Below are 72,089 nucleotides of genomic sequence, written 5' to 3' on the forward strand. Positions count from 1 at the left end.
GCCTCTCCAATCATACGATGTAGCACATCAACAACCAGGACAAATAAGAAGGGAGAAAGTGGGTCGCATTGTCTCAAACCCCTTTCCATTTTGAATGGCTTAGATGGTGAGCCATTTACCAGAGTCGACATTGATGCAGTTGTCACACACTCCATAATTCACGCTCTCCATCTATGCCCAAACCCCATCTTTTGTAATACAGTGTCCACAAAACTCCATTTGACTCTATCATATGCTTTCTGAAAATATAATTTTATTATTGCTGCCTTTTTTTTCCTCAGTTTAAGCCACTTTACTGTTTCACACGCAATAAGTGCCCCATCATGTATTTTCCTTCCCTTGACAAATGCGCTCTGAGTCTCTCCTACTAACCCCGGCATCACTGCCCTCATCCTTCGAACTAGCACCTTCGAGATAACCTTGTAAACGCACCCCACCATACTAATAGGTCTTAGATCTTTGATCTCCTTCGCACCAACAAACTTGGGCGCTAGCGCCACCCAAGTGATGTTGGTATCTGCCAGTAATCTGCATGTCTGAAAGAATTCCATCACTGCTGTCGTGAACTCAGACCCAATCTTACCCCAACACCTCTTAATGAAATTCATGTTGTACCCATCACAACCTGACACTTTAGATGACTCGCAGTCCCACACAGCCTCTCTGATCTCGGCTGCCGACGACATCTCTTCTAAATTCATGGCATATTCCTCATCTATCTTGCCAACCAAACCATATCTGAATCCCATCATAGGAGAAGCTTCTTGATGATATAAATCCTTGTAGAAGTCTTTGATAGCTATATTGGTTCGTGCTTGATTCCTGACCTATCTACCGTTTATTACCAGTACATCAATATATTATTCTTCCTTCTTGCTGAAGCTATATTGTGAAAGTACCTTATATTCTTGTCTATCTCCTTCGCATGTCGAGTCCGAGACATCTGTTTCCAATGTACTTCCTTCCTTACATACCAACTCTCACAACAAGTGACCAACGCCTTCTTTCTAGCCTCCATCGTTTCATCATACACTCTATTGCTCACCAGATCGTCAATTTTCTTGATTTCTTCCTCAAACCTTGTAATTTTGTTATCGATCTCACTACAATTGGCCTTATGCCATCTTCCTAACGGAATTGTCAGTGCCTTCAGTTTATCTGTGAACTGTATGTCCCCCAACCCTTTCCATTCCTCCTTAACCATACCAAGAAATCCATCATGTGCAAACCACGAATCAAGGCTCCGGAACGGCCGTGGCCCTCCCCTCAGTTTTTTATCCTCCACTATTATTGGGCAATGATCTGACAAACCCCTAGGCCCACGTCTTAGCCGAGTCTTTGGAAACTCTTCTAGCCACTCCACATTCACCAGTGCTCTATCTATACGACTGCAAGATCGTCCTCGAAACCATGTAAACTTGCGATCAGTGAGGGACAGATCCACTAAGTGCATATCTTGTATCCAAACTTTGAAATCTTCCGCAGACCGTGGTAAGCTAGTTGCATCTTTCCTTTCCTCCACATGTACTATTTCATTAAAGCCTCCCAGAAAACAACAAAGAACCTGACATAGCCCGGCTATATAACTCAGCTCCTCCCAAACATGAGTCTTCTCATCTCTATTATGTGCGCCAAAGACCAACATAAAAGCGCAATTGAAACCACTCTTTAACATTACTCCTTCAACACATAGCCACCTCTCCACCTTATAAGAATTATTCATTTGAAAGACACATTCATCCTAAATTAGCAAAAGTCCACCAGCCGTATCTTCAGAGCCTACATATTCCCAACCTGAACTCTCTTGCCCCCAAATTCTTGTAATATCAAATTTTGTCACAACCTGTCGTTTAGTCTCAATCAAACCTAACAGATTTAAGCTATATTTTTTTCTTAAGATCCTTTACCATTATCAACTTTCCTTCCCCCCGTAACCCCCTAACATTCCAAGCACTAATAATCATTAAAAAAAATTTTTACACACCTGTTTTTTGTGTTTGGATCTGCACCGTCTCATTTTCTCCTTCTGCTTAGCCACCTTCCTTTTCCGAGCTATTTCCTCATTTTGTGCCTGGAGAATCGCCATAATGTCATCCTCTTCATTGTATAGCATAGCCCCTAACTCTTTGGCCAGCTCCCAGGTCCTTCCGTTTTCCAGTAATTGTTCCTTCAATATTGAGCTGTGACTGCCGCTGTCTTCTGCTTCAACTTCAGTATCTTCGTGGCCAATAACATCCTCTAAATTGTCATCATGACCTTGGTTGACAGCCACCCTCCTATCATCTTGAACAACACACTGATCCTTGTAACCATCATTCAAACTCACGCCTCTCTCCCCAATGAGCCCATCTGCTTCTCTGCTTTCGCTGGCTTCCACCCGCTGCTGTTTCACAGTGCCATAACCCTCATCAGCGTCACTATTCGCGGGTATCTCTGCTCTGCCATTCAGCACTCCTACACCGTTGTCCATAGTCACCCCGTTACCATGCGCGAGATAGCCGACAATGGAGGTCTCCGACTGTCCGAGCCTCACTGTGGCTATCCTCATCATGCGCGTCGTTGTCGCCCTCGACGAAGGCTTCTCCCTCAATGCGTGTCGTTATCGCCTGGCTCTCTCCCTCTACATTTCCAGACCTACACCTAGTGCAGAGGCTGGGCCCCCGACCCGGTTTTTTAACCACGGGCCCGATAGATACATAATTGGTTGCTGATGCAATTGGGCCCAACGGTGCTAGCTTCCCCTCCTCTATCTTCTTGTTACAACTGGCCCCATGCTTGGATAGGCCACTCCTTTTTGTTTTTTGCTATTGGACCACCTACCCAGCCCATTAAGTTCACAAGTCAAAGTTTTTTCAGAATTTGCCTCATAGCTAATAACGTACATTCCCCCCAAATCATGGAATCCTTAATTTTCGCTTGTAACTGATTGATTTAGGACGATTTCTCCGCGCTTGGGATAATTAATGCCATTAATCCATTCATTCAAAATTAATTCTAAAATTACTAATCTGCCCTTGTCTTTTTCTTCCTCGTGTGCTACCATCATCACCATCTCTTCGTCCTGGCTTCCTCCATACAAAACTTCCGTCCCCCGCGTCTCCCTTTTGACATCTCCACTGTTCCTCATTCATTGCATATTACACGCCACATGACCAACCTCCTTCACCAGAACATCAAAGCCTCCTGTACCAATTGTGAAATGGATCCACTCTTGAATCACATCTATTATACAAGTATCAATCTGAACACGTCCTACAGTGAAGGAATTATACAATTCTGTCTCTTTATCACATCCCACCACTTCACCCCCATTGACTTCCTATCGTTTTGAACGTGTTGACTGACCATGCGTGCAATGGAACTCCAAAGCATTCCAGCCACACTGTACGAGTTTCACTACGGTCCGACTCCTCCCACCTCCATACACGGTTGAAAAATTGTAGGAGACTATTCATGTTAAACGTATATGTTTCCTCAGCATGTGGGACACTATCAAATGTTAAAAGCGTTTTGTATGCTCCCATTTTCCGAACCTGTACAACGTTTGGGATGTTCTTCGCAACCATTTCCTTCAAAGAAGCAAAATTAATAGCCTTCGTCGTGCCTCCTACCAGACTTCGCTGCAGCCATTCCAAATTTTCGGACGCCACTATTACTTCTACCTTTTTCGTCGATCCATTTTCGTGCAGGTCCTTTTTAACCTCCTTCATTCTTAGTTCATTTCCAGATGTCACAGGATCAAGGTGCACTGCTTTCGTGCGTGGTTCCCGATTATTAAGGTTTTGTGTGGCAACATCACCATGTCGGTTGGTTATGTTCGTTTTACCCGACAGTCTTCTGTACTTAGCTTCTCCGACATAGACAACCTTTCCTCTCAACCGCAATCGATTCATTTCTGCTATAGCTTTCAACGCCCCTCCTTTTATTGTGTACCGAATAAAGGCAAACATGTATATGATCCTATGGGATAGATATATATCATTTATGCGTCCCGTCCAATTGAACAAAAAGAATAATTCTCTCTTCGATGTGTCTTCAGGAAGATTACTCACAAAAATGGAGAATGATTCATGCTCCATCCGCCAATACTCTTCTCGATTCCAAACCCTAGAATCCTTGTTATGTTTCCTAAACTTATTCCTCCATGTGTTTCCCATTCAGGCTTTCGCTTTCGCGCGCTCTCTCTCATCACTAAAAATTAACTAACAAATTAAATTAAATTATACTAATACACGTAAATTAAATTAATTAAATTTGATTTAACAGGAGAGATAAATTTTTTCAAATAAATTAAAATAAATAAGGGAAAATGATTGTAAAGGACCGATAGGAAGATTTAATTATTAAAAAGGACCTTTAATAATAAAATTATTAAAAAGGACCAAATCTTCTTATAATATTTAAGAAGAAGAACCAAATTTTTCTATAAAGAGACAAATATATCTTTAATTATTTTTTATTTAATTTTTATAATTTTCCCTTAAATAATAAAAATTACTAAAATAATAATAAAAAATAAAATTTTAATAACAGTTTTACTAAATATTATTTTCTAAAATTGGTCATCTAAAATTTTAAATTAATAATTATTCTTCAGATACTTACACAATAATACTTATTTCGTGTTATGTATTATAGTAAATTGAGTTTATGAACCGATTCAATTTATCATGTATTTTCTATAATAATAAATTAAATTGGATTGATTAGATTTATTAAAGAATTTAGTGCAGATATAATTTTTTACTTGTTTTAATAAATTGAAATGGCCTAATTCGATTTATTTAGATATTTTATCTTATTAATAATTAAATTTATCTAATTTAATTTATATAGATATATTTAAAACAGATGTGTAATCAAATAATTTTATGTAGGACATCTGTATAAATTTAATCTCTATTTATTAACGTAAATTACCTTTGAATTTATATCATGTTTTATTATTATAATTTAATGGCTAAATTAACATGAATGCTTTTTTTTCCAAAAATAGAAAACTCGAATCCACGCGACCTCTTAATTGAATATGGGGAGACCTCTTAAAAAAAATTAACATGAATGTTATACCCCAAAGAAAATATAAAATGCATGGTCTCTAAAAATTATAATCTTTATGTTGATAAATTTTATTTTTCTTAAAATTTTAATAATTTTTATTTATTTTTTTAATTTTGTGATCTTTACCCAACAAGAAAAATAAAGCTAAAAAATTAGAAAAATAAAAAAATACATAAATAAATAATAAAAATTACTAAAATTTTAGAAAAAAATTGTTAATATAAAAATTATAAAAAATAAAAAAAATAATTAAAGATATATTTGTCTCTTTATAGAAAGATTTAGTTCTTCTTCTTAAATATTATAAAAAGATTTGGTCTTTTTTAATAATTTTAATATTAAAGGTCCTTTTTAATAATTAAATCTTGGTCCTTTACAATAATTTTCCCAATAAATAAATTCGATTTACTTAATTTTATATCACCATGTATAAAACGAATGAAAAATTAAAAATAATTCGATTTACATTTGTTTGAAGATTGATGTTAAGACGAGTGCAGAGAGCAAAAACCAGAAGAACAACTTTACAAATAAAGTAGGACCCACTCTTTCTTCCCTTTACTCTTGCTATCTTATCAATTCCCACAATCAAATTTTTCATATCAAACTTTATCTCTCTGGCGCACACATAACTATTTAATCTTAATATTTTTAAGTGTAAGCAAAAATTCAGATGTAATTAATTTACGTAAAGTTAATAGTTAAAAGTCGTTAAATAATTTAATTGATTTGACTAAATTTTTATTTAACAATTTTTAATTATTAATTTTATGTGAAGTTAACTGTACTTAAATTTTTATCATATTTTTATATAATTTTTAAAATACATTAAATATGTAACTATATTCTTTTGATTTGGAATTTAAAATTCAAACCCTATTTTTAGAACTCAACTATCTAACTAACCTACTTCAAAATTTGAAATCACATGAAGGAATAAATTTTTAAAAAATATTATAAAGTTGAATCTCGTTCTTAAAGAATTTGAGAAGTATATTTTAATTTAGTGATCCTCATTGTATCTTACAAGACATGTACGGATTTAGAAATATTATCATGAGACTTATAATATATATACATAATATTAAAAAATTATACAAATAATTATATAATGTAAGATGCATTACAAAAATATATCGATAGAGAATATATTTTAAAGTACAAAAAATATGTATTTACTTTTTATTAACGAAGTGGTCAATTCTTCGTATCATAAAATTCAACGATAATAAAATTTGTATCAAAATTTTCAGCAATTTTTTTTAATATAATTAAAAGACAATTAGCAAGAAATTCATCTTTCATTTTGTTTCTGAGTTATTCTTCACAATATTTATAGCTGAAAAAGATCTCTCAATTGTAACAATTGAAACAGAGAGAATTAATACCAAATGAATCAAGAAGGATGATCACAAAAAGAAAAATCCATTTTATGGGATTTGAACAATTTTATTTAATTAAAAAATATTAATAATAATACCTTTTCAGATTTTTTTAATATTGTTACTTAGTTTTAAGATATTAGAAATAATTAATATTTAGGTTGGAATGAACTTTTATTTATACTAGACTAAATATTAAATAAATTTTTAAAAAATTAAACCATATTTAATAATTTATTACTATTAATTTTTTAAAAAAATAGGGGTGTAAGAACCGCAAATTAATTAACCGATTAATTAACGTTAAATAATAATAATTTAATTGTCCGAATTAGGTTCAGAATTTTAAAATATTAATTAGAAAATATGAATATGATATTTGGACTCAGTAGATTTTTCTGAGTTGGAAAATGTAATTTTCTTCGAAAAATTACATAAAAACGCGTACCGGTAAATTAACCGGCAGTACCGGCTTAAATTTGTCCAATAGTGTGTGAGAATAATAAAAACATAAAACTTTAGGAAATATTTAGAATTTAAAATCGGACATTAATTTTAAGGGTTTGACCTAAAATTGGGCCAAATAAGTCGAAAAACGCTAACAAGTTGAAGTAAGCCCAAATTGAGCCCAAACCCAACACTATAAAGTCCACTAAGTGGCCATTTCAGCCACTTTAACACAGCACAACCACGAGCAACCTGAAAAGAGAGAGAGAGAGGGATAGGTTCCACAATTTACTATTCATCTTCAACTTCATTATTCAACCATAACTTGAATTACGATGCTCCGATTTATGTACCGTCAGAGGCTACGCGAAACTCTCGCCAAGCTCGTTAGTTCTATCCCACTTATGTAGGTAAGATCTCAAAATTCTCTGCCCAATTTCTTGCCCTTGTTAAATTCGAATTTTGGATTTTGGTTTGAGTAAAATCTTGTGATTTTGGATATTTAGGTACACTCTAACACTTGATTCCTATTGGGTTTGACTTAATCAATATTGGGTAAGATGAGTTTACTCTTAACCTTTGTGAAATTGTGATTTTGATGAACCGTAAGTTGATTAGTTATGAATTATGTGCATATAGCTTAAATTGGTATTGTATGGAGAATGTTGGTGACTTAAATTGCTTGGAAGTGGACTTGGTGACTTGAGAACTTGTGAAAGCTTGGTTGAGGTCAATTTAGTGAATTAATGCATATGAAAATCGGTCAAGATATGATTTTGGTTTTCTCTATGTAATATATAATATTTCTGGACACTTATACTAGTGATCCATGAGATAAGTTTGGATTGAATTGGTTGATGAACTTGTTGATTGATGATGTATGATAAGTTAATGACTTTGAATAATTTTGATGACTAATGATGGTGATGTTGATAAATACTGTTGAATATTGTTATTGAGATATGAATGAGATTGATATTGATGATGTGTAGTGATAGAATAATGATTGATGAGTATGTAAGTTGAAAATTGGTTTAGTATGATATGTTTGATTATGGAGGTTAGACATCATGGGATGTGGATGAAAATTTTGTAAGTTTGGTAAAAGGAGATACGAAAAGGATAAGTTTTTATGTGAATAAGGGTGTGATGTAGTTTTGAATTGGTTTTGGATATGAATTTTGGAAAGTTGAGAATCTTGTTTTTTTTTTTGGTAAAAATAAGTTTTTGGTGAATTTTGACGGATCATAACTTGAGCCTCAAAATTTGAAATTGAATGAAAGTTGTTTTAAATTAAAGGTTGTTTTAAGAGCTTTAAATTGATAATAAGTTTGCAGAGAATGGATTTTTGTAGAAAAAATTATGACTACTCAAAGTTTGATGCCAAAAACTGAATTCTGCAACATTGAAATTTTTCTAAGTTTTGTACTGGCTGCATACGCAAACTTTAACGCACAACGCGAGCAATCCATTTGGATTGGTATACTTGCGTATGCAAGCAGGGGTCGCGTACGCGACCGTCCATTTTTACTCGTGTGCGTATGCACGGTCGAGGTGTGCATACGCACAACCCCTGTTTTCCTAAAAACATCATTTTTATGCATTTTTAAAGGTTCTCATGCTTCCAAGCATTCTTTAAATTGTTGTTTAAAATCGTGTTTGACAGAGGAGACATGGAGAGAGACAATGTGTCCAGGGACACTGAATTAATGTATTTTGTGTCCATCTTGACAGGAAGGACCAGAGACACTAACAAGGGACACAACTTATTTTTCATTTTTTCTTTTATTATTTTTGTTAATTTTTTATAATTATATTTTTATTATTATATTTTTCATCTCAAATTTTTTGAATGAAAAAAAATGAGAATAAATTAGATTTTCATAATTTGTTCTAATTTATCACCAAATAGGATACAAGAACATAAAATTTTGTGTCTCTGTCCTCTATGTCTTGTTCTCAGTGTCTTGTCTTGTCCTGTTCTCAAAAACAAACGCAACCAAATAGATGGACTTTTATATAAATTTAGAAGACGAAAACTTAGATTTCTGGTGTATTGAGGATGGATTAGTTAAGAGAGATGACGGATGCACTATAATGACGATTGATATAATGAGTTGTGGAAATTATGAATTGATAGTGGTTAAGATGAGTCTGCGACTCGGAATGGAATGATGGATTATTGATATACTGAATGAAATGATTTTGAAAACCACTTATATAAATGAATTGTGGAAGTGGTGAACTACTGAGAAATGAACTAAATGATTTTTGAAAGCCACTAATCTAACACTTTTAAAGTTGAGATTGTTGAGACGTTATGCGACTGGCAAGGACGGTGGGTAATCTCGCTTGTCGAGGTCGCGGCGGCGGCATAAGGACAGTCGTTAATCCCGCTTACGTTGAGATGTGAGGTCGGTGGCAAGAGTATCCCGCTTGCATCCCTTCGGAATCACTATAGTGTGTAGGCACTGACATCCTAGACTGATCCAGGCACGATATCTCGGTGGTTCCCAATATGAGATCGAAGCGTGACGTCTCCATGGAAATGTGTCGGGTTAGCAGTTGAACCGACAATGTGATATCACAGCCAAATAGGATAGACATTCATCATGTGCATCTTTTATTTGTTTGCTTGCTTTGCCAACTTGTATTGTTTGCCTAATTGTGTAACATGTCTAATTGCCTATCTGAATTACTTGATATACATGCTTATACTTGTCCTTTGCTTGTATTGCTACTATCTGTGTATTCTACTGTGATTGAGGAGGTTCGAAAGGTGGTGGCAACGGGATCACATGGAGGATAGGTTGGCGAAGGCTGTGGTATAGCGAAGAATTGTTAGATTAGAAAATCCATTAAGTCAGATTACCCCTATATTATTAAGGATTTGAGTTATGTTTTAAAGTTTTACTTATGTTTTAAGCCTGAATCTCATGATGGATATGAAACTCTAAGATAGTCTCTGGTGTCCAAGAGTCTTATATCTTACATCATAGGGTACTATTACCAAACTGAGAATCTCTGGTTCTCATTCCATACTCTGTTGTGTTTTTCATATGCAAGTCGCAACCCACCTTGGTGAGTTACTTTGATGGTAACAGAGCAGAAGATCATGGCCCTGTTTTGAAGCCTTTTGATTCTTTTTTATTTGATCTCTCACTTTTGTATTTATTTATGCCTTAGAGGCTTGTTTATAAAAGAGAGATATTTTGTATATGCTGTTTTTTACTTTCAAAATTCTGTATTGTCTGTATATAGCTAGCTGGCTTAAACTCTGTGAGCTGTGGTTAGATCTTTATACTATTATACTCTTATGCATCTATATAAGTCTTAATGTCTGTATGTCTATCTTGTGCCTTATGTTGGTAGTTTCGTGAGAACGTTTTGCGCTTTTTGTAATTTCGCATTTGAGCTTATCTCTTCATCGGGCTTCTAGAATTATTATTCCTTCTATATATATTTATGTACAAGCCTTAGAATTATCGTGACCTCTGGTTAACCTTTGCTTTACGGCATGAGGTAAGGGTTAGGACAATTAGGGTGTTACAGAGGGGCCGAGGCCTCCATTCCCCCCTATATCCGTCCCTGTAAGAAGGTATACATTTATAAATTTTGGCTTTCAAATTGTCTAATTACAAAAGGGTAGGTACGACCGTATTAATTGATGATCAATTATATCTTTTTTATTAATTTTTTTAATATTATGGAAAAATAGTATTTTGGCATTAGTATTAAAAGATAAAAACATCCTTTTATCTTTAAGTTGTTTAATTGTATTATAATTATAATTAAAATATTAAAACTCCAACCACAAAGTTCATTTTAAAAAATTAAAATATTTTTAACATTAAATTTAAAAATACTAAAATATCCTTTATGTAAATTTTAAAATTACTAGAATATTCTTGTATATAGGAATAATTAATATTATTTGATTTATTAGCAATGTGAATTTAATTTCAATATTAACAAGATAAAACATTTTATAGTTAATTTTTAAAATAACAAAACAACTTTTTAGCATTAATTTCAAAAACAAAATATTCTTTTTGAATAAAGGTTAGTTAATTATAGGGGTAAGTATTATTTTGGTCCCTAACGTTTAGGCCTCAACATAATTTTTTATTTAGAATCATTCTTAATATTTTTTTTCGTATTAAAATCATTCTATTTAATAATTTTTTTTATTTTATTACTAAATTACTTCTATCCCTATCCTAATAAAAAAATTATAAAATAAAAAAAGAAAAGAACAAGAGGAGAGAAAAGAAGGGGGAAAGGACGCGAAGGAGGAGGAAAAGGAAAAAGGGAGAGGGGAAAGGGGGAAGGGAAAGGAGGGGGAAGGGGGATGGTGCTGGCAAAACTTGGAGCTGTCGTCGCCGTCGCCGTTGGGAGTTGCGAGGGAGAGAGGAGACGTGAGCCATTGCCGCCGCTGACCTGTCGCTGCTCCTCGCCGCTGCACCTCGCCGCCTCGCCGCCTTATTGCTGCACCTTTTCGTTTCTGCTTCTGCTTCTACTTCTTGCTTCGGCCTCTGCTTTTTGCTTCTTCTGTTTCTTGCTTTGGCCTTTGCTTTTTGCTTCTGTGTCTGTTTCTGCTTCTATTTTTGCTTCTAATTCTGATTTTAATTTGTTATTTTTTTATGTTATTATTATTGTGTGTTGATTTTGTTGTTGAATTTGATGTTGTTTAATTTGGTTTAGTGTTCTTGAATTTGATTTGGTGTATTTGGTAGTGGTAAAGGTGCTGGTAGTGGTGATAAAGGTGGTGGTGGTGGTGGAATGTATTTTTATCCATAAAAAGTTAAAAGGACGATTTTAATACGAAATAAAATGTTTAGGACAATTCTAAATAAAAAATTACCTAAGAAACGATTTCGATTCTGACCCTAAACGTTAAGAACCAAAACAATACTTACCCCATAATTGTATTAGAAATTGTGAATTCAAACTTTTGAAACAACTAAGATATCCTTATGATTAATTTTTAAATAACATAACAACATTTTAAGGATAATTTTGAAATGATTAAAATATCATTAAAAATTATGGTTAATTTACTAACATATCCAATGACAAATAATTTTAAAAAGACTAAATTATTCTTATAGAATTAATTAAGATTGTATTATTGTATTAGAAATTAGAAATTTTATATATAAAAAGGACTAAAATATCTTTATACTTAATTTTTTAAAAATTAAAACAAATTTTTAGGATTAATTTTAAATGACTAAATACTCTTTTATAATAAAGCTTGTTTAATTATATTAAAAATTGTAAATCTCAACTTTTTAACAGACTAAAATACTTCTATAATTAATGTTCGAAAGAATAAAACAACTTTTAGAGGTTAATTTAAAGAAAAAACTAAAATACCATCATACACTAATTTATATTGTTTGATTGTATTAAAAATTGAAAATTTGAATGTGATTTTAAAAAACAAAGATACTCTTGTAGTTTATATTTAGAATACTAAAATACCCTTTAATTATTAGTATGAAAAAGACTAAATTATCCTGATAGGATTAATTAAAATTGTTTTATTATTTTTGAAATTAAAATATTTAATTTAATATTAAAAAGACTAAAATATTTCTTACACTTAATCTTTAAAATACTAAAATAATTTGTTAGAATTAATCTTAAGAGATTAAAATACTTTTTTATAGTAAAGTTATTTAATTATATTAAAATTTATAAATTTTATATTTTAAAAAGGCTAAAATACTTTATAATTAAATTGTAGACTCGTATTTTTTTTATTGAATTATTAAAAACTATTAAATCATAATAAGACTTTTTTTTTATAAGAAGGATAAAAATTGCTGAGACTCAATGATTCGTAGTCCATGCAAGTAAAAATCTTTCAGTACATACAACTTGTGTAAAGCTATAATATGTTGTCCATGTCACCACACATTGGATTCTTAGGATAAAAATTGGGTTCATTTGTTAAAAATATTAAAAAGCCATATTTACAAGAGAATCCCAATTTTATCACCTATCTTAATCCTTTAAGCACCTAAACATATTTTCATCATAAAGCTCCCAGTATCATAGTCAAAGTTCAGAGTTCCTTTGAGTTAGTTTAAGAAGTTTTAGTTTGACATATCTATACTCAATTGCTCATCTCCTTTGACTATGGAATCGCCATCAAGATCGAGATTCTCATTTCCTAACGCTAAAAAATAAGGACCCCGTTGCTCTGACTTTTTTTTTACGAATAATCTAAATGGATTCTGGATTTTTTTTAAAAAATGAATAGTTTATTTATCAATATATACATTTTAGGAGAAATTATATTTTTACATGCTATTATATGTTTAAAATAAAAAAAATAATATTAAAAAAGTCGATTGATAATAACCGAAAAATCATTAATTCCCGATCGAACTCCGTATAAAATCAAGTTAATAACATCTGTCCCAAAATCACATGCATGATCTATTATATGGGAGAGATGGAAAAAAATCATTCATAATATAATAATTATACAGAATAAATGTTCTTTTTCATCTCTAACCATTTATTTAATAGGCTTGGTACTATTTAATAATTGTAAAAATTTAAATTGATCCGTATCTAATTATATATTTGTTCAATTTAAATTTTGTAATCAGTTGACATCAAGTCACTTGTTGATATATGAGTAACATGTATACATGAATTTGTCTCTTTTTTAATAGATAAATCGATTTTTGAACTTTTGACAAAACGTTGTTATTTTATAAATAGGCTTATCATTTGGTGGTTTAAAATTTTTTAGAATTTTTTTTTTCATTCTTCATTGTCTTTATTGTGTGTAGAATAAAAACACAATTTTTTCCCAAAAAAAAAAAAAGCTATGACTACATAAGACAGAGATTCTTCTTCATGAACCATGGAGAAAAGCAATGGATTTGAGAACAATTTGTGCTGGAGTCATGCTGAATTCCACTGAGAGTATAGGAAAAAGGACAAATCAAAGCAAAAAATATTTGTAACACCCACTTGTCATTGTGGTACATATGCAATATTGTTTGAATATAGTACCATAAAAAATCCGAATAAACCTTTTTTTATTGTTCTTATTTTAAGGTAAATTTTTTATTTTTGTTGTTTTTCAAAATTAGTTGTCGTTACCATGAAGTATTATTTGTTGTAGACAACAACTTCATATTGCAAATACTTTGCTTGACTTGATAAATATGTTGATTTATATACATATAAAGCTGATGTCAATAAAAATAGAATGGTTGATCTTTTGAAGAAGATAGAAGAAAGGCTGGAATTACTAAAAGCGATGATGGCCAAACAGAAAATTGAAAAAATATTTGGAGACAAACTAAACGTAGAACACACCACATTCTTACTTAGTTTGGAATTGTACTTGCAATTCTAATTCAATGGATTAAATTGAAAAAATGTGAATTTGGTTTAGGGTATAAAGTTATGTAAATAGAAAATAATTGCTTAATGTATTATAGTAGAAATTCTTGATTTATATAAAGATAACATTTTATGTTATGGTGCTAAATTTAATGATTTTCTGTAATGTTATTAGAATTTGAAATAATAGATTGACATATTACCATATTGTATTATGTAATTGCCAAAGATTGAATATGAAATTAACAATCTAAATACTCAAATTTGTGACAATTTGAAATTATACTCCAAACTATGAGTATTTTGTAAAAGTTGAATCCAAAATATAAACAGATTCAGTGATTCATAATCCAAGTCATAAGTGTTTTTGCCATTTTAAATTAAAACAAATACAAAAAAAAGATAGATAGTGTCTCTGAATAAACTATGAGTATTTTGTAGGCTTTAAAATAAAACCTAATCACAACAATAACATTACCTAAAATAGTAGATAGAGTCTCTAATTAAACAAAAGTACTACATCTTTTAGCAGCATGTATCTATATAGCTAAATAAAAGTACTCATAGCTGGAAGGAGGAACCTTGTAAGTCTCATTCTCGACACTCTCATATCTATCAATAGAAGAAGAATTATCTGTGACCGCCAAAGGCTCTTCCTCTGGCTTTGGCTTTGCTTGTGGTTCTGGTTCAGTTTTCATTGGTCGATTTATAAGGTGCTCAAAGTAGATAAAAACTTATTTTTGTTTGGATAATTTAGGGTGGCTTCATACATATCATTAATCTTTTAGTCATCTTTAAGAATATGAAGTCCAAACTCCACATTTTTTGTCCTTAGATCAAGTCAATAGATTTTTTTGTATTCTGAATATTCTAATCCCTAAAGAGTTCTTTCAAGTTTTTTTTGTTGACAAAATCAACATCTATGAGTGAAACTACATTTGAATTTTTTAAGTCTCCCAATATGATAAAAACAAGGACAACAAATACAGATATATATAAAAAATTTTACCACAATTCAACACATTCAAAAGTAAATAACTATAATGCCACATATACTTATCAATATAAAAACTACATTTTTATCGGTTAAAAATTCTTAACTCATTAGTAAAAACTTTTAAAGTTAAAACCACTTTAGCTTTAAAAAAATCCTAACTCATCAAACAAAGACAATTTCTTAACTCATCAAACAAAACCAATTTTTAAATTACCAACAAACCACACTTCACCACTTCCATTCATAATCACCATACATAACACACATAAAGACAAGAAAACTAATTTTGTGACCACTATCTCACATATTATACAATTAGACTACAGTAAAAAATAAAGTAAGTAGAAGGGTACAAAACATTTCTTACTGTTTTAAAATTTTTTTTAAAATGCAGTCAATGTCTTCTCATGCAGTGATACAACACACTTGTACAACCTCAATATAATGCGCTATTTTGGACGAAAGGAGAAAGGTTTTCAAAATTAGGGCCAAACGTAAATGACGAGGAAGAGGAAAGAGTTCTATAGAGTAAGCCTATTTATGGAACGACAGTGTTTTGTCAGAGGTTTAGGGACGATTTGTCCCTATTAGGAAGGAGACAAATCCACGTGGGCACGTTATTGACACATCAACAAGTGACCTATTATCAGCTGGTTGCAGGGACTAAATTGAACAAATATAAAAGTAGATAGGGATTGATTTGAGTTTTTATAATTGTTAGGGGACGCAAAATTCATCGGACAAATTATTAGGCACCAAAAAGAACATTTACTCTAATTATATACAAATTACTTGTGCAATGTTCATCTTTAGAATAATAATTTACAAAGTACGGACACTTTCTTGAGTTGTTGTATTACGTGTCGTATGCATTTTGAATAGGGAAAGTATGAGGAGCCAATGAAATATTTATACAATATGTACAATGGAAATTTATGGAGTATTAGAGATATAATTATTAGTGTTACATTTTCCTATTAGCCGAAGCTTTTGGGATGAGTGGTATCATGATATGGTATTAAAGCGCTAGATCCGAAAGGTCAAGAGTTTGATTCTTGGTGAACCCAAAAATTAAATTAATTTTTCGAGAAGATGTTTATTATCCCTTGTACTCAGATGGTTATTCTAAATAGTATAGGAGATGTTCATTTCATAACTCGTATCCAACCTTATTATTGACTTATATTCTTAAAATAAATTTAAAAATAATATATATTATCATTCATTATTATAAAAGATTATTTTAAATACTTTATATAATTAAAAAGAATATTAAACATAGATAAAATATATAATATATATTTTATTATTAATAAATATTAAAATATTATTATATTAAAAAATAATTTATATTTAATATAATACCATATCCCCATCTTATAAAAATAAAATTCACGTATTTATATGTCTCATATCATATTATGTTTTTTGTCCATATCAACGTCTCGTATTGTATGGTGTTTCTTGTTCATGTCAATATTTATATTTTCGTAGATAATAATACAATAAAATTTTTCCTTTTAAAGGTAAAGCCCTATTCCAATTTTCCGAACTAATAATAATCAATCAATAGAAATGGGTTTAATTAATTATAAGATAATAGATAATACTCGAATTTTTAGAAAGTAAAAAAAAAGGGTTAAAATTGTAAGTCATAGTAAGGTTCAATTTGTTAAATGAATTTTGAAGTCTTTCTTCTCTGAAATTATCTTTAATATTCTCCTTGATTATTCAATAATTTTATTTCTAAAAATTTTCTTTTTCACATTGCACAACTAGTCAACTACTCAGTTTCTCGTACAAAAACAAATAGATAGATCCCATTAATTATTCCATTATAATTTCCCTTCTATATCCTACATTACATATATACCTTTCCCCATTAATTGATGAGTTTTTTATTGTGCTTTGGATTAGTAATTTAACATGGAAGAAGTTATACCAAAAGATACCCTTGACCTTTATCAATTTTGTACACTACTTCAAATTATTAGCTTGCAATGCTAGAATTTGCTGCTAAAAATGATGAAACTAAAGTAATTAAGTTTAGCTGACCGAGGAATATTAAAAGATTGGAATAAAGTTAACTTGCATTAGCAGACACAGTTAGTTAGTTAGTTAATTGCCAACAATGATATATTCTGTTGCCAGAGAGAAGCCAGAGAGGAAATGCATGAAAGCTGTGCTGTTGTGTTGGTAAAATTAATTATTAATATAAAATATATATTAAAATATAAAATATAAAATAATAAATTAAATTATATATATATATATATATATTTATATATAAATATATAATGGTTGATTTAATTTAAAATAATACAAGGTATATAAGATTTAAATTTGGAATTAGGATTGGCATTATTGAGAGAATGGTGTATATATATGTAGACCATAGTAAGAAAAATATAAGTACTTTTGTTTCTTCTTATCCCTATACATAAATATAAGTCTAATTCTTAGGAAAAGAAATTGAGTATAAAAAATTGCAAGGGGCTTTCTCAAATAAGAATCTTATTAGTTAGAGTTAACAATGTTGGTGTAGAATTGTAGATATGTATAACGCTTTTCAATTTCCTTATCTAATTTATATTATTTAGATATAGTAATTATTTGGGTGCTATTATTTTGTTAAAAAATTTTTTTAATAAAAAATATTTTTTTAATAAATTTTTTTTTTATTTTTTAATGTGTTTGACAAATTTCTAGTAGTAAAGATAAAAGTACTAGTAAAATAAAAAAAAATATTTTTTATGTAATAAATAAACAAAAAAGAACTTTTATATTGTTATACCCAAACATAATTGATAGATAAAAAGACCTTTTTACATGAGATATCCAAACATAAAATTACTTTTACTTCTCTATAAAATCTTTTAAAAAAAATAACTCGAAAAAAGATATTTTTTTAAGAACTCACTCAAACAAATCCATAATCTTATTAGATACTACATACATTATTATTTTATTATATATTTCGCTGTATTATAAGCATGTTGTAATAATCGTTCATTAACATCATCCCTTTCGTTTCTCTAATGATAGTCCTAAAATTAAAGAATTTAAAATATCTCTTAAGAGTTCAATAATTATAATTATTAAACAATAAAAAGCACACGATGCGTACTTAATAACATTCTTTCAACGTGATGGACATACATCACCATAATAATAATAATAATAATAATAATAATAATAATAATAATAAAAAGAAATACAATTTTGACCTGTCAATAGATTTCTAGAGAACCCTGTTGGCGTTGTTGAATATTCAATCTCTTCTAATTTTCTATGCTTGTTTTCTTGTGAGTTTACAAACTTGTAAAAACGCAGACATGTTCATTTTGCTTTAATCGTTGCGTGTCTTTATCTGAGTCAACGAGTTCGCCAACCGAGTCGACTCAGCTGACGCGCCTTTCTAATTGACGCCACCACCTTCCTCATCATTTCTTTGATTCCCTAATCACACTATAAAACCCAACCAACCCTAATTTTTTTCCTCGCTCCAAACACACACCATCAATTTTCTTTCTCACTTCCCTTTGTTTTCTTCATTATTCTTTTATTGTTCCTCCACCATTTTCCGGGAAAAAATTAATTGTATTGTGTGGAAATGAATTCAGTGAAGATTTTGGCTTTCCCATTTCTGAGTTTGTTGATCATTGCAATTTCTCACATGGCCCATGCTCAAGACTTGGCTCTCTCTCCTTCACCTCCTCCCACTAGTGATGGTGAGTTCAATTTCTTGCTTCCATTTTTTTTAATATGTTGTTAATATTTGAAGCAATGAAAATTCAGTTGGGTTTTAATTAATATTTAAATTTGTTTTTGCTGAATGCAGGCACTGCTGTTGATCAAGGAATTGCTTACCTTCTTATGGTGGTGGCTCTGGCAATCACATACATGATCCATTAATTTTCTTTAATTAATTAATAGATACTAGTAATAGATTAGCCATATTCTTTCATTTACTTTTTCTCTCTTAATATTAGGGTGAGGAAATTCCAGAGTTAATGTACTGTAATTATATTATTGACGAAATTTAGTAATATATAATATGATTTAATTGTGTGACGCATTCTTCTTTCTTCTATATATTCAGTTCTGAAGTAGACGCGGTTTATTTTGGCTTTTCTCTCTGAGATTCTATAAAATTCTATTTTTGTGGAGGCTATGACATTCACATATATACATACATGGACACAAGCTGGTCAAGTCTAACGAATTTGATTCACAATTTTATGTTAATGTTATGTTTTTTATTTAGATTGCATACGTCATTGTTTGGGTTAGGTGCATTTCTTAGCAGCCACACTTTAAGTATGCTATTTGCCCAGTGGCTACTCTTCCTTTTTTATCATTTATCCTTTCTTTTCTTTCTTTTTTTAATGCAAAAGAATAAAATAGTTCATTTGAGTTTAATTCTTATTTTAATCTATTCAAATTAAGTGTGCTAGCTTCGACGGAACCAATTCATCCTCCATTCTGGTTATGTTTTAAGGTGATGTTTTACAAAGTTTTTTTTTTTTTCATTCCTATAATATTTTTCAACTCAGATAGGTCAAAAGACTAATTAACAAGTGACATTAGGACACTTTTATTAAGGTTGTTTTTATTGTTAATTAAAAAAAAACAAAAGTGTGTAAATGTATTATGGGTGCATGAAACTTGTTATATTAGATTAAACTTCTTAAAGAACTAGTGAACAAAAATACTATATATAATTATATCTAATCAGATCAGAGAACTCTTAAATCTTTGGGAGCTTGTATAAAGTAGCGGTGTCAAATGCTGATAAATCTGTTTATTCAGTTGACCTATTGCGCTATATTTGTTAACTTCTTGGGTTGAACCTACTGGATCAAGTTTGGGCCTAGCAATCCTGAAAGCCCATCATGCAAATCAGTATATAAATCCCGAAAGCCAAGTCCAAAAAATCCCAAAAGCAGCATGTCATAAACCGAAATGGTCCTATGACCAAAAGCATTAAAAAAAACCAAAATCGTCTTGACAAAAAAAAATACCTAAATGGTATTAGTGGTTGGAATCTCAGTTCAATTGGCATATCATATGATTGGAATAGTTACAATCCCAACTGCTGTGGCCTTATCCATTAAAGCCAGAGCTGATGAAATTCTCTATGCCATCATGAGAAGAGACCTTACGCCTAGGAGATGGAAGGCTGCTGCTGTTGACACACTTATTAAATGGACTCCCCCTCCTGAAGACTATCTCAAACTGAATGTTGATGGCAGCCGAGGCCTTGGATCAATGGCAGCATCACCTGTCTCGCTGGGAGCTGTACTCGGGTTCGAATCCTCAATGAAAAATATAAAATTCATATTAGTAGTGTCTCTATGTAGTGTGTGTGAGTGTGTTGTGTGTGTGTCACATGGATATAATGTCTAGGATTATAGATTGTCCAATCTACTTGACCAAAAAAAAAAAAAAAACTGAATTTGATGGCTCTTTATTCACACAAAGCAGCAAAAAAAAAATTAAGTTTTGAAATTAACTTGCCGGTTACACTTTTTTTCAAGATGAACTTTATTACTCTCTAACAACCCACCCAACATTTTAATTTAAGCAAAAATCAATCTCATCATAATCAGGCAATAAATTAAGTCTAATTAATAATTCATCAATTTAACGATGCACATAATAAGCATCGAGAGTAGTTCTTCTCGTGAGAGTCAATCATCATGTGAAAATTTCACTAATGTTGATTTCACTCTTAATTAATTCAAGATAATTAAGCACCCCAAACCAGAAAAATGTTTAAAAAACAATAAAATTTATTATTTTTGGCCAATCACTTTTAGTCATCAATTCAATTTGTTTAATTTAATAATTTAACAACATATTTTTATTCCATACTTTTAAATATTAATAACAAACTGTTGGCCAAAAACAATTCTGTTGCCTTCTAGTATTTCTCTCCCAAGCCATTAAAGAGTAAAAATCAGTTCACATGGCTTGTTGCTCCAAGTACAGTTCTTAATTATAATATAGAAATAGAATATGATCCACATATGACTCTGACTCTAACCAGGGTAGAAATATTTGGTGAAGTAAATCTTGGGGTAGGGTGATTTTAATTATTTATTCTTATATAATAAGACATTTCATGTACACTTTCATCACTTGAGATTCAAAAAGTAATCTATGATAAATGCCTATTATTGTTGTATTATTATGAATGATCACATACATCTATTTCCTTTAGCAAATTTCTCTACCAATAAATAAGGGTAGTTTTTCTTTTCTTTTCTTTTTTTCTCTAGGCATACTCGATGCAGAAACTGACATGTTTTTTGAACTTATTTTATATTAATTCTAAATCAATGGTTTTAAATTAAGTAATTTTAAAATTTCTAGAAACATATATTAATTATACATTAGAATATACTGAATTTTTATTTGTAGGCTTATTTTCTGTCTTCTTTTTTATTTTTTTTAAAACCATGAAAATGGAAATAAAAGAATAATACTGCAAATTAATTTCCAAAAAATTTTTAATCGAATATTTTTATTCTCAACAACAAATTTTAATTATTAAATTAGGTATAATATTTGATTTTGATAAATGAACCAATTGTTAAGTTCAATTTTGATAACTTTTTTGTCATTATATAATAAAAACATAATAATCACTAAAAGTTTTTCAATTTCTCATGCCAATTTCTTTATATAGACGAACAATATGATATAAGACTGATTTGTTGAATGCAACAAAAATTTACAAATCTATTTAATAATTAAAATTTATTAAAAACTAAAATATTTGAACAATTCGTTTTAGAAAAGACTGATTTAAAATAAATATTACTCGAAATGAAAATTATGAGAAAAAGAGCAACATTATCGAGAAACACAAAAGTAAGAAGTGAAATCCCTAAGTATATTAGTCTCAAATCCAAATACCATGTGCTTAACTTTGTATATATTCAAATTTAAGTATTATCCACAGTATGATTTCTGAGTTCTGGGCATGGATATCAAAAACCGTTGCCATTCTTGCAAGAAAAGAATTATCCAATTCGGAAGGTGTTGCAATGATGAAGATGCAAACAATAGTTACGTGTCACTCTCAGCAATTGGATCAAGCAAGTTGAGGTGGAAAGTTCTGTGGATGAAGCTGAAGATGAAAAAGAAGAAGCTCTTTGATTCTTCTTCAGCATCATCATCATCATCACATCCTTATTATGATGCATACACATATTCTCAGAACTTTGACCATGGTAATGCAAAGGATGAAGCAGATAACCTCTCTAGATCTTTCTCTGCTCGCTTTGCTGACTCTTCTAAAGTAACTACCGTTATTATCAACCATAAGGTACTTTAACTAAGGCAATGCCATGCCCAATTTCTCACTTTCTTTCTTTTTTCTTTTTAATTTTCACTCTGTATATCATGCAATGCTTGCTACATTAACTCTTTCTCTTTTGACACACACTCTTTCCTCTGTTTGTACTTTGTAGTTTATCATCACTTCACTTTCTGAATAATTTCTTAGAGATAGATAATGTATTGTAACACGTTGTAACCATACGTTGACTTATTAGGATTGGTTAAAGTTGTAGGTGTCTCGATCTTTTAATTATAGGTTTTGAATTTGGATCTTAAAAGATCTGGGTATTTTTAGAATATTATTTTAATATAAATGAACGATTTTTAAATTAAAATAGTATTAAAAAGAATAAATAAAATAATACCGATCTTATTAGTAGATAGATGTATACTTTTGATGAGAAAAAAAGTTAGATTTTGCCATTTTGTATAACTATTGTTATTCAGTTTTTTTTAATTCAAATTGAATTGATACTAAGTATTAGAGTTACATATTTTTCATTTAGTTTTAAATTACTATTTATGATAGATGGTCTTATAAGTGCTGATATAGTATTTTGTGAGATTCAAAATAAAATTGAAATAAAAACTATCACTAAAATGCTCTTAGAAATAAAAAAAATACTTGTAAGATATTAACACATTGTTAATTAGGACTCAACTCAAGTTAATTGAATTCTTATTAATGTTTATCTGTTTTTAAATTTTCATGATATTATGTAAATTTCTTTTTATACTGTTATACATACAGTTTCGTAACACAAAAGTTTGTATAGTTTTATCACTTCTATGACCTTTACTAACACATTAAAAATTCATTACTTAAAAACGTTTAACAGGTATTCTAAAGATACTAGTTAAATCATAATTTTCTAATATAAATGCATAAAACTAGCATAGTTGAGCACCCGAAACAAATCGATTTTAGTTGCGTTTATCCAACAATGTATACAATATGAAAGGGGAAAAAAATTTCAAAGCCAAGGAGAATTATAAATAGGAGTTGCAACAGATTTAACTTGAAGGTACTTATGGAGTGCTTCCAATCCATAATCTCTTCCAAATCCACTCATCTTGTAGCCTCCAAAAGGGCAATCAACATCAAAGGCAAAGAAGCAGTTGATCCAAACAATGCCTGCTCGGATGGACCTTGACACTGTGTTTGCAATATCCATGTTCTTCGTCACAATCCCCGACGCTAGTCCATATTTGCTGCTATTTGCCTTTTCAATTCCTTCCCCAATGCTCCTGTTTTTAGTATAATATCAAAAGGTTTAAAGTTCGATTCTTATTGATATAAAAACATTTATCTGTCTTTATCTAACAGTTTAAACTTTTACGAGAAATGATTTCCTAACAAGTTAGGTGAACTTATGAATATACTAATGAAAGGGTCATTAAGATAAAAGAGAATAAAGAGAAGAATTTGCTTTGGTACATTGAGGGTGAAAAAGAATACAAGATGTACTTGGTACTTACTTGAACTTAGAAAGCACCATGACAGGTCCAAATATCTCATCTTGTGATATTAGCATGTCCTCCTAAAATGGATAGTGTGAAGCAATTATGAATATTAATGAAGAAGGCCAGTTTTCATGTTTCTTGAAGAGTTGAAAATGCACCTTAACATTGGAGAAAATTGTAGGCTCAATGTAGTAGCCCTTGTTTCCAAATCTTTTTCCCCCAGTTAAAAGGGTAGCTCCTTCTTTCTTTCCAAGCTCAATATAGGACAGGATTTTCTCAAATTGTGCCTTACTAGTCTGCAGTTTAAAATTAAAAAAAAAAATCATATACAGAAAAGAGTTATTATTATCTAAAGGCTTATTCTCAAATTATAGTGTAACCATAATTATGTTACCTGTGGTCCTTGCTGAACTTTAGGGTCAAATGGATCCCCTACTACCCATGTTTTTGCCTTCTCCACAACTTTTTTCTCAAATTCATCATAAATTCTTTCTTGAACATAAACTCTGGAAAATGCAACACATATTTCTCCCTGAAAATTATAAACAGTTACTAGGGACGACCGAGATACTTTGGAAAACAAGAAAAATGATTTCAGGGGTTGAGTTGGAATGAAAGAAATGAAACCTTGTTATGTAGGATACCGAAGAGAGCAAGGTCAACAGCTTTGTCAACATCAGCATCATCAAAGATCAAGACTGGGGATTTGCCACCTAATTCAAGTGAAACTGGTTTCAAATTGCTCATGGTTGCCGCCATCATTACCTTCCGGCCAGTCTCCGTCGAACCAGTAAAACTGACCTATAACATAACATAATCAAATCAAACCTTAGTAAATCCATAGATGGATCATTTGAATAGGAAATTACCGCATCCACGTCCATATGTGAGGCTATTGCAGCTCCAGCAGTAGAACCAAATCCAGGTACAACATTTAGCACCCCATCTGGGATACCAGCCTGAAAATGACAGTCAACATCTTACTAAGTTAAGAATTAGATACTAGAACATTTTATCAAATAAGCTAATATGCCAATTAACGTGACCACTTAGTAAAATAATAAGAGGTACTATCACTTTGGTACTCAAAAAATTTAAACGCCGACAAAAAAGTCCCTTAAAAAATATTATCGGTAAAACAAATTTTAAATGATTTAAAAATGCGACAAAAATAACCAATAAATATTATATTTTTTATAAATAACAAAAAAATTCATATTCAGCAAATCGATTACCTATTTGATCATATTTTTTTTGGAAATGGTTAAATAAATATTTAAAAAATACAGAAAAAAAATTGGAGCAAAATTTAATCTTAAATTTTTTTTTTTATTTTTCAAAAAAAATTGGTCATTCATGATAATTTTGTTTTAAAAAAAAACACTTTGATATAAAATTACCGATTTTTGAGAATGAAAATATCTTATTTTTCTAATGATACTTACAAAAATTCGTATTTATAGTATCTTTTGGGATAACATTTTAGTAGTTTGCTCAAAATAATAACTATCAAACTAAATTAATACTTTTAAAGTTTTAAATATATTAAAATAAAACATGCTTGATCAAGTCTCATGACTTGATTGAGTGAAGAAGCTAAGTTTCATGAGCAACTGAAGCAACTTGTATTTGGCTTACCAGCTTAGCAAGATGAGCATAAAAGAGAGCCGAGAGAGGCGTATCCTCGGCCGGCTTGAGGAGCATGGTGCAGCCGGCGGCTAAGGCAGGGCTAGCCTTGGTGAAGAACATGACAGTAGGAAAATTCCAAGGGATAATGTGTCCCACAACACCAACAGGTTCCATAAGAGAATACAAATGAAGGTTCCTAGAAGTTTTGAACACTTCTCCATGGATTTTATCAGCAGCACCAGCATAGTAACGCAGTAAATTTGATGCTTCGGGAACATCCACAGCCTTACACCAACTATATAGCTTCCCTCCATCAATGGTGTCCAATGCTGCTATCTCTTCAATGTTCTCTTCAATTAGCTCTGCCCATTTTAGCATAATCTTTGCTCTCTCCTGTTCCATAATTCCATACCCAAATTAATATATCTTCTTTACCTTTTTTTTCCTTTTTATAAATCTTGAAATTCATGTATTCAATTAAAAAGACAAGTAATTTCAACCAACTAATTAATATTTTGTTTTTGTTTTTTATATTATTTTCTATCTCGATCGGCTAAAAATGTGTGAGTTCTATTTAAAAATTTGTTGCTCGTAAATCATTTGTTGGTAGTAAATCAAAGTTGGATTCAAATCCCAATAATTTTTTAAACAGACCAATAAACTAATCTCTAGATCAACCTAAGTTAATTTCAACTAATTAATAATTGATATCTCTATTTAACCAACCAATTAATATTTCTAATAATAAGCTTAGCTATTTCCAAAAATATTTTTCAAAACAGCAATGTAGATTACAATTATGAAATTGTTCAAAATGACAATTTTGTCCTCACTAGCAGCATATATATATATATATATATATATATATATATATATATATATATATATATATATATATATATATATATATATATATATATAAACAATGAAATTTTTGGTGTATCATTTTAAGTACTCTATCTTATCTAAATAAAGCGTAGACTATGACTTATGCTTTTTTAATTTTTATTAAGGTTGCGTGTTTAGTTTCCCACATGGAAAATTCTCTAATTATGCTAATTTGATATTAATGAGTCATTGACTGAAACTTAGAAATTTATATTAAGGCCACATTATGAGTTATTATAATAATAATAATAATAATAATAATAATAATAGAAATAAAAGTTAGGTGAAGATGTGAAGGATACATACAGCACCAGGCATGCGTGGCCATGGACCAGAATCAAAAGCTTGACGTGCTGCCTTCACAGCAATATCAATATCTTCTTTTGTAGCCTCTGCTATTTCTGTAATCACTTCTTCTGTTCTTGGATCTACGGTCTCAAACCTTTTTCCTTTTTAATAAAAAAAAGGTTATTATCAAATTAATTCAACTGTTTTAACATTTTTTTTAATTTAAAAAAACGAAAAACTAAAAAAAATCATGCCACATAGATACATACTCTCTTTGTTCTCAAATAAGTGTTTATTTAAAAGAAAAAATAAATAAATAATTGTCCACCTAACCTAACACATTAATATTATTACTATTTTTTTAGCCATACCCCTAAATAAATAGATAAAAGAGAATTAAAGAGAGTAATTATTGCTATCAAGAATATTTTTTAATTTTAATTTTAATATATTTAAATGTTTTTAATCAAAATATAAATTTGAAAGTAGACATTTATTTATGAGCAATGCTAGGGGGCCAGCAATTTTTGTGATTGTTAGCCATCAACTAGTCATCATTGATGATTTGATGGTGTGAGATTGGTGTGAAATTTCATCCAATGGCTCATCTTCCTCTGTTGGTTACATGCTGGCCAACATTCAATAAAACTACTGGCCCCTAGACTTTTCCTTTATTTATTTGAAAATTGAGAAAGTATAATCTTACGCCTTCACTAATTATTAATTAAACAGCAAAATGGGTCAAATTAAGCTGCTATTTCTCTCATATTCTCCTCTGATTCGAATCTATACTATGCGCTATGTGCAATGTTGGTAAAATACAACTTTGATATTTCACCTTCATTGAACCTTTTCATAAACTTTTTATCTTTTTTATTTTTTAAATATTTTGAGTTGACATCACTGGTATCCTATTACATCAGCACACCTCTGGCCAGCCAAATGAACTCACTGATTATTGTTGGTAGGTGAAAACTTAGGTTCAGCCGACTTTATGTGAAATTGATAGTTGAAAGTCGTTAGATTAAAAATTTAGTCAAATTAATCAAATTATTTAACGACTCTCAATTATCAACTTCGCTTTGCGTGAAGTCGACTGCACTTGAGTTTTCACCTTGTTGGTATATATCATCATAAAATAAATGTGTTAATTATATATTTGTAAATTAATGGAATATATATATATTTTTTTATAAATATTAGCAAATAAAATGAAATTGTAAAATAAGACTTGGGGATGCACGTAAGTCAGAGTTTAAATCTCTTATCACTAAGAAACTAGTTTAAAATATCTTAGCAATAAAATAATATTAAAACTAATATAATGTTATTATTAAGCCAACCAACCACTCCTTCCCATCAATATGATCATCAAGTTCAGTTCAACTCTTCCATGATGATCGATGTCCTCAACTGAAGAATGAAACTATCCCATTTATCAAACCAAGCTAATTAATGATATTTTTCTATGCCAGGTACGCAATTCTTATTAAATTACCATTGGGTTCTGTACTAACTGGAAATTAAAACGATACAGAAACCAATATATATGAATTATTAGGGGAAAAGAATAGAGGTAATTAAGAAAATAAAGAGAGAAGAAGAATGATTAATTAATTAGAACCTGAAACTGAATCCACGAATTCTCCATTGATGAAGAGCTTTGTAAACTTTATCTTTGGAATCTTGAGAAAAGAACCATTATTATTGCTATCATCATTGCCATTGCTGAGATTTGCCATCTCTCTCGAATCAAGCCAAGTATAAGGGAGTGTGCTTGGCTTCGTGTGGAGAGGGAATATATATTTATACACTACATGGTCACTTATTTCTTGTATATGTCACAAGCATTCTAATTAACTAGATATAAACAAATAAAGTAGTTATAACTAGGAGTCTAGGACAATTTTGTAATTTCCCTTCATTTATAAAAATGATTTCATTTTAACCTTTTTTGTCACTTATAAAATTCCATATCTTGAAAGTTCAACAAATTAAATGACTAATAACAAATAATAATTAATAAATTTGATTTTAATTAAAGTTCTATATATTGTTAATAAAATATTTCTATAATATTCATCAAGTCAATACATTTTAGGTTTTTTCTATAAATAAAATATAAATTAATTCATAAAATAAAATTATTATCACCTGAAAAATATGTTAACTCTGGCACACTATTCAGTGATATTAACATATAAATAAAAGTGTTTTGTTGATTAGATTATGATAATACTAAAAAGATAAAAAAAAATTGTCTAAATTTATCTTATTTGATATTTATATATTAGTTATTGCTAAAATTAATAAATATTAAATAAGATAAATTCTGATTATTTTTGTCTAATTTTTTTTATTATCAAATATCATAGATGCATGATTGTTATCACAAGTAACACTTATAATTAAAGGAAAATGGATCTTTTTAACATTATTTCAAATTATGTTACTAAATATAATATTTTATTATATAATACTTTTTTAGATAATTTTTTATCTCACTTAAAGAGTATATAATAAAAAAAATCTCATTTTATAATATCAATTAAGAAAAAAAATAAAGAGAATCGATTGTCATATCAATGTATAGTACAAAAATCTATTAGTCAAAACTATATCCAAGCCATAATTTCTTTTCCATATAAAAAGATTCCTATATGATATAATGTTTAATTTAGGTAGAATTGATTAATTAGCCTGTAATTCATATTAGTCAATGTTTTGTCACCATCTCGTAGTAATACATATCATTAGACAACTGTATGGTAGCGTTTGTTTTGAGGTACTGAGACAGAGACTGAGAGACTGAGATTCAGTATCATGTTTGTTGGTTCAGAGACTGGTACTAAAATTTCTGTCTCTGTCTCCAAAATTTCAGTATTTCAGTACCTCCAAAAAGTAGAGACACAGGGGACTAAAATTTTTTGAGATGGAGATTGAAACTTTAATAACATTTTATACCTAAAATACCCTCATTTCAATTAATTAATTCTAATTTTATTCTTTGTGCACATTAAATTAGAGTTTTATTCTTATTTCAATTTCTGTCTCCCATTTTGCACCAAACAGAATACTGAGATTTATTTTAATCTCTGTCTCTTAGTCTCTGTCTCTTAGTCTCAGTCTTTCCATCTCTGTCTCTCCACCAAACACTACCTATGTGTCAAAAAAAAATTATATTTGTTGTAAGATAACTAAATAAATAAATAAGAAAGAGGTAATAAATATAAAGAATGAATAGAAAAATACTATTTAATACTATTGTATTACTATAAAAATAATATATTAATATTATATTAGTAGTATGAGAAAGAAGAAAGTAAAAAAGTGTTTTATATAAGAAAAGAGAGAGAATTTGTTTTATTATTGTTGCTGTGTGTTTGCTTGAGGTTTAGCCTCGTTTTTATAGGCATGCAAAAGGTAAATTGTCAAAAGGGAATTAACTTCGGTCTTCTTTTGATAGTCTAAACTTTTCACTTGGAAAAGTTAGCCACAAATATTAATGGGCATCCACCTCATGCCTTATCACAACACTCCCCTTTGAATGACCATTTAAAATTATTGTCTCATTAAAATCTTACTAAAGGAAAATTCTGTGGGAAAAACTTTAGTGAAGGAAAAAGAGTACAATATCATTTGTGATGAGGAATGCCTCATTAAAAATCTTGTCAAGAAAAATCCAATGGAAAAAAAAAACTTGACCAAGGAAAAAAGAGTACAGTCTCCCCCTCTTGCCGACATCATTTAATGTCTCGAAATCGGCGCATCCCAATCTCATGTACCAATCTTTCAAAGGAGGATTTTGGGAGTGACTTTGTAAATAAATCTGTCAGGTTGTCACTTGAGCGGATCTATTGGACATCAATTGTCCCTTGATTTTGAAGATCATGAGTGAAGAAGAATTTGGGAGAAATATGCTTTGTTCTATCACCTTTGATGTATCCACCTTTAAGTTGAGCAATGCATGTTGTATTATCTTCAAACAGGACAGTTGGAGCTATCTTATGATCAATCAGTCCACATGATGACAGAATATATTGAATCAGACTCCTCAGCCCAAAACACTCGCGACTAGCTTCATGAATCGCCAGTATTTCAGCATGATTAGAGGATATTGCAGCAATCGTCTGTTTCGTAGATCTCCAAGATATAGCTGTACCACCATATGTGAACAGGTATCCTGTTTGAGATCTCCTTTTATGTGGACTAGACAAGTATCCGGCATCTGCATAGCCAACTAGTTGTGACTTGGATCCATAGGGATAAAACAATCCCATATCAACCGTTCCATGAAGATGTCGAAAGATTTGCTTGATTCCACTCCAATGTCTTCTGGTTGGAGAGGAACTATACCTTGCTAGTAAATTCACAGCAAATGATATATCGGGTCTTGTATTATTACCAAGATATATTAGCGCTCCAATGGCACTAAGATATGGTACTTCAGGACCAAGGATATCTTCATTTTCTTCTTTAGGACGGAATTGATCCTTCTCCACATCCAAAGATCTTACGATCATTGGAGTACTCAAGGGATGTGACTTATCCATATAAAATCTCTTCAAGATCTTTTCTGTGTATGTTGTTTGATGAATAAAGATCTCATTTTTTATATGCTCGATCTGCAAGCCGAGACAAAATTTAGTCCTTCCAAGATCTTTCATCTCAAACTCTTCTTTTAGAGTTTTTATTATTGTTGGAATCTCTTCAGGAGTCCCAATGATATTTAAATCATCAACGTACACAGCAATAATAATGAATCCAGATGTAGTTTTCTTTATGAAAATACATGGACAGATATCATCATTCTTGAATCCATTTTTGGCCATATACTCAGTAAGACGATTATACCACATTCGTCTAGATTGCTTCAGACCATATAAAGATCTTTGCAATTTGACTGAGTATAACCCTTGCAAATATTTATTGGATGGTTTAGATATCTTTAGTCCTTCAGGAACTTTCATATAGATATCCTGATCTAATAAGCCGTATAAGTAGGCTGTTACCACATCCATTAAATGCATATGCAGTTTATGATATGCAGATAAACTGACCAAATAACGCAATGTTATCGCATCCACTACAGAGGAATACGTTTCTTCATAATCTATACCGGGCCTTTGTGAAAAACCTTGTGCCACAAGTCGGGCTTTATAGTGTACAACTTCATTTTTCTCATTTCGTTTTCTCACAACTACTCATCGATATCCAACAGGTTTTACATTTTCAGGTGTACGGACTACAGGTCCAAAAACTTCACGTTTTGCAAGTGAGTCTAATTCAGCCTTCATGGCTGCTTCCCATTTTGGCCAATCATTTCTTTGTCAATATTCTTCGACTGATCTTGGCTCAAGATCCTTACTTTCAAGCATGATATTTAATGCCACACTATATGCAAATATTTCATTGACAATTGTCTTATTTCTGTCCCATTTCTCTCCTGTAAAGACATAATTTATCGAGATCTCGTCATTTTCACAATTTTCAGGTACCTGAACGTCTTCTGGCGTTAACATTATATCAGAATTTTGGACAACTGCAGGTGTCTCTACTATGTCTTTTTTAACAGGAATATTATTTACCTCTTTTCTCTTTTGAGGATTTTTATCTTTGGAACCGACAGGCCTGCCACGCTTCTAGCGTGTATTTATTTCAGTGGCTATTTGTCCTACTGGGACATCAATTCGAATTGGGGCATTTTCTGCTGGTATATAAGATTTGGTTATCCTCTTTATATCGAAAAATGCATCAGGCAATTCATTTGCTATTCTTTGCAAATGTATAATCTTTTGAACTTCTAGTTCACATTTCCCTGATCGAGGATCTAAATGCATCAACGATGAGGCATTCCAATTAAGTCCCTTTTCAGGAAGCTTATTCTCTCCCCCTAATGTTGGAAATTTTGATTCATCAAAATGACAATTTGTAAACCAGGCTTTAAATACATCTCCCGTTTGTATCTCAAGATACCTCACTATAGAGAGAGAATCATATCCAACATATATCCCCAATTTTCTTTGGGGTCCCATTTTGGTGCGATTAGGTGGTGCAATGGGAACATATATCGCGCACCCAAATATTCTTAAATGGGAAATATTTGGCTGCTGGCCAAAAGTTAATTGCATAGGAGAGAACTTATGATAACTCGTTGGCCTCAAACGAATAAGTGCTGCGGCATGTAAAATAGCATGCCCCCAAACCGAAGTTAGGAGATTTGTTCTGATAAGTAAGGGTCTAGCAATCAATTGGAGGCACTTAATAAGTGATTCTGCTAACCCATTTTGTGTGTGAACATAAGCTACTGGATGTTCAACACTTATTCCATTAGCCATACAATAAGCATCAAAAGCTTGGGAAGTAAATTCACCAGCATTATCAAGGCGAATTGCTTTGATTGGATTTTCTGGAAATTGTTCTTTTAATCGAATAATTTGAGCCAGTAATCTCACAAACGCCAGGTTGCGAGAAAACAATAAGCACACATGTGACCATCTCGAAGATGCGTCTATTATGACCATAAAATATCTGAAAGATCCACATGGTGGATGAATAGGTCCACATATATCACCTTGAATCCTTTCTAGGAATTCAGGGGACTTAAATCCAATCTTTATTGGTGATGGCCTTAAAATTAACTTCCCTTGAGAACATGCAGCACAACAAAATTCACTAGATTTAAGAATCTTCTGGTTCTTTAGTGAATGTTCATGGGAGTTTTCAATAATTCTCCTCATCATGGTTGTTCCCCAATGACCCAATCTATCATGCCAAGTTATGAATTCATTTGGGCTAGTAAACTTCTGGTTTACAATGGCATGTGATTCAATTGCACTAATCTTAGTATAATATAACCCAGATGAAAGTGAGGGCAACTTTTCTAATATAACTTTCTTATTTGAATCATGAGTTGTGATACATAAGTACTTATGATTTTCCTCATTCATAGTCTCAATATGATATCCATTTCGGCGAATATCTTTAAAACTCAACAAGTTTCTTCGAGACTTGGTAGACAATAGTGCATTATTTATTATGAATTTTGTTCCTCTAGAAAACAAAATTATAGCTCTTCTGGAGCCTTCTATCACATTGCCTGAGCCAATAATAGTATTAACATATTCTTCTTTTGGCACAATATGAGTAAAATATATATCACTTTTAAGAATAGTGTGCGAATTGCACTATCCGCAAGGCAAATATCTTCAGAATATGTCCTTGCCATTTTTCTTCAAAGATAAATGATAATAATAATAAAATGAGTAGAAGTACATGCACAATAAAATTATTCACATGAATACTTAACAAACACACATATTAAACTATTTCATCATTGATCAAATAGCCAATATTTCTTTCAAAATCCTCAAAGAAATTAAATATATCATAATAAGTGGTGGAATTTTCAGTATCATTTGAAACGAAATTCGACTCTTTTTTCTTGTCGTCCTTTTTCAAAGATGCCTGGTAAAGATCAACTAGGTGCCTTGGGGTACGACAGGTACGTGACCAATGGTCCTTTCCACCACAACAGCAAACACTTATCTTCTGTTGATTTATTCTACCCGATATTTCTTTCTTTATCCCACTTCTGGTGAGATCCTCTCTTTTGAATATAATTCATTTTCCTTCCATAATTTTTCTTGTTATTAAAACCTTGCTATTTACCTCTTATGGGGTAATTTGTCGCATTTACTTCAGGAGATGGGGCGGCGCCAGCTGGGCGCGCTTCATGATTCTTTAAAAGCAATTCATTATTGCGTTCAGCAACAAGAAGGTAAGAAATTAACTCAGAATATTTTTTAAATAATTTTTCTCGATACTGCTGTTGCAGGAGCACGTTCGAGGCATGGAAGGTTGAAAAAGTTTTCTCCAATATATCGGGCTTGAGGAAGTATCACATGATTGTACCTTTTTTCAAGGTCTTTCCACAGATCTGCAGGATCTTTTAATGTGAGATATTCCTTTTTCAATCATCTGTCAATATGACGACATAGAAAAATTATGACTTTGGCTATATCCTTCTGGGATGTATTATTTTCAGCCTTAATGGTATCTTTAAGATCTATTGAATCAAGATGGATTTCAACATCTATATCCATGATAAATAATTATTTCCAAATATATCATGAACATTATATTCAAGATGAAAGAGTGTTGACATAATAAAAATTTGTTACCTGAGGTCTTCCTAAAATTTCGTTAGAGCTTCGTGCTGATAACGTGTTGTAAGATAACTAAATAAATAAATAAGGAAGAGGTAACAAATATAAAGTATGAATAGAAAAACACTACTCAATACTATTGTATTGCTATAAAAATAATATATTAATATTATATTAGTAGTATGAGAAGGAAGAAAGTAAAGAAGTGTTTTATATAAGAAAAGAGAGAGAGAAAGAATTTACTTTATTATTGTTGCTGTGTGTTTGCTTGAGGTTTAGCCTCGTATTTATAGGCATGCAAAAGGTAAATTGTCAAAAAGGAATTAACTTCAGTCTTTACTTTGATAATCTAAACTTTTCACAACAATATTGATATATATTGTATCAATTTATTTTCGAACAGAAAACACTCACAAGATTACATATTTTTGGTTTAATATAATTTAAAAAAATATTTGTACACATAAATTTTATAAACGTCGACAAAAATATTTATTAAAAAAAATTAATATTGTATCCATTAAAATGGGTTTCGTACGACAAAGTAGACAAACTTTAATTTTTTGTTGACTTTTTAATAAATTTTTAAATTATTCCCACCTTTTATCTTCAACATCAACTTTATCGCCATCTCTTCTTTTCCAAATCTTAAACTTTCACATCTCTTTATTACCACTCTCCTAACCACCTTTATTCTCAACTCTTCTATGATCTTAAGAGAAGAAGATGAAGAATAGAAAGTAGACAACGATTGCAGCTCAAAAACTGAGTTCTGATGCAGTGGTGGCAAGGATTTGATGCTTTTAGGATTCGGAGGAAAACAAAAACTAGAATGAGATAGTGTTCTTGAAGTTAAGCTTCGACTTTTGAGTTTGTGATTTTTTTTAATTCGAAGTGGGTGGCTCTAAAGGGTGGGTTGTTCCGCCTATTGGTAACACCAACATCTACAATAACTAAACTTCTCACAACAAGTTTCAAGCAATCCATAAGCACTCTCTTTTTTTTTTTATTCCATACTTTCTTGCTTATTATTTCATCCACACTTAATTTATTTTTATTCCATGGGTTATGAATATGATAATTATTGTCATGGCCGAAACTTATGGTGGGACAGGGGAGACAATAATTTCAGTTCCGGCGAATCACTCAGTTTCTGGTAAGACGGCACCATCAAGATTCCAGTTGTGTTGCTGGAGCTTGAATTTGGTAGATCTGAACTCGCCATCATACCGAAGTAAAGGCAATCTATACGTGAGCTTGAGGCAGCACTGGGACCGTCGCAGGGCTTGGAGTGGATGCTGTCAGAGGTGATAGTGTTGTCTGGGAATAGACAGATTTTCTGGAGGCCTGTCATTGCCTTCATCGTCATCGGTATGAAAAGATGATAGCGCTCGTGGTGGTGGTAATAGAGTAGCAAAGATAGAAAAGGTGGTTAAAGTGGTAGTAATAGAAAAATATAAAAGTTTGAGATTTGAGAAAGAAGATATGGTAATAAAGTTGAGGTTGAAGATAAAGAGTGGAGGTTATTTGAAAATTTTATTAAAAAGTTAATAAAAATTCAAGTTTAAATATTTTTATCGTATGGAATTCATCTTTAATTGGGTACGATATTAATTTTTTTCTTTGACTGGTACTTTTATTAGCGTTTGTAAAGTTTATAGGTACAAATAATTATTTTTCCTTTTTAGTATAAATGAGTTATAGATTAAGACATTTTTTGTCGCACTACTAAATTTTGAGAATTGGTATTGTTTTCTATTTGTTTAGTACTTTTAATAAATGTTTTACCTTTTTCAAAATCAAATGTGAACATATTTTTTTTACTTTAACAAGTGATGTTGATTTAATATTTTATTAGATTGAAATATTTTTATTGTTAGAGTACAATTAAAATTAATTTAGATCAATTAGTATCATTTATATTAAGATTTATTTTGATGGTTCCTTTGACCATTATAAGGTATAATTGGTTGCTTAAGATTGTATGCAAGAGTATGGTATTAATTATGAAGAAACTTTTGTTTCTGTTGCTCGTTTCACATCTGTTCGAGCTCTCAATGCCATTGCTGCGGTAAAAAAAATAGTCTCTCAGTAAGATAGATGTGATTATGTGAAGAATATGTTTTTTAATGGGATTTAAAAAAGAGGGTTAAGTACGATTTTGGTCCCTAACGTAGAGGTCGAAAATTTATTTCATTCCCGGCCTTTTTTTTACTATAAGATGGTCGCGAAGGTTTTAGTTTATTTTAAAATTGTCTTTTTTACCAAATTTTTTATTTTTATTACTAAATTACCCCTAACTAAAAAAATTATAAAATAAAATAAAAAGAAAAAAGAAAGAAAGGGAACGATGAAAGGGGGAAAGAGAATCAGAGGGAAGAAGGGGGAAGGGAAGGTAGCGCCGCCGCACCGCCGCCTGTGAGGGAGATAACGGAAGGAAAAACTGCCACACACACATGGATGAAGAGGGGGGGATAGAGAGCAAGGGAGAAGAAAGAGATCGGAAGGGAAAACAGAGAGCAAGAGAGGAGAAAGGGAGAAGAGAGAGATCGAAAGAGAGAGGGAGACCGTGTTCAGCGCCGCTGCCACCACTCGCGCGCCGCTCGCCGTTTCTGTTCCTCTTCCTCGCTCGGTCGTTGATGCTCCTCGTCATTTCTGCTTTTGCTTTTGCTTATGTTTCTGTTTTTACTTCTGCTTCTGGTTTTGCTTTTGTTGTTGCTCTGATTTTATTATCCATTGTTGTTGGTAGTGTTGTTCTTCTAGTTGTTGTTGTTTCATTGTTGTTATTGTTTCACTGCTTTCTGTTTCTTCCTGCTTCTGTTTCTACATTTGCTTGTGCCTCTTCGCCTATGCTTTTGGTTGATTTTGGAGAAGAAGAAGGAATGGTATTTTCGTCCGAAGGATGATTTTAAACAAATTGAAACCTTCGAGACCATTTTGTAACGAAAAAAAGGCCAGAGAGGAAATAAATTTTTAGCCTCTATGTTAGGGACCAAAATCGTACTTAACCCTAAAAAAGAAGGTCTATATGAAATCACTTCTGGAATATCCTTGTCCCTCTAGCAAAGTTTGTCTCCTTCGTAAGGTACTTTATGGTCTTAAGCAAGCTCCTTGTAAATGGTTTGAAAAGTTCAGCATCACTATATGCAATCTCAGTTTCAGTTGCAGCCTCATGAGAATGCTCTCTTCATTCGTAAAAGTGAACAAGGAGTTATTCTTCTACTTTTGTATGTTGATGACATGATCATTACTGGAGATGATGTTGATGGTATCTCTGATCTCAAGACCTCCCTTTACCGTACTTTTGATATGAAAGATCTTGATTCTCTCAATTATTTTCTTGGTTTAGAAGTCATATCCACAGATGACGGCATCTATCTCTCTCAAGCAAAGTATGCTTCGGATCTTCTTGCTCGAGTCAGAAATACAGATAGTCGCATTGAGTTAACTCCCCTTGAGCCTAAGTTCGATTTATCCCTATGCATGGCACTGTTTTGGATAATTCTACTCTTTATCAATAATTAGTTGGAGGACTCGTCTACTTAACTGTCACTCGACCAGATATCGCCTATCCAGTTTATGTTCTTAGCCAGTTCTTGTCAGCCCCTTGTACTACTCACTATGCGGCAGTTTTTCGCATTCTTCACTACATCAAAGGCACCCTATTGCATGGCATTTATTTTTCTACCTATTCATCTTTATCCCTTCAGGCGTACTCAGATGCTGATTGGGCTGGTGATCCCATTGATTATTGTTCTACTACTGGTTATTGTTTGTTTTTTTGTGACACTCTCATTTCTTGGCGAGTTAAGAAACAAACGTTCACTGTTCGATCAAGCACAGAAGCTGAATACCGTGCTCTCGCTGACATAACTGTTGAGGTTGTCTCGATTCGTTGGCTTCTCAAAGACTTGGGTGTTCTTCAGTCGTCACCAACTGATATTTTTTGTGATAGCTGCAGTGCTATTCAGATTGCGCATAATGATGTGTTTCGTGAACGCACCAAACACATTGAGAATGATTGTCACTTTGTCCGGCAACGTCTTCTTATTGATATCTTCACGAAGGTTCATCCCTTATTCATTTTTGGGCTCTAGTATCCAAACTCAAATTGGTATTCTTATCTCCCACTTGAATTTAAGAGGAAATGTTACAATATAATTAGAATTAATTTAGATTAATTAATATCATTTATATTAATATGATATATTTGTGTATTAATTGTAGAATTGTATGTTTTTATTATTTTAAACTTCTCTTTCAAAAAAAAATTATTTTAATTCTTTTAACACTTATATACTTTTGTACATTATATCTTTAGATACATATTTAATAATATATTAAATATATTTTTCGACTTACTCTCTTGTTTCTAACTTTATAATTATTAAACTGTGAGAAAGACGACTAGACGAGGGACAGTGCTAATTATATAAAGAGAAAAAAGGGGAAATAAAAATTAATTAAAAAACTATTAAATTGCATTTTTCATATATTCGTAATGGTGACGTGTGGCTGCTGGCGTGAGTGAAAGGTATCACGGTAGGTGGCTAATTATATAATTGGACACTGGAAGACAAACACATGTTGCTTTTGGAGAAATGTTAATATGTTATAAGTCAATTTTTTTTCACTTCTTATAAATTATTTTTAATATTAAAAATAATATCTATATATATATATAATTATATATACAAAAATAACATACGTAACATTATTTTTGTTTCTTAGGTCCTGGCCCGCTCCAAGAGAGAAATGTATGCTATGCATTTTGCCTCCTCTTGTTTTCTGATTTTCATTTACCTCTTTCAATGCCATAACCTAGTCACAATTTGTAGGCCATACAAAAAAACGGTGCAACGTTCAAACAATTTAAAACACTAATTAAGTTGAATGATTTTTTGGCTCTTTCCAATCACAAAAATCAGAAGCATTAATCGATAAAACAACACACATTTAAAAAAAATATTTATACATGGTAAAAATTTGTATGCAAATTTTTTTTAAATTAGGTGTGAGATTCAAATCTGCGATGTCTAGATAAATATAAAAAGATTATGATATTTAAGTAATTGACTTGTATACAATTTTTTCATATCAAATTAATAACTTAATTAAATATATTAAATTATCTAATAATTTTATATAAAAACAACTATTTTTTTTATAAAAATAACTGTACATAATTTTTTTTTACACTATTTATCAAAAACTTTTTAGCAACTATATAGATCTCATCTTAAATCCATATTTTTGTCAAATATAGGGGTGAATGCGGATCGGATCAGATTGAATATGTCTAAAATCTCGATCCAATCCGTATTAAAATTATTGGATCGGATTCAATATCTGCAGTTTTTTTAGGTTGGATCAGATATCGGATATATCTGTAAAACATAAAAATACTTTTTAAAAACTTATTTTTATTTAAAAAATAAATAAAATATTTTTTTATTCTTTTAAAACATATTTATTTTTAAAATAATATTAAACATATTTTTAAAAAAAAATAAAAATAAAATAATATAACATATATGATAATTATTAGTTAAAATAAAATATAAAAAAATATTTACGTATTTATTTATTTATTTATTTTTACAGATATATAGATATATAGATATTTATACAAAATTTACAATCTAATTTTATAGTGTGTCTATCCAATCTAATAATCTTATAAATCGAATTTATATTCACAATTTTTGAATCAAATTCAAATAAATACTACAGATATGCTGATCAAATCCAATTTATAAATAGTCCTAGACGAATATATTCCAAACCTGAGCCCCATGCCATATGACAGGTAATGACCATTGACCAAGTAGGCAAATACCAAATAATTCAACTAAATTATTATAACTTGAAAGCTATTTAAGTATGTGTACATACACATTTATTTTTTAATTCAAGATTCAAAAAACGAAACCAATCTAGTGACACGTTAAAAAGTTTTCTTTATGGCCCATTATTTTATACAATCAGAAATTCAAGGAGCTTTATGGGGAACAAGTACATCATGGTAGAAAATTTGCCCCCTCTAATAATGCTTATTTCTTGAGGCCAAACAATCCGTGAACTATATTATTATTTATCAATTTATCATGTGTTTTGAGTTATTGCTAAAAGTTAAAACCAAATCATGAAAAAATTTTGTTTACTCGAGTGATTAGTTTATATGCTTAAATATATTTAAATTTTTTATAATAAAATAATTTATTAGTTAAGTACAACTTTTTAAATAAAATTTAAATTTTTAACAGATTAAACTTTAACCAGCTGAATTAAAAATATCATAAAAAATAAAAAACTCATAAAAACCTTTTTTATTATTATTATTATTAGAGTTAAATATTATTTTAGTTCTAACAATTGACAAAAATAATTTTTTTTATTTTTTTATTTTTAAAATTATCTTTAATATTAGAATAAAATTTTATTTTTAAAGTGTTTATTTTTTACAATGTTTTTTTTTTGAAAAATTTATCCCTATAATAAATACAAATTAAATTAAAAAAAAAAACTTGGCCCAATCCACTATCCTTTCTTTTGTGGTCATTTTCTTCAATTCCCTTTCAAGCACCATCTTTCATTTTCAGCAAATATGTTTACATCAAATTCTAATTTAGTCTTTAATATTTTAAATATTATATTTCAATTTTAAAAAAATTTAAATATGTTCAACGTTATTTTATAGTTAAATTTGACACATGACGATAAAAAAATAAAAATAAAAATAAAACATGAATTAAATTTAAATAAAAAAGATACATTAAAATTGAAATAAAAAAATTAAAATTGAATACAAAGAGAATTATTCTACTTTTTATTTAATTTTTTAACGAAACAAAACAAACTTCTCAACATAACTTAACCACGTCATAGTTTAAAAATTGAATAGAAAGGGACTTTTCAACCTCACTTGGTCACATAATAAGTTTATCACAAAACCAAAAAGAGATTTTCAAACCTCTAATCACTGAATACTAGGACTAGCTACAATAACTAAATAGGTATTTATAACTTCTTATTATATTAAAACTAAGAAAATCCTAAAGTCCACAAAACATAAAATTCAATCTAGTAACTAAATAAATAAAAATTAAAATATATAAAAATAAGCTAATAATTTTTAAATAATATTTAAACTCTTCATATTATGAACATTTGAAGCACGTATCATTTTCCTCCTCTTCAAAAAAATTCGTCCTCAAATCTTGTAGCCGAGAAAATACTATATGAAAAGGGACAAATATGAAGAAGTAATTTTTTATTTTTGTATTTTTCTTTTTTTTTTCTTGCACTATATATTTTTTAAATATTAAATCAACAAGAACGGCAAGATAATAATAAAATACAAACAAAAAAGACAAGAGCATAAAAAAGAACTTGAGAAACACTAAACTCTTTTTTTATATATTTTTTTGGATAAAAAAAATAGACATAGATTAATAAAGATTAAACTAATACTTGAGCTCTGATACCAAATAATATAAAAAAATAAAATAAAATAACACGAGTTAATGAAGTGAATAACAAAAAAATTAATAATTTAATTGTTAAGTCATATCTTCTTCTTATATTAGAGAAACACAACTAAAATTTTTTTGTAAAACATTTTCTTCTTAATCTCCTTTTCGTAAAAAAATTTTAAATCACAGCAATCAATCATTAATGTTTTAGAAGAAATTTTTTTTATATTGATGACTATTAGTGAATTGATTTTATTTATGTCTTGAAATTAAATATTATTGATTTTTTAATATGTTAATTATTTATATCAAATTTAACAGTGAAATAATATTGAACTCAATTGAATTTTTTGAGATGAAAATAAAATATTTAAAATTTTTAGGAATTAAAATAAGATATTTAAAATTAAATATTAGGAATTAAATTAAAATTTAGTTCAAATATTACAGACGTAAATAATTTTTTATTTTTTCTTTTATTTTTTTTATTTCTGAGGAAGATATATAAATTAGTACTTATCGTGGATTGTTATTAGTATAGTTTTGAAAATTTTTTATTGTTATTATAAGATCTTTGAATTAAAATTGACTTTGTTGAAAGTGACTATATGAAATATGAAGATGGAGATAATCACTATACTAGTTATTTGTTGGAGGTTGTGTGGTGGTGTGTATTTGACAGGGATAAAGTGAAAAATGGTCGCGAGTAAGGAAGAGTAGTGCATTTGGGTGCAGAATTTTTTTTCCTTAAAAAATTATAATTATTATTTTTAATAAAAAATATTATAACACTAAGGACGATTTTTAAATTAAAAATATGTTAAGGACGATTTTGAATTTTTTTTAACCATCTTGATTACCAAAACAGTAATTAACCATTATTATTATTATTATTATTATTATTATTATTATTATTATTATTATTATTATTATTATTATTATTATTATTAATGACTTTTGCTTAAACTTATATCAATACCAATTGATCATACCCAAAGAAAAAAAAGAGGACGTGAACGATATAGTATGAATGACATTCTAAATTGACCTATAATAATTTGTGTTTTGAATCTGTCTCTACATTTTACTAAAAATAATGTTGGTTCCATATTTTTTTCCTTAGTTATCTCTTAAAATTGATAAATTAATCTTCTAATTTTATAAATAATATGATAAAAAAATTAAATTGTCCAAAATTTACGAGGATAAAAAACTGATTTTTTTAGTACTTTAATATTTAAAAACTAATTTATTAATTATTTTGTTATAAATAATTAATTTGGGTAGTATTGATTATATATTTATAATTTTATATACAAGCACACGAGGATGGGAATCTTAGCCAATTCTAAATTAGGTTCCCAGTTTCACCAACTGAATGATTGCACATTTCCACCAACCATTCAATAAGCCGGCGTATCATTTTCAACATGTCATGATGTCCACCTAACGAAAGGGTTCCCAATAGAAACATGAATTATGACTTCTGAAATTACTCTTTTCTTTAAACTAGTGTAAGATTCGGGATAAGCGCGGCCCAAATATTAATCTATTATAAAAGTTTGTTGATACTTATTTATTGATATTAATAATTATTATTTTAAATTAAAAAAAATTCGTGTATAAAAAGTTTATTGTAGAGTATATAAGATTATTGCATTATCTATTTTTTAGAGGTTGAATAATCTTATAACTGTTTTAGTCTATATTAAAAAATTTCACTTAAATATAAAAGTTATTATATTTATGTATTGAAATAAATGTTAATACTAAAAAATTAAAATTTTAATAGAAATAGTTTATATTGTAATTACATAAACAATGTAATAGATACTGTAATACGTTTACTATTAAAATATTACTCTTTTGACTGCACTACTTTAATAATAAGAAATATTACAACAAATTCATATGCTTAATAATAAAATATGAGCATTTTACTCAAAATTGTATCGCAGATTCCTTTGAAACATAGAAAAATAATTTATCTTGAAAACAAACAAGTATATATACAAATACAAGACTTCTTACATGAGTAGCTTATAAATATAATATACATATAAAACATACAACTCTTATCCCTCTTACAAAATTATAATACCAAAGGTGAGGGAAGAAAAATTATCTAACTAAAACAACATTGTATAAACAAAACGCAACAAAACTCTTCATAATGCTCCTTTATCTGATTTCTAAAAAGGTAAAGTTGTAGGGGAGTGAGAACCTAACTACACGGTCTCACCATGGAGTTTTCAGAATTGTCATAAGAAGATATTTAATAAAAAAAACTGTTTTTAAACTCAGTAATTATCATTATCTTATGAATTTTTTGAAAACTGACGGTTTAACCATCCTAAAATTCAAAACCTTTTTAAAAGAAATCAGTTAATTATGCAAATCCAAAACCTTTCATTTCGTATAAGAAAAGTCTTAAAAGTTTTCTAAACTATATGAATAACCAACTTATTCCAAGCATAGGTTTATTAAATATATGCCGAATCAGATTGATTTTTCATATTTAACTAAACCTCAATCAAGAACCAATCACAGTCTCATGCTTATTCACGCAATCAATCATCAATTATCATAAATTTAACACCAAAATTCAGTCTCAAAAGTACCACACCAGAACAAACACAGAAAAAACAGATAAAAAAAATACATGTATAAATAACAGTTACGGCAAGTAGCTCAGATAGCAGTTAATAACAGTTAAATAATTAGGCCAACCAAAACAAATTCAAACTCAAACAAAAGCATGCAAATGCCTATGATGCATGTCTGCCCTATGGCTAATGAGCTCATTTATCGATTATATAGTCAAACCCGACGTGCTCGGTAGCTAACCCAGATACTGTCTCTCTGTTGTGCATTAATACCATTAGAGGAAATACATGCCCTGTCACCATTAGAGAGATTATGTGCCTTGTCATCATTAGATGGAACAGGTGCTCTGTCACTCTTAACACCAAAGAGAAAAAAACACAGACATACTTGTCATCAACATTCCTTCCATTCATTAATAATTTAAACTCAAAACATAATCTTTTTCTTAATAACTCAGAACAAATCATATAATTCTTAAATCTCAATCTTTCTAAATAATCACTTTAAATGAAGTCTCCAATTTTTATAAAAATTTGGGCAGCATCTCTAAAATTTGAACTATATCACCCTTATAGGTTCCATCAAAACCACATTTTCCAACCCGTTCTCAACAAGCTCCAAATATCAAATACTTTTCATTAATCAAACCGTTTTCAAATATCAAATTCTTTCCAAAATCAAACCAAATTCCGATATTAAACTAATTTTCAATATTAAATATCTTCCAAACTAAATTAATTCCAATTTCGAATCTTTTCTAAAATCAAACATTTCCAAAATTAAACTAAATTCTAACATTAAACCTCTTCCAATAATTCAAGGAAAATCAATTCAACAATGACCAACTTAGCAAACTAAAATAGCAAATCAGAATAACCAACTTCCTTAATAATTCAATAAATCAATCAAATAAATAATCACATCCATCCAAACAGTTTAATTCAATCCATAAAACTCACGTGATCATAAAAATATGTTTTCATACTATTATCGACTTATAACAACCCTTGAAAGTAAAATAGATTTAAGAAAACGCCCCTACTTCGATCGCAACTTAACTACGCGACAAAACCTGTAAAACTCTAATTTTGCAGCGATGGCATCAAATCTGACTATTCCCGTAGTAGTCACAACCTCTAAGCACAACATGCAAGAATCATAGTTCAACCCCAAGACATCAACATTGCGTAAAACTCAATAATCTATAACAGAACAGTGATAAAAAGGGGTTTTCAGAGCAAAAGGACTTACTGGACTACTAGGAAGAAAGGACAGGGACAGCAGCACCTCCGACGGTGCTTCCCGGTGACCACGGCGCCGTTCTTCGGTAGCCAGGCACGGCAGTGGAGCCTTCTCCTTATCTGGCGGATTTCCCTCCTCACTGTTCGCGTTCTGCTCATTCATGACGGCAACGCTCCACGCGGCTCCCTTATCACTCTTGCTTGTCGATGATATTTTTTCATAGTCTCCCTCTATCTAAGTAGAATACCTATATGACATTAAAATAAATTTAAAAAAATATAAAAGCCAATGAAATTGATATTTTTTGAAATGAAATATGTGAACCACACCTTTAAAAGTCAACTTACCTTGTCCCGCTCATACTTAACATTGTTACTTTTTTTAATTTCAACAACATACTATGCTAATCCATTTCAACCATCTTTGCCAATTGCAAACTATCTGGAGCTCCAAGGGTCTAGACATATATTGCAGCAATGACAAAAAGTTATGTTAATGTTAAAAACTTATTAGTTTATACATATTCTCAAGTTTAAAGCACCAAAATCAATATCCCTTTCTACGATGAATATGATTTTAATGTATTCAAGTATTTTAAAAAGCTTCTACTTGTTCTCTTCTTGTTTGCTAAAATGTAAAATTTATAAATATTTCAAAGAATTTTATAAGCATAAAAAAAACACTAAATAAATTTTGAAATACTCAATTGATTTTTGAAAAAGAATCGTAATGTTCAATAAAAATCATAACAATCTACTTGGCTTATTTTCCTATTTATTTTATAAAATAACTTTGACTAAATTATTCTAAAAATGATAAACAAATTGTTGCACTTTGAAATTTTAATTTGCATTCACATGATGAACACCAATTGGTTTTTCTTTAAAAAAATGATAAAATTAATTTTATATACTTTTTTTAATAAAAAAATCCAAATGTTATATAAAAAAAATTTAAATCGATAGATATCAAATCAACAATCAAATAACAAAAATTAAATTGGGCATAGAATTTAGCTTACTATTGTACAAAGGCTCTCCATAGTTACTTGTTGCTGTTGTTACTTGTTACTGTTAGTAACGACTGCTCCCCGGCAAAAAGAACAAATATGCTTTGAATGGGTGCAAAAAGATAAAAGTGTGCATAATAGAAAAGAAAACATGCATATCCACATAAGTAGAAATTGAACATTTCACATCTCTGTCTATCCAAAGAGCATAATACATTAGCATTGACATAAAATACTTAAAGTAGCCTATTATCCGTCCTACTAATCTATCCAAATCTACATCTCAAAAAGGAAAAAAAAAGGAAACTTTCTAAAAACACAAATGATAAAAAGAAAAGAAGAAAAAAATATACATGGTTCAAAACATATTAAGTATTTATTTTGATGTCATTATTTTGATAAAAAAAATCTTTTTTTAATGAAAAAAAATCCTTTTTATTTTTTAGTGTGTTTAACAAATTTTTAATAATAAAAGTAAAAATATTAAAAAAACATCTTTTTGAAAAATTGTATTTTATATCTTTTTTAAAAAAATCTTTTTTCCTTAAAAAAAAAAGATGTTTTTCATATAAAAGATAAACAAAAAGATATTTTTATATTATTATATCCAACATAATTGATAAATAAAAATATTTTTACATAAAATACTCAAACATAAAATTATTTTTATTTTTTTATAAAATCTTTTAAAAAAATAATTTTAAAAAAGATCTTTTTTTTTAATTCGTCCAAACAAGCACTAAAGCACATACATTTTAGAAACAGCCTCAATAATACAGTGCATTCACATGGAAAAAGATGCTTACCTCTGATTTCACTAAATTGGGTTATAATGTGCTATAATAAGTAAACTCCATTGAGGCTATTAGTCTTTATTTACATATACTATTGTACCAAGTGAAATAGAACCATCATTTCACACTAATATAAAAAAAAATACTAAGTCTCATCAATCAATTATTCCACATCTATTTTCTCATTCTTTATAAACAACATAATACTTTTGCAGTACTTTTCTTTTGACTAAATTAAAAATTTACATTAGGCGAATTTTCTCATACCTTTAATTTTGATGTCGAAATTACCAAACTTGTCTTTTATAATAAATTTTAAATATTAAAAAATTATTTATTTTTATATTTTTTTAATTTAAATATTAATTTTTATCTCTTTTAGTAAATTAAACAAGTATATATAAGTACTATAACATACACCTTTAAATTAATCATTTAAAGATATAAGACATCTTTATAAATACCTAACGAACTTATTTTCATAATTATATTACCTAATTTTTAGGCAATCTATTTTATATAGTTTCAATATCCATCGCCCAATGCACAAAAATGAATGTCAAGAACAATAGGATTCGGAACATTGAGCAACTACGCAAAACATTATAATAGAACAAGTTATGGTAAAATAAGAATTCTATGATAAAAACATAAGCACATCTTATTTGCAAAAGTTACTTCATATACTGGAGGAATTATCAAATATACAAACCAAAGCTTAAAAAATCTCCAAGATATTTAAAATAAATGAACTCTTAAAGGATAATATCAAAATATAAATACCAACGGTAAAAACACACAACTTAAATAATAAATAGGACACATACATAAGAAAGGTGGAAAAAAAAAGGTATGAATATTTTTTTTTTCTATTTTCTTAGATTGTTGTCGGATTTAGAGTGTACCGTACCACAATAAAAAGAGGTTTTGAAGAGCCTCTCAATAAGCTTCCTACTTATGAGTGTAGGTAATCTTATATTAGACTAAAAATATAACCAATAATTTCAATTATAAACTATAAAGAAAGATCTAATTTGCAAAGTTATTTGAAGGTCTTTCTATTGAATGAATAAAGTTTGAAACAAATAGTAGAGTAGACAATAATCCGAAAACAAGAATATTTTAATTTTTTATTGTATTTAGGCTGCACAAAAATTGCTCATCTATCCACATAAGAGAAAGTGAGCAATAACTATATTAAATCATATAAACTACAAACACATTTGAATAAAGAACAAGTTATCAGATTTATAGTTGAAGTCTAATGTGACCAGATAAAAAGAAATCAATGTAAGTTTGTTAATAAATTCAAATCTAAAATTACATTTTGCAAATAAAGCCAAAATAGTATTCGAAAAAACAGAAGTTAGAACATTACTAATTATCTAATTCAACTTAACTAACAAATAAAAATAACTCAATTTCATCAGTAATCTATACAAATGAATAATAAAATTAACAAGTTTAAATAAATAATTAAGAGTTAGCTGTTCTCTTTAACTATTTTTCCTTTTCATATTCTAAAATTTGTAATTGCAATATGATACAATTAAAAAAAACATAAACATGATTTTACAATTATAAAGCAGCAAAGACTCTAGTAAATAAAAATAGATACTTTATATACACTCGTTGAAGGTGATTCAAAGTTATTGGAAGAGGTGCTATCGTTCTCACTGCAAATCAGCTATACCACTATTAGCTTCTCTGCTAATCCAACTTAGTCCAACTTTAACCTCCAGCCAAAACAAAAGCAAATTTAACATAAATAAATAATTTTTGGTCTTTTTTATAAATATATATAAAATAATTTTTTTTAAAGAAATTACCTCTATAACACCACTGACAGTAAGATCTCAAAGTTCTCTGTTCTCTGCATCAGTGTTGTCAATCATTTTTTCAAATATATAAAAAATAAATTTCTACTTTTTTAAAGAAGTTACTCCTACAACACCACCGACGATAAGATCACAGAGCTTTCTATTCTCTCTACATCACCATTATCAACTTGTTGTCAGAACTGCTCCTTCTTCATTGACAGCTACAACACCAATCACCGGTAAAAAAACTAACCATTCTTCATTTGATAGATGAATCAATTCTTTCAATTTCAAAATATTGATCTCAATAAAAAAGACAAACAAAACACAAAATATTTGACAATTATTTTCATACGAAAATAGATAAATTTTAATCAATATTTATTCTTTTTAAAACAGTTACACTGTTATTAAAAATAAATTTGGAATGAAAAACAATACTGCCTAAATGAGTAATGCTAAAGGCACAAATTTTTTTGTCAATCAAGTTAGTTTAACATTAACAAAAATTATTTTAATCATTTTTACTTATCCATTCACCTCCTAAATTTTATTGTCTAACTTAGATAAACTTAATTCATACAAAAAATTTATACGTGTAACATTTTTTCTAGGGTTTTTTGAGTGCTCTGCTAGGGTTTTCGAGGAATCCTAATTGTGAAATTTTCACCACGTGTGACCAATTGAATGGCAGCAATCGCTGCTCCCAGACTGGACAACAGCCATGCACCAGGATCTGAAGAAGACCAGATAGTGCAATTCATCGATGAAGACATAAAAGAAGGTGTCGAGAGATGTTCAAGGAGCTTAGTTGGGAGACTTCTTGCTGAGAGAGGTTTCAGTGCAGGAACTTTAGAGGATGCCTTATTTGCAATATGGAGGCAACTAGAGGGACTCAAGGTAATTGACCACGGAGGAAACCTTTTCCAATTTTTTTTATAGCAAAATTGATCTTCTAAGAATTGAGAAAGGTGCTCCGTGGCTATTCAAGAACTACATTCTTAATTTAAAGAGGTGGAATGATGAGACTGCAATTAGAGAGGAAGAATTTACCCACGTTCTTGTATGGCTGCAACTATGGGGGCTTTCCGAACATTGTAAAACAAGTAGTTTAGGAAGAAGAATAGGAGAATCATTGGGAGAAGTTCTAGATTTAGACCTATTTAAAATGAGAAAATAGGAAGGAAAAGGTGTTGAAGATCCAAATTATGATGGACATTACCAAACTGCTGCGTCGATCACTTAAATTGCAGACAGCAATGAAAAAGTGATAGATCTCAAACTCAAATATGAGCGCATTGGTCATTTTTGTCATTATTGTAGTCATATAGGTCATGAAATTCGATCTTGTTATTTGCATTTGGAGGATTCGGCCGGAAGCAATGTTAAGGAAGAAGAATGGGACCATGGCTAAGGGCTGAACAAACTGGTTAGAGAATTACAAATATGAAAGAGAATAAAAATCCTAACAATGTTAAGAGGGAAGAGAATATGAGGCAACAGCAGAAAAAGCCTACACCAGTCAGCTTAATCAGAAGTTTTGTGAGTCTTTCAGTTCAAGACAATAATTCTCAAACCAAGGGGGCTGACGTGAAAGAAAAGAAGAAAAATCTGAGGTGTGGAGGAGAGGAGGTAGGCAAGGAAGAGGCTGATAGTGGGGTAATATAGGAGAAGGAAGCTAAGGAAAGACGATGGAGAAGATGTTAGACTTGATGTAGGAAAGATCACGGTCCTTCAATTTTTTATTGGGAGTTTAGCGGATGTGATCAACAAAAAAGAAGGCAAAAGACAAAGCTTGAAATAGTTGGCGAGAAGGGGTTTAAATCAAAATCAGTCTCATGAGTGAAAAGACTTTCGGAGGATTCAGGAAACTCAAGTAACAACAAAAAAATTTGCCAAGAAGATAACACATCAACTGTAAGGGGAGAGGGTGCCACCCAAAAAGAGGCACCCAAGGAGATATGGAGATGTTGATGTGAAACTGTCGGAGTTTGAAGAAATTCCTGACAGTTCACAACATCAAAGGGATTGTTAAATCCCATTCTCCTGAGGTAATGTTCCTTTGCAAAACCAAGAACAATGCCTCGTTAGTGAAGGGTGTAATGAAGAAAGTTGGTTTTCAATTTTGAAAAACAGTGGATCATAATGGCCTCTCAGGTGGAGTGGTGGTGGCGTGGAAAGCACGGGTGGAAGTCCAAATTTTACGTCAAGATAGCTTTTTTATTCATTTCTCTTATAAGAGTCAACAAGGTGGACAACAATGGGAGGCTATAGGGGTATACTTGAGCACGGAAGAGCGAAGGAGAAAGAAACAATTTCGTCAACTGATACAAGTCATGGAGAAGAGTAGGGACAATATTGCAGTTCTTGGTAATTATAATGCCATACTAGCTAGCCATGAAAAGGAAGGAGGTAGAACCAAATCGAATACATCTATCCAAGCATTTAATGACTTTATTAATGAGGGTAGACTATTGAATTTGGTTTATGAGGGGGAGAAGTTCATTTAGTGTAATAGGCAATTTGGCGGTAACTTGATTAGAGAAGGACTTGACTGAGTGTTGGTTTCTAAAGATTGGAGAGAAGAATTTTTCAATACTTATATCTCTCATTTGAATAATATTGGGTCTGATCATAGGCCATTGTTTCTTAGCACAGAGGGACTTGAAAGAAGAGCAAAAAGGAGATTCCAGTTTCAGGAAAGGTGGTGCAAGAAATCTGAAGTGGTGAATTTAATAAAGAGCTGTTGAAAATATACAATTAAAGGGTCTCCCATGTTTAGACTAGCTGAAAAACTCAAGTTATGCAGACACAAGTTGGTGGAGTAGCAGCAACATTCTAATTCTAATTCTTAAAGCAGAATCTCTGAGTTAAAGGGACGACTAGAAAATGAGAAAGAAAAAGTTGATCAAGCCAATCCGGTGACAATCCAGTGTTTGGAGGTAGAAATAGAAGATGAATTAGAAATGGAAGAGAGGTATTGGAAAGAGAAATCAAGAGTTCAATGGCTTAATCGGGGGGACCGCAACACTTTTGTTTCATTCTAAATTCAAGACAAGGAATCGTAAGAATAAGATCCATATGTTAGAGCATGAAGAAGGGCATATAGCAATAGATACAGAGGGAATAGCTTCTATTACTCAGAATTACTTCACAAAACTATTCTCAACCAGTGAACCGAAGGATCCCACAGAAGAAATTTGTGATATTTCACCTAAGATCAATGCTACCACCAACCGTATGTTAACCAAACCAGTCACGGAACAAAAGGTTAAAGTTGCTGCTTTTTCTATAAACCCATTCTCCGCCCCTGGTGATGATGGTTTCACGGCCAAGTTTTTTCACGTCTTCTGGAAAATAATTAAGATAGATGTGGTACAAGCGGTTAAGAGCTTATTTGCTGGAGGTAAACTTTTAATCATACAAATATATGTCTTATTCCGAAGATTGAAAATGCTAACTCTATAACACATATTAGACCCATAAGTCTTAGTAGGATTTTCTATAAAATCATTTCTAAAATTCTGGTGCACAGACTTCAGTTGGTCATGAACAGAGTTATTAGTGATTCTCAAAGTGCTTTTATCAAGGATCGTTTGATCAGTGATAACGTTTTGATAGTATATGAATTTATGTACTTTCTAAAGAATAAGAGATTTGGTCAGTATGATTTGGCTCTGAAACAAGATATGAGTAAAGCGTATGACAGTGTTAAATGGTCTTTTCTCTGGGAGATAATGAGTAAATTTGGATTTTGCAACAAATGGATTAACTGGATCAAGAAATGTGTGATGGCGGTTTTTTACTCTGTTAATGTGGATGGACAACCTCATGGTTTTCTCAAACCATGTAGGAGATTGCGACAAGGCGACCCCCTCTCCCCATATCTATTCCTTTTTTGTGCAGAGGGATTATCCCATCTGCTCCACAGAGAAGAATAGAGACACGAATTTTTTGGATCGAGACTAAATCACACCTGCCTAAGACTCAGTCATTTATTTTTTGCAGATGATTCTATTCTTTTCTGCCGAGCCTCTGAGGAAGATTGTCAAAGTCTTATCAGAATACTAAAGACATATGAGGAAGTGAGTGTCCAAATGGTGAACCTGAATAAATCATCTATGTTCTTTAGTAGGAATACCCCAGGTCCTACTCGAGATCACCTAACTAATATTCTCCTAGTTCCTCACGTGGGGAATCAGAACAAGTATCTGGGACTTTTAGCGGTGATTCAGAGATAAAAAAGAGCTATTTTTAACTATATCAAAGACAAGGTAAACTAGAAACTCCAGCTATGAAAAAGGTCTCTCTTGTCTTCTTCTGGCAGGAAAATCCTAATTAAAGTTGTCGCAACAGCAATTTCGATTTACACCTTAAGCTATTTCAAGCTACCAGGCACTCTACTAAAAGAGATTCAAAAAGCTATTATGCAACTTTGATGGGGACAAAAAGGTAATGAACGGAGCATGCATTAGGTGGAGTGGAAGATAACTTGTAGACCGAAATCACAAGGTGGACTCAATTTTAAAGACATAAAAGCTTTTAACCTTGCAATGCTTGCAAAGCAAGGGGTGGAAGCTTTTAACAAGACCTCATTCGTTAATCTACAAGGTCTTAAAAAGCAAATACTTTAGATTTTTCACATTTATGAGTGCTAAGATAGGAACAAACTCCTCTTGGAGATGGCGTAGCATCACAGAAAGTAGAAAAGTGTTGGAAAAAAGTATTTTCTAAAAAGTTGGGAATGACAGATCAATCAAAATTAAAGAAGATTCTTGGGTCATGAACTTTATGGCTATTACTCCTAATCCTATCCCAATCTCATATCATGTTCCAAAATGGGTATCTGAACTAATTCAATCAAATGGCAAGTGAAATCAACAAAAAATATCAAAGACATTCAGCCCAACAGTAATAACAGCTATCTTACAAACAAATATCTAGGGAGAAAAAGATAAGGTTACCTGGATGATGAACCGAACTGGTGCATACTCAGTTGCGTCTGGGTACAGCATTGCTTTCCAATTCAATCATCCGCCGCTTGAGTTTTTTTCGGAACAATGCCACTCGAAACTCCTTTGGTCTAGCATCTGGAATTTGAAAAGCTAACAAAAAATTAGAAGATTTCTTTGGAAATTAGTACACAATACCTTACCGGTGAAGCTCAAAATTAGTGCCAGAATTAAAATAGTTAACTCGACCTGTCCCAGGTGTGGTTCGACGGAAGAGTCAGTCCACCATTATCTGTGGTATTGCACTAATTCGTTGGAAGCTTGGCACTTAATGGACTTTCCCATTCCAAACTCAGATGAACACCCTTGGCGATGCTAGAAAGAAGTTATAGAGAAAATGGAAGCTTTCAGTGACAAATCAGATCGAGTAGAGCTAGCGGCAAACCTTCTATAGTAGCCTTGGAAGGTCAGAAATAGCTTTATCTTCGATAGGTCTAAGAAGCCTACATCCCTTTGTGTTGAAGAAGCCCGTGCTATGCAACAAGGATGGAAGGGGATGAACTAACTTTACCAATTTCTCGTACTTCTTCAATGTAATAAATGTTAATTAAATTTTGTTGGTGGAACTTTTTGTTATTTACCCGTTAGTGCATTTAAATCTCTAGTGGACCTTTTTTTAGTAATGAAATAACTGCCTTAAAAAAATATTTTTTTATCTAAATATTATAAAAAAATATTATAAAATCTTTTTTTAAAAAAGATACAAATACGAGAAATTAAATATTATAAATGAATTAATGCATGTAATATTCGCATAAAAAACATAGAGAAGGAGGTCAGATCATTTGTTATTTATTGAAAATGATGGTAATTTAAAACTTTACATTCTTTTGTATGTTGATAATACATTGATAACTGTCAATGATCTCAATGCTATTCAATCTCTCATAAATTAGCTAAACAACATTCTTTTCCATGCAGCCATCCTTGATCCAAACACAGGCTTAAGATTTTTTACATCTTCAGATTTTGATTGGGGTCAGACTTAGATGACAATACAAGTGGAGTCCTACTAGTTGCAAATCCAATTTTACATGGCAAAACTAATCCTTTTGAATTAGATCTGCATTTTATATATAGCAGCTTATATACGCAATAGGATGATCAATAATCAAGTCCACATTTCTCTTAGCTCACTCATACACCAGCTATTCTCTCTATTTTTTTCCTTTCTTTGAAACTTCACACACAAACTCTCATATTCTTTCAGATATCAAATAAAATGAAATTTTACCAAATAGACAGGAGTTAATGTGATTTCTGAGTGAAACAAAAGATGCATTCTGTACAAAACTATATGTTGCTGACTCTTCAAATTAGTCTATATAAGCAGCATCTAAATATTTTCGTAACAAATTCTCCACACTAACAGAATATATTTTCTTCAATCAAATACCAATATTTTCTTCATTTTTTTTTTTGGATCGGAATTTTTTCTTCATTATCTATTGGGTTTCTTTTGTTGGGCTTAGAATTTATCTTATTGTAATGTTGAAAATTACTACTATACAAAAATTGGGAAACCGTGGCCCAATATAAATTTAGGCCGACCCATCCATTTTGGGTCTTGTTGCTTAACAGGCCTAGAAGTCTACCCAGTTATAAACTTATTTCACTTCTAAGAACATCCGACCATCTGTCCAAAAAAGAAATGCCCGCCAAAAGAATCAGTGACAAAAATTACCATTCTCATATAGATCAGAAACTCAACTTGCTAAATGAGTTATCGAATAAAAAGTTAAAAAATTAGCAGAAGGGTAACAAATGCATATAAGGGTAAGTCACAAAAAGAGCATATAAGGGCAGATGACCAGTTCGGCTATTAAAAAAATCCGAATTTGACAAAAGCCCTTCAAAGGAAAAAAAAAATCCATGGCCACAGAAAAATCAAAATCTTTTGACAAAATTTACCAACTCTCTCTCATAACCCAAAATTTTTATATTACGATTTACAAATATACAAAATTGTGAGCGTTTGGTGTAAGGTTGAGTTAAGGATGCACAAATTTGCAAGGTTGAACCAAAAAAGTAATTAGTTCAATAGTTCAAATAGAGTTAAAGCGTGGTTAACGATTTAATTAAATATAAAATAAAAATATTAAAATTTTATTATATAATTTTAAATATTTAAATTTAATAATTTTAAAATTAATAAAATTTAAAATTTTATAATTTTGCATAATAATTTGTCTATAATTTTTCGTTAAAAAATTATAAACAAATTTAAACATTAAAATTTATAATTAAAAAAAATTAAACCCACATAAATAATAAATACATAATAAGTTTTAACATAATAAAATAAAAAATATCACAAATTATAATTATCAATAAGTATTCCAAATTATATACAACTAAAAATAACACAAATTACATTTTAATCAGATTTTGAATATACTTGGTTGCTTTAAAAAATTTGCCGGATGACGATTAGCGACATCAGTTGACATGCAACTGATTTTTTTTTCTTAATAATAATAAACTAATTCATACAAATTTAGGAATATTGAATTGTCAAAAGAGAGAGAAATTTTATTTTGTGATTTTTATTGAGAATAAGAGTATAGTAAAGTGACTAAATAAAAAAATATTTAGTATGAATTAATAAAGTGACTAAATAAAATTTAAGAAATAAAGCTCATAAAATAAAATATTTAGTACAAAATATTAGAGTCAAGTACAGGTTATTTTAAAGCAAGAAAAGAATGAGAGTGTAACTATGACAAATAATAACCATTAAGTAAAGTGGATCACATAGATACAAGTGCATCGTAATGAAGGTGGAATAAATAAAGTGAGTTTGTGAAATTAGAATGATATGAGTGGTTAGCATAATAAAATCATTTAGAAAAAAATCAAAACAAAGTAAACACAACATTTAAAATATTCAACAAGAGACATAAAGAGACTTATTTATGTTTTTGTCATGTAATTTTACTTATTATTTATTTATTTGAAAGTCCGTTTATGTTTTGGTCGTTAATTCTTTAGATCATTTTAATGTGATATGTGTTTTGTTTAATTTATGTTTATTCTTAATGGCATTACTAAAAAAAGAATACTCACAAATTAAATTCTTTCTCCTCAACTTTGAGTCGAGTCTGTAATAACGATCTAAAAAAATTAGAACTCCTAAAAAAATTGGACCGATTTATACTATTCACCAATTAACCGATTAATTTTTTTTATTAGTTTTTGCTATACAATTTTTTATATCAATCGTACTAGCCGAAAAACCGATGTTTAGTTAACTTAGTCGAACTGACTAATTCATTTTAATTTTCATAACCATGCAAATTTAGAGGTTTAAATGTTGTATTAGAGATTAGAATTTGCTTATTTGAGGTCCAATAGGAATTTTAGTTGGTGATCTACAAATAATGACTCATGAATTTTGTCAAAAAAAAAAAAAGTTTCAAAAATCACATTCATTTCTTTAATTTAAAGTCATTTTGTCAAAAATAGTGCCAAAATACTAGACATGGTCACATGGTGTTGTTTTTGTGTGGCGGCTGAGAAAGTATGTGTGGCACCGCAGATGTCTATGCAATGGTGCATATTCTAGTGAAGGTTCTGTAATTATCTTCATATGAAAATGATTTCTTTTCATCGTTGAATAGTAGTTTATAAAGTTTTTATTTTGACACATGATAAAAGCGTCACCTTTATCTAAAAGTAATAGTTATTCTATTTGAATTATTATTTTTTTTTATAATTTACGTTTTTAAAATGTGGTTAAAAAAATATTTTTAGAAAAAATTATTTTTGACATTTTTGTTAAGATAAATGGCCTATTATATAGTCAGCGGCCTTCAAAAATATATATTACATTTTCAATAATTCACCTTCTTTATTCTTAATACAATTATATTATGTATAGATTAAAAATTAATTGTCAAATTAATCATTTATATAGAATATATAATAAAGTATAAAATAAATATTTATTAAAAAATTGTAAAATAATAGATTTATTTGATAATTAATTTTTGTATATACATTACACTTTTTTACTTTAATTTCAGTTATTCATATTATTTGACAGTTAGCCTATAAACATGCATCTCATTTGTAATCGAAGCTTTACTAAGCCTCGGGAGTTGGGCATGCTTTGTAGCCCAGAATCATTTCAGAATCTAATTCCACAGGGATGTTTGAAATTATGCAATGTAGTTGTCAATTATATATATATATATATATATATATATATATATATATATATATATATATATATATATATATATAATTAAAACAACAATTGTTTTAAAACAGAATGAGTATTATATTCATTGGGCTCTTATTATTGGACTAAACAAAGATGAATCTATAGCAGCCATATTATATTAACAGAAGAGTTTTAAGTGTATAGAAAATAATGGTGTTTCAGTTATTTTAACTGTTAGAGTTTGTTTGGGTGAGCTTCTAAGAAAAGATCTTTTTTCGAGTTATCTTTTTTTAAAAGATCTTATAGAGAAGTAAAAGTAATTTTATGTTTGGATATCTCATGTAAAAAGGTCTTTTTATCTATCAATTATGTTTGGGTATAACAATATAAAAGTACTTTTTTGTTTATTTATTACATGAAAAACATGGCTCATTTTTTTAGATATGATATTGGGGTGTGAGTTATGCTGGAATATGATGATTATGGGTGATTTACACTGTTATGACGGCGCTGCGTTTTTGGAATTTAGGGGGAAGAAATCGGTGGCACCGATTTGAAGTAAGAGAAATCGGTACCACCGATTTGTGTGAGTGAGGGGTGAAATCGGTGGGACCGATTTGTGGAAGGAGGAGGCTGTTGGGTATGAAATCGGTGCCACCGATTTGTGTGTGGTCTAATTTTATTTTAATCCGGGTTCACCAATCGGTCCCACCGATTTGGGTGTGCAGCGGTCGGTTCCTCCGATTTGCCCTTAGTCAACACAAAAAGCGGATAGTGGTATCACAGAAGCCCCATTTCTTCCTCGTTCGCTAATGTTCATCCTCTTCTCCTCTCTTCTCTTCTCTTCTCTGATTCTTCTCTTTCATTTTTATAAAAAAATTTCTGTGAGGCTGGGAATAGATAGTGATATGGATGATAGAGTTGTATTGAAGATTTATTACTACGGACAGATCTTATTACAAACATATGAGGGAGTTCAATTTGTGTGTGAAAATCCATTAGATGTTGTTATTCCGTTCACATTGTCATTTGAGGAGTTGAAAGGTGTGATTTGTGAGAAGATAGGCACGCAAAGATGTAGGAGAATATCGTGTATTTTGTACAGGTATCCTTTACCTGTGTTTGGCGGGTTTGTTCAATTTCAAACCAAGTATGTGATGGACGAAGCGAGTATGCAGGAAATGTTTTCAATGTACATGGAAAATCGCCACCGAATATCGTGCATCGAGTTATATATTGAGTTTGAGCAATCTGAAGCAGACCGTAACATTGAGTTGGAAGATTATAATAGTGAAAGCGAAGATGAATTTGAAAGTAACTATGAGATCGTCGGTCCAGGTGAGGACGAAGAAGAAGCTGTTGGCGCCATGAACGCAGATGTGGCGGAAGTTGCAAATGCACTAGCAAACCCGCATCCGTTTCAGGAGCCTTCTTTCATGCGGTCGTTGGATTTGGGGGCTATGCACGCACCGGAGTTTACGCAATATATGAATACAGGTGCGTAAACCTAGCTAGCTACGTGAATCTCTGAAGTAGCAGATCGATAAGTCAGATGAGTAATGTATGTGATATGTGACCAGGCATTTGTGAGCATAGCGTTTGATTTTTTTATTAATTAATAATTATTTGTTGTGAATGATATTTTAATTGTTGTTTACTTAGATGGAATATAGAAAAATAAGACTATAACGATCTTACCTAGTAAAGTATGTTTATTAATTGAGTTGTAATGAAGGACTTCTTACTGAGTACATAATGAAGCATTTGTTACTTTTGATGTATGTAGCCCCTCCTGTTGTGGCGGATAGTGAGTTCACAGTGGGGATGGAATTCAGCTCAAGGGAGGCAGTAATCAAGGCAATGAAAGATTATACCATCCGGAGAGGTGTGGACTATCGGGTATATGAGTCGGAACCGACGACATTCTATGCCAAATGTATAGAATATGGGAATGGTTGTGACTGGTTGATCCGGGTAACCAAAATGCAGAAGAAGTACTGTTGGGAGATAAGGAGGTACAATGGAAGTCATACCTGTACCAGGTCTACTATTTCTCAAGACCATTCGAAGCTGGATTCCAAGACAGTTGCAGAAGCAATAAAGCCGTTGGTAGAGGTTGACCCATCTATAAAGGTGAAATCAGTAATTGCTGATATCCAGTCAAAGTTTAACTACACCATCAGTTATCGCAAGGCTTGGTTAGCAAAGCAGCAGGCGGTTGAATCAATTTTTGGAAGTTGGGAAGCATCGTATGAAGCTTTGCCGATATGGTTTGAGGCCATGTGCCACAAAGAGCCATCAGCAGTGGTTCACTTTGAAACAATGCCAGCTTACCAGGGGGATGATTTGGTTCCTGATATACGTGTTCTACATAGAGTCTTCTGGAGTTATTACCCCTGGATAAGGGCCTTCAGACACTGCAAGCCAGTGGTGCAGGTGGACGGGACTCATTTGTATGGAAAATACAAGGGTTGTTTATTGGTTGCAGTGTCACAAGATGGTAATAACAACATCGTGCCTATTGCATTTGCCATAGTGGAGGGAGAGACTTCTGATGCATGGCACTTTTTTCTGAGCAACCTGCGTCAACATGTGGTGACCCGTGATGGTGTCGGACTAATCTCCGATCGACACGATTCGATTAGGTCAGCTATTGAACGAAGTAATGGGGCGTGGTCTCCTCCAAGAGCTTTCCATATGTTTTGTATCAGGCATATTGAGTCCAACTTCTTGAGGAAGTTCAAAGCACCTTACCTGCAGAAGCTTATCGTCAACATTGGTAAGTTTGTATACAATGAACTTTTAATTTATTGTAAGCACGATCAAATAGACTGGTGTTCATAGTTGACTGAATGTTTTTCATAGGATATTCAAGGACGACCAGGGAGTACCAGATGCGCTATGAACGATTAAAGGAACGGGGTGAGGCTTACACCAATTGGCTTGATCGGATCCCTCGTGAGCAGTATGCTTTGGCATTTGATGGTGGTTACCGATGGGGTCATATGACCACCAATCTTGTGGAATGTATCAACTCCGTCTTAAAGGGTGCACGCAATCTCCCAGTCACTGCACTTGTTAAGGCGACATTTTACAGGCTGAATGAGTTGTTCACTAGGAAAATAGCTGAGGCTGAAGCCCGAATCAGTGCTGGACTTGTATTCTCTGAGACGGTGACAACCAAGCTGAATGCAAATCAACGAGCATCATGTAACATACAGGTTAGCTGTTTTGATAGAGAAAATGAAGTCTTCGAAGTACGCGAGATGCCTAGTGGGGTTCAGTATGCAGTTGACCTGCGCCACTATCGGTCTGACTGTGGTGAATTCCAGGTTGACCGAATTCCGTGTAGGCACGTGTTTGCGTGTTGCGCAAATCAGAGGCTGGATTGGAAAGTGTACGTTAATGACGTTTACAAGATGGACCAAATTCGAAGAGTATACAGGGCTAGGTTTCGACCACTGGGAAATCCGGCAACGTGGCCTGCTTATCATGGACCTAGATTCGTTGGAAACCCGTTCCTCAGACGGGTAGCCAAGGGCAGGCCGAAGATGACCCGCTTCTTGAATGAGATGGACACTCGTATGTTGCGTCGCCCGAGGCGATGCAAGCAATGCGGTGCCGAGGGCCATAGTCGCAGTAGATGTCGTCAAAGTGGTGGTGGGAGTGGAGGTCCAACCGAATAGTAGTAGTTACCTTTTTTTACATTTCGTTTGGATTTTAGTAGTTACCTTTTTTACATTTCATTTATGTACGTCATTGACATTTGAATTGACCAACCAGTGCTTATATTCATTTCAAACCTGATTAACATACACGATAGAAGATACGCAAGAAGTAAATACTAGTTAACATAGTCAACAATAACAAACTAGTTAACATACTCAATAAGTAAATACTAATAACGAAATTAACATAGGCAACAATACCAATGTAGTCTACATAATCAATAAGTAGATACCAATAACAACCTAGTTAACAATAAAATCCTAGTTAACATACTCAATAAGTCAATAGTACACATTATTTCTTAAATAGTAGTAAGAACCTAGGTAACATTCTCAATAATTAACTAGTTACAACTTCACTTCCTCGGTGCCCACTTCATATCTTTGTATAACTTTTTGCACTTCTTTGCAACCCTGTTAAAGGCGGATGGTGTATACCGATTTGCACTCCGACGTGGAGGATCAGCTCTAAGGTTGTAACCTTTACCTTTTTCACTTGTGGCCGTACCTATGTAAACACAACAAATACAAATACAAATATAAATATAAATATAAATATAAATACAAGTTCACCATGAATACAAATATAAATACAAATACAAATATGAATACAAATACAAATACAAATACAAATATAAATACAAATACAATTACAAATATAAATACAAATCATTACTAACATTATGTTTTACCTGCACTAGGTGCTGTATCTTCGTCAGCAGGATCGTCATCCTCATCACCACCCTCATCCTCAGACTCATCAGCGTCATCACCCTCATCCTCAGACTCATCCTCATCATCACCCTCATCCTCAGACTCATCCTCAACCTCATCCTGATGAACTGCTCTATGACTCTCATGAATCAGAGTCATCGGAATACGTCTAGGATTTCCACTTTGTATGATCCCTCCCGCCGCTTCATTACTTCTGCTCGAGTCAACCGACATTCTGGCACCAGAATTATCAGATGAAGTGCGACCCCGATATCCCAAATCCAATGACCTCCTAGCTGGAGTAATACCACCAAAATGTGCCTGATGGTCGGTGGGAATGTCAATATAATTACCTGAATGTGACTGGTGCGACCCCGATGCCATCAAACCAAGTAGCTGACTGAATGAAGGTTGCTCTCCATACTCAGAATGTGGACCACCCCAAAACTGATGGTGTGACGGGACTGACGCTGAGTAATAATCAGACGGATGCGTGTAAGGAACATATGGTGCAAAATACTCAACCCCCTGATGTTGCGGTTCCGGTGGCGGTGGTGGTGGAGGTACGGCAACCGGTTCCGGTTCCGGTTCTGGTGCCGGTGGCGGTGGTGGTGGTGGTGGTGGTGGTGGAGGACCTTCTGGATTCTCTTCAAAAACAAGGTTCGACAATTGCAAGTGGTCACCATATTCCTCTCGGTACCAATGCATGTAAATTTCTAACGGATAATGTAAATGCTCCAAGTCTTTAGATAGAATGTGACTATATCGATTGGTCCATTGCATCACCCAACGCGAGTGGGTATTGGCCCAATCTTGATTCTTAGGCCCAGTTAGAACTTCCCCATGTGATGCACCTAGATCCTGCACTTCACTAGGAACACCCTGTGTCAAACCAAATTGCCTCCTGACTCTATCAGTTGCATGCCACTCGATGCATTCAAAAGATATAAGTGGCACTGTGGCACTCCACACCATCGAATTATGACAGATGGCTAAGGGAATTACGTCTGGGTCGATGTATCCAATGCCATAAGCCTGCCAAACAAACTGGACAATTCTCCCAGTAAGATGATTACACAACAATTACTTCACTTAAGAATTTACATAAGGTACTTGTATTTTACACAATACCTGTTCTTCTTCTAGATCATCCAACAACCTCCTGTAGTAGGCAAGCATTTTATATCGGTAGGCATAGTTTTGACGGTCCCAGTTATGCCACCTGCAGACGGACAATCCATTTGTTAACTTATCTTACCATAAACAAAATACAATTTATATCAATTATTTCAATGCATACTTTAATCAAAATTACCTGTTTGCAATTGGAAACACTCGGGGATTGCCAGGAATCGGCGCTAGAAATGGTAGCCGGATCCAAGCCCAACTGACCAACAGTGTCAGTGGACCGTCCATCTCCTTGCAGTCGACACGAGTTGCCCTGCACAATGATCTATACAAGTGTGCCAGGCATGCCGAACCCCAACTAAACTGTATGATCTGGCCGAAGTTGCGGAGCAACGGTAAAAATTTCCAGTGCACCCCTGCACCCGACTTATCTGCAAATAGAACTTTCCCAAATAACAACATTATGTGACACTTTACATACATCTGCATGTGCACATCATCATTCAACACTATACGATCTCTCACACCCCTAAACCACGTTAATTTTATAAAGCTCCCTCTACATTCATTTTTGCTGGGTGCAACTCCAAAGTGGTGCAAGCACTCGGCTTCCAATGCCTCAAAGCTACTCATGGTCGGACCTGTAACCGGAAGACCATTTGTTGGCAGACCGAGAATTACCGCCACATCCTCCAAGGTCACGGCACACTCACCAACCGGAAAATGGAAAGTATGAGTCTCGGGCCGCCATCTCTCAATCAGAGCATTAATCATTGCTGACTGGCCTTTAATAACTCCAATTTGGGATACATAATAAAATCCAGTCCCGCGTAACTATGCCTCAACAATTTGGTTATATGGATCCGGCGGGTGTAAATGATCGCACATCAACATCCTTGAAGCCTACAATACCACATTTTCCAGTATAAGAACAAATATAACATAACTATATTATTCAATAACACAAGTATACTTAACATGTCCATTAAAACTAATTCCCAGCATAATACCAATTCAAACAAAAAAACAGCATACTAATTTCTGATTATTATTATTATTATTATTATTATTATTATTATTATTATTATTATTCAAACAGCATACATACATACTAATTTCTCTATTATTATGATTATTATTATTATTATTATTATTATTATTCGTATAAAAAAAAACCATACCAAATTTTTTATTATTATTATTATTATTATTATTATTATTATTATTATCATTATTATTATTATATTCAAACAGCATACTAATTTCTCTATTATTATGATTATTATTATTGTTATTATTATTATTATTCGTATAAAACGTACCATACTAATTTTTATTATTATTATTATTATTATTATTATTATTCAAATAACATACATACTAATTTTTCTATTATTATTATTTATTATTATTATTATTTATATAAACCAAACAACATACTAATTTATTATTATTATTATTATTCAAACAGTATATATACTAATTTTATTATTAATCATAATAATTAACGATCATAAATAAAATAACTAATAAAATTTTCATTATTAATCGTAATAATTAATTAAATTCAATTACTAACACTGACAATAACAACAACAATATATTAATATCTTCCTATTCCAATTTATTAGGTACAGATTTTCCTTTCTTTTTTTTTAATGTACTATTTTTTCAAATATTTTTTTTCTTTTTTTTAAATAATATACATTACCCAGAGAGCTTCATCTTCATCACCCGTACAAACAAACAAACATTCATCTCAACAAACAAACATGCATCTCATCTCTATACATACATACATACATACAAGGTTTATTCCTATTTTTATTTCTATTTCTAACCACCTAATAATAAAATACATACATATATGTTTAATTTCTAATTTCTACTTATTGTCATTATAATATATACTGTTAATAAAATCTAAAATTATCACTATCATTATCATTAAATAAAATTATGAAAAAAAACTTACATGATTTGGATCTCCAAGATAATTAACAATATGAAGCTCCGGTTGATTTACTTCCTTAGTTTTCCTTTTTTTTGGCATTTTTTTTCTATCCCTGATCTGTGGTGGTCCAACAATGGTGAAGGAGTGGGGTTGAGAGGAAGTAGAAAGGAAAAGTTGAGAGTGAAAGAGAGAGTGTTGGAGAGTGAAAGAGAGAGGGGTATACGGTAGGGGAAATAGAGATTAGGGTCACGGGCCACCACCGGAGCCAGCTGCATGCGCGACATGTGGCAACGGGTCACCAATCGGTGCCACCGATTTCAGCACCTCCCGTTCCCAGAAATCGGTCCCACCGATTTCCTTCCCCCCAATCGGTGCCACCGATTTCTTTAGCTGCGCCGTCACATCTCCGTCAAACACCCCAAACCCCCCATAACGTTGAAAAACACCAACGCCATCCCCATATCAAAATTAAAAAATTCGAAAAACATCTTTTTTTTTTAAGGAAAAAAGATCTTTTAAAAAAAGATGTAAATTATAGCTTCTCAAAAAAGATCTTTTTTTTATTTTACTAGTACTTTTACTTTTACTACTAGAAATTTGCCAAACACGTTAAAAAATAAAAAAAGATCTTTTTTCATTGAAAAAAGATCTTTTTTAACAAAATAATGGCACCCAAACATGCACTTAATCTAGAATAAAAAATAGAAGTGTTAAGGAGTTAGAAATTTTTATATTTTGTAACCATCAATTGGCCATCAATAGTATTTTTAATGGGGGTAGTGCTAGGTAGCCAAAGAGTAATTACAATATAGAAATATTACGAAAAAATTCTCATTCTCTTGATGAGCAAGTGATATATACCTTCTTATCATCCACTCTCCTTATCATTCATATTTATTCTGCGTGGTTAGAGTCATTAATGTTCTTTCTAAAATTAGTTTCAGTTTCTCTCAAATCAGATTCCTAACATCCCCAATCACATTATTACTCATTAAAATGCAATTTCTCTGCAGAAATTATGGAGGTTAAATTAAAAAATTTTAACAACTTTTACTATACAATTCATATTTTACATATAGACTATTAAAAATTAAAAAATAAAATATAAACAAAAATTAAAAATAAACTTTTAGAAATAATTATTAACTTGTTATATTAAAATCAATAAATAAACATACATATGAATATTAAATAACAAATATTAATAATTAAAATTATGATTTATTAGTGCATATGAGATAATTTGAAAAATACAATAAGACGCATAGTTTAAAATTTGGTAATATTAATTATAAAAAATTATTAATTATAGACATCATAAGTATAAAATTATGAATATTATGTGCACAAAATTATGGATGTTATTAATATGAAATTATGGATGTTATGTGTATAAATTTATGGATGTTATGAGTAAATTTATCGATTAAATAAATTAGTTTAAGAATTTGACATTTTTTAAATTCAATTATGATAAAATTTAAACATTTGTAGTAACTTGATAGTTACTTATGCAATAACTAAAAAATGACATGTGTATAGATGTAATATCTAATAAACATGAATTTAACTTTTAGATGTTAGTTGTATGTAATTATAGATGTTATGTATATGAACTTATGAATGTTATGTGTATGAACTTAGTTAGTACAGTATAATTATAAATGCACATAAAAACACAAAAAAATATATCAGTTTATTACCATACCTCATCAAAACTAATGTGGTTATATTTTCGAAAATTGGTTGACTGACAACAATTTCATTAAGTGAGTCTGTCTGCTATTCAAATTATTCTTCAGTTCCTTCTGATATAAGTACCGTGTTAAGGTCGATTTCAAATGTCATACTATTTGCAATGATAAAAGCGATTTTTTGTAAATTTCCTTGGACTATTCCAATTATGCTTGTAATTGAACTAAAATTGTGTTTGTTAACTTCTAACCTATACGACCTACAATTCATGATCCTTGTAACAATGATAAAGATATTAAACAAGGCCTTCACGTTCTCTAATTCCTGAAATGGTAATAAATGAATTAAAGGAAATAAAAATTAAAGTCAATTACAATTATTTAATGTAATTGATATTATAATTACCGTTTTTAAATATAATTATTATTAATTTTTATTGTATTTTTATATATAAAAATTAAATTCTAAAAAAATATTAAGTATTGATTACAATAGTGCCTAATAAAAAGGATATGATTTTATAATTAATATCATTAATAAGTAGATTTGGTAAGAACGGTGATAAGTAGAATGATAAGAGAGTGGAATAAGAAATAAAACTGTTATTAAGTTATATAAATGAAGTAAAATATAGGAAATTTTGGCTAATTATGGCTGAAAAATTTTGGTTACCAAATTTTTTCCTTTTAATGGTATGAGATTACATCTAATAGTGAGAAATCACTCACTTTTCTTTTGATAGTTAAGTGCTGGCCACAAAATACAAAAATTGCTAGCCTCCAGACTTTTTCATAAAAAATATATATAATATATATTAATTAAAATTAACGGTTAAAATAATTAGAACACCAATATTCTCAATATACTTAAAATTTTTCCTATATTAACTATTAAGTGCAACTCTTGAAGCAGATCTATATATTTTAACAGAGAATCCAATCATGCACACTCGGCACCCTTCATTTTTAGAAATGGGTCCTTTTAATTGTTAAAAAAAATTGACAGTGTAAAATATGATCTTTAACCTTTCATTACTCTTTTTTTCATATTTATTCTTAATCTCACTTACGAAATTAATGATAAGAAATCACACTTTACTTTCTCAATCATTAAAAAAAATTGAGAGAATTTATTTCTTCCCTTTCCTACTCATTTTTATGGGAAAACCTTAATAACAATGGGGTTGCAGTACATCATACCTTAGGAGTGTACATGGGGCCGGGTGAAGTCGGGTTTGTCGTGACCCGAACCCGACCCTAAATAATGATCGGGTCTGTTTATGAGACCCTTACTCGACCTTAAATCCGATGAAATCGTGTTACTTTTGGGCCACACTTAAGCCGGGTCTAGACCAGGTGAAACTCGGATCTTGATCAACTTTATCACGACATCACCAAAAATTATATTCTACATGTTTTGAACCTCTAAATTTTGAAAAATAATTATTCCATAACATTGTAACATTCACATAATAATAATTTAAAATTTAATAATAATAATTTAAAGGTTCATAATAATAATTTGTCCATTACACACTAAACATTCAAAGTTCAAAAGACAATTAAAACAAAGTTAACAACCAACACAAGATTAACATAATAATAATAATTTATAGTGTTATACCAACCAATAACAACAAACTATTAAGTAGCAAACAACTACAGAATAAAATTCATTTGATTCATAACTTGCTCTCAAAGTTGTGAACTTAATTCTTATTCTATGGATGTGTTAGTAACATCTGCAAAACATAAAAATTAGTCTCTCAAAATTATCATATGAATTAAATTAAATAATAAAAAAAAGTAAAGACATCATAAAGTAAATATACCATTAACAATCTTGTCACTACTGTCAAATTGATCAAATTCAAGTTCTTCAAATACTGCTTAGAAGGATACAACCAACTTTGAGTGGAGATTAAAGCTTCTGCCATTTTTGGTGACAAAGAGCTACGATAATGATCAACCACACGCCCACAAGTACTAAAGCATGATTTAGATGCAACAGTTGAAACTGGAATATCAAAGACCTCACGGGCTATGGGAAAAAGAATTCTATATTTTGATCCATTTAATTTCCACCAAACCAATATATCAAAATTCTCATCTTTGACGTCCACAGGATCTTCGGCCAAATATTTCTCAACATCTGATTTGCTATCTGCATTAGCTAAAATTTTGATTTGATGTCCAACAAACTCGAGCACATGACTTTGCCAACCAAGCTTTAAGTTTTTTCTCATCTAAATAACGTTGAAAGCAATTTCTTGACATTGTCATCCTGGATGGTACAGTGAATCTTGGCTCAAATCGATTAATCATTTTGCGAAACTCAATCCCTTCGACCACTTTAAAAGGGTGTTCATCAAGGATAATAAACTCAGCCATTGTCTTCCTACAATCTTCCAAGCTATAGCCATTGACTTTGAAAGTTTTGCCGGCTTCACCTTTTTCACCAACCTTAGGCATATAACCATGAAATGTCCCATTTTTACCTGCTTTTGTACATATCAACTTGTGAGAAATTTTTAAGTGTTTATTCAAAGAATTTGTGCCGTGTCTAGTTGGATGACATATATATACTTTTCGACAGTGATTACATTTGGCCTTGTGCTCTCTATTGGTCTCGCTAAATGGAAGCTGTTTAAAATGCGTCCAAACATAAGACTTTTTTCTCTTGCGAGTAGCCTGCTGTCCCTCGTTAGCCTGCTGTTCCTCGACAGCAGCAACCTCATGCTCTATGTCCATAGCTTTGTTGTCCTCATTATTTTGGACTGCAATAGAACTAGGATCTCCTCCTTCCATTTATGTTTATCTAAACATAAAAAAGATTCATATAACAATATATCCAAAAAAAACTAAACATACTTAAATAACTTATCATAAATTCAATATATATAAATAAAACTGAGCATACTTAAACAAGTATTTACTGTTCAATCTCATCATTTAATAATAACAAATGCAAAAAGAATTAAATGTTTAATTTACTAATCCAAAAAAGAAAAACAAAACAAATAAGAAAGATTCATAAGTATGTCGATCTCATTTTTATTATTGTAAAACTTAAGTGAAATAAGGCATAAAACTATAAATAATAATTGAAGGTAGGTTAAAATGCACGTAAGGATAGAGGCAGAACAGCTAACATTACTCAATACTCACCAAAGAATTATTAGCGAGAGATCAAACCAAAGCATTACTCAATACTCACCAAAGCATTATTACACAATAACATAAAGTCCAGTAGTGCACAAACCAGAAAATTCAATTTTTAAATAACAATCAAATTTTAAGTAGAAGAGATCAATTACAATTATTAGCGGTGCAAATTATAAAACTAAAATTATTGTTCCTACTTCCTACTTCCAAGAATTTGCTAAGGCAGCCAATAATTATAATTGCAAATTATTATTCCTACTCCCAATTCTTCTCAATTGTTAATTCCTATCTCTAATCAATAACTTCTTTCTACTTTCATCTAACCCGTAACTCTCATTATTGAAGTATTCAAAATACAAACCAGAAAATTAAACACAAAAAAATCAATTTTATTAGTTTTTCTCAAAATTAAACCAATTATAGCAAGAAAAATATCAACGATTTCATTAGTTCTTTCCAAAAATTAACAAAACAAACAAAATAGGTGAAATAATTAGCACTCAATAGGCCAGTAGTTGCAAGAAAAAATGAAAA

At 30.9% G+C, this 72,089-nt stretch overlaps 2 protein-coding genes and 3 long non-coding RNA genes across 5 annotated transcripts; 3 read left to right on the forward strand and 2 right to left on the reverse strand.

Annotated features, from left to right (window-relative positions):
* The first annotated feature begins 7,114 nt into the window (after window positions 1-7,114).
* Window positions 7,115-7,808, forward strand: LOC140184605 (uncharacterized). The gene is made up of 3 exons (XR_011881702.1): window positions 7,115-7,300; window positions 7,397-7,445; window positions 7,530-7,808. It is a non-coding gene; the product is annotated as an uncharacterized lncRNA (long non-coding RNA).
* Window positions 7,809-18,541: 10,733 nt separating this feature from the next.
* LOC112802155 (uncharacterized) lies at window positions 18,542-19,335 on the forward strand. Its single transcript, XR_003202205.2, has 2 exons — window positions 18,542-18,992; window positions 19,103-19,335. It is a non-coding gene; the product is annotated as an uncharacterized lncRNA (long non-coding RNA).
* A 4,176-nt stretch (window positions 19,336-23,511) lies between these two features.
* Window positions 23,512-28,733, reverse strand: LOC112802156 (aldehyde dehydrogenase family 2 member C4). Its single transcript, XM_025845249.3, has 9 exons — window positions 28,505-28,733; window positions 26,899-27,041; window positions 25,714-26,097; window positions 24,945-25,034; window positions 24,703-24,876; window positions 24,470-24,607; window positions 24,234-24,371; window positions 24,091-24,152; window positions 23,512-23,859 (listed from the first exon to the last, which is right to left on the reverse strand). Exons 1-9 carry the CDS (start codon window positions 28,620-28,622, stop codon window positions 23,586-23,588), a joined length of 1,521 nt encoding a protein of 506 aa, XP_025701034.1. The 5' UTR covers window positions 28,623-28,733; the 3' UTR covers window positions 23,512-23,585.
* Window positions 28,734-45,087: 16,354 nt separating this feature from the next.
* LOC140184606 (uncharacterized) lies at window positions 45,088-46,619 on the reverse strand. The gene is made up of 2 exons (XR_011881703.1): window positions 46,382-46,619; window positions 45,088-45,484 (listed from the first exon to the last, which is right to left on the reverse strand). It is a non-coding gene; the product is annotated as an uncharacterized lncRNA (long non-coding RNA).
* A 13,461-nt stretch (window positions 46,620-60,080) lies between these two features.
* LOC112803835 (uncharacterized) lies at window positions 60,081-62,858 on the forward strand. Its single transcript, XM_025847293.1, has 3 exons — window positions 60,081-60,669; window positions 60,959-61,951; window positions 62,038-62,858. The coding sequence occupies exons 1-3, from the start codon at window positions 60,081-60,083 to the stop codon at window positions 62,856-62,858; spliced, it is 2,403 nt and encodes an 800-aa protein (XP_025703078.1).
* Window positions 62,859-72,089: the final 9,231 nt, after the last annotated feature.

The sequence above is a fragment of the Arachis hypogaea genome, chromosome 5 (genome assembly GCF_003086295.3).
Source record: "Arachis hypogaea cultivar Tifrunner chromosome 5, arahy.Tifrunner.gnm2.J5K5, whole genome shotgun sequence".
Taxonomy (NCBI): Eukaryota; Viridiplantae; Streptophyta; class Magnoliopsida; order Fabales; family Fabaceae; genus Arachis; species Arachis hypogaea.

What these genes read in the sequence shown, in the direction of transcription:
- LOC112802156 (XM_025845249.3), bottom strand. Translation starts at nt 28,622, where the DNA reads ATGGCAAATCTCAGCAATGGCAATGATGATAGCAATAATAATGGTTCT. An exon ending in GGCCACGCATGCCTGGTGCT is followed by an intron (nt 26,098 to 26,898) that starts GTATGTATCCTT and finishes ATTATGGAACAG; the next exon opens with GAGAGAGCAAAGATTATGCT. An exon ending in CACATATGGACGTGGATGCG is followed by an intron (nt 24,877 to 24,944) that starts GTAATTTCCTAT and finishes GTTATGTTATAG; the next exon opens with GTCAGTTTTACTGGTTCGAC.
- LOC112803835 (XM_025847293.1), top strand. Translation starts at nt 60,081, where the DNA reads ATGGATGATAGAGTTGTATTGAAGATTTATTACTACGGACAGATCTTA. An exon ending in TACGCAATATATGAATACAG is followed by an intron (nt 60,670 to 60,958) that starts GTGCGTAAACCT and finishes TGATGTATGTAG; the next exon opens with CCCCTCCTGTTGTGGCGGAT. An exon ending in GAAGCTTATCGTCAACATTG is followed by an intron (nt 61,952 to 62,037) that starts GTAAGTTTGTAT and finishes TGTTTTTCATAG; the next exon opens with GATATTCAAGGACGACCAGG.